This window comes from Heptranchias perlo, chromosome 9, assembly GCF_035084215.1.
Source record: "Heptranchias perlo isolate sHepPer1 chromosome 9, sHepPer1.hap1, whole genome shotgun sequence".
NCBI classification, from domain to species: domain Eukaryota; kingdom Metazoa; phylum Chordata; class Chondrichthyes; order Hexanchiformes; family Hexanchidae; genus Heptranchias; species Heptranchias perlo.
The window spans coordinates 6,731,262-6,803,350 of record NC_090333.1 but is presented as its reverse complement, the minus strand read 5'-3'; the positions used below and the strand labels follow the sequence as shown (position 1 = coordinate 6,803,350).

At 45.0% G+C, this 72,089-nt stretch overlaps 1 protein-coding gene and 1 pseudogene across 1 annotated transcript; one reads left to right on the top strand and one right to left on the bottom strand.

Moving 5' to 3' along the window:
- The first annotated feature begins 12,097 nt into the window (after window positions 1-12,097).
- Window positions 12,098-26,732, top strand: LOC137325624 (di-N-acetylchitobiase-like). Its single transcript, XM_067990888.1, has 7 exons — window positions 12,098-12,229; window positions 16,722-16,860; window positions 20,556-20,764; window positions 22,300-22,471; window positions 22,560-22,657; window positions 23,818-23,979; window positions 26,547-26,732. Exons 1-7 carry the CDS (start codon window positions 12,098-12,100, stop codon window positions 26,730-26,732), a joined length of 1,098 nt encoding a protein of 365 aa, XP_067846989.1.
- A 2,129-nt stretch (window positions 26,733-28,861) lies between these two features.
- Window positions 28,862-68,575, bottom strand: LOC137325623 (di-N-acetylchitobiase-like; annotated as a pseudogene).
- Between the last annotated feature and the right edge of the window lie 3,514 nt (window positions 68,576-72,089).

The window sequence follows — 72,089 nt, the reverse complement described above, 5'->3', positions numbered from 1 at the left end:
GAACACAGAAGGAGGCCATTCGGCCCATTGAGCCCGCGCTGACTCTTTGTAAGAGCAATCCAGTTAGTCCCATTCTTCCACTCTTTCCCCGGAGCCCTGCAAATTTTTTCTCTTCTGGTATTCATCCAATTCCTTTGTGAAAGCCACAATTGAATCTGCTTCTCCCACCCTTTCAGGCAGCGCATTCCAGATCATATCTGTTCGCTGATTCAAAAAGTTTTTCCTCATGTTGCCGTTGGTTCTTTTGCCAATCACCTTAAATCTGTGTTCTCTTGTTCTCGACCCTTCTACCAATTGGAACAGTTTCTCTTTATTTACTTTACCGAAACCCTTCATGATTTGAACACTTCTATCAAATCTCCTCTCAACCTTCTCTGCTCTAAAGAGAACAATACCAGCTTCTCCAGTCTATCCACGTAACCGAAGTCCCTCATCCCTGGAACCATTCTAATAAATCTTTTCTGCACCCTCTCTGTGGTCTTCACATCCTTCCTTAAGTGCGGTGCCCAGAATTGGACACAACACTCCTGTTGTAGCCGAACCATAGTTTGATAATGGTTCACCATAACTTCCTTGCTTTTGTACTCTATGCCTCTATTTATAAAGCCCAGAATCCCATATGCTTTTTCAACCGTTTTCTCAACCTGTCCTGCCACCTTCAAAGATTTGTGCACATATACCACCAGGTCACTCTGTTCCTACACCTCCTTTCGAATCGAACCATTTAGCATATCCTCTCCTCGTTCTTCCTGCCAAAATGTATCACTTCACACTTCTCTGCGTTAAATTTCATCTGCCACGTATCAGCCCATTCCTCCAGCCTGTCTATATCCTCTTGAAGTCTATCACTATCCTCCTCACTTTTCACTGCACTTCCAAGTTTTGTGTCATCTGCAAATTTTGAAATTGTGCCCTGTATGCGTCTGTCTTCACAAAGGAGGGGGACGATGCAGAGATTGTAGTTAAGGAGGAGAAATGTGAAATATTGGATCGGATAATCTCGCTCCTGATCTGTCTTGGGGCCTCAATTATTCTCAATATTTATGAACGACTTAGATGAAGGCATAGAAAGACTCATATCTAAGTTTGCCAATGACACAAAGATTGGTGGCATTGTCAGCAGTGTAGATGGAAACATAAAATTACAAAGTGATCTTGACAGATCAGGTGAATGGGCAAAACTGTGGCAAATGGAATTCAATGTAGACAAATATGAGGTCATCCACTTTGGATCAAAAAAGGATAGAACAGGGTACTTTCTGAATGGTAAAAAGTTAAAAACAGTGGATGTCCAAAGGGACCGAAGGGTTCAGGTACATAGATCATTGAAGTGTCATGAACAGGTGCCGAAAATAATCAATAAGGCAAATGGAATGCTGGCCTTTATATCTAGAGGACTGGAGTAAAGGGGGCAGAAGTTATGCTGCAGCGATACAAAACCCTGGTTAGACCGCACCTGGAGTACTGTGAGCAGTTCTGGGCTCTGCCCCTTCGGAAGGACATATTGGCCTTGGAGGGAGTGCAGCGTAGGTTTACTAGAATGATACCTGGACTTCAAGGGTTAAGTTACGAGAAGAGATTGCACAAATTGGGGTTGTATTCTCTGGAGTTTCGAAGGTTAAGGGGTGATCTGATCGAAGTTTATAAGATATTAAGGAGAACAGATAGGGTGGATAGAGAGAAACTATTTCCGCTGGTTGGGGATTCTAGGAGTAGGGGGCACAGTCTAAAATTTAGAGCCAGACCTTTCAGGAGTGAGATTAGAAAACATTTCGACACACAAAGGATGGTAGAAGTTTGGAACTCTCTTCTGCAAACGGCAATTGATACTAGTTCAATTGCTAAATTTAAATCTGAGATAGATAGCTTTTTGGCAACCAAAGGTATTAAGGGATATGAGCCAAAGGAGGTTTATGGAGATAGATCACAGATCAGCCATGATCTTATCAAATGGCGGAGCAGGCACAAGGGGCTGAATGGCCTACTCCTGTTCCGAAGTTCCTATGTTCCTATGTTAGGGACAGACTCCTGGACTGAGGGAGAGGGGAACGGAGGGGGTCTCACTTTACTTGATTTTAGTCCTGTTGGGAGTCAGATTGCTGGCCTGGCATCTGAGTTATCATCATAGAATCATAGAAGTTACAACATGGAAACAGGCCCTTCGGCCCAACATGTCCATGTCGCACAGTTGATACCACGAAGCTCGTCCCAATTGCCTGCACTTGGCCCATATCCCTCAATACCCATCTTACCCATGTAACTGTCCAAATGCTTTTTAAAAGACAAAATTGTACCCGCCTCTACTACTGCCTCTGGCAGCTCGTTTCAGACACTCACCACCCTTTGAGTGAAAAAATTGCCCCTCTGGACCCTTTTGTATCTCTCCCCTCTCACCTTAAATCTATGCCCCCTCGTTATAGACTCCCCTACCTTTGGGAAAAAATTTTGACTATCGACCTTATCTATGCCCCTCATTATTTTATAGACTTCTATAAGATCACCCCTTAACCTCCTACTCTCCAGGGAAAAAAGTCCCAGTCTGTCCAACCTCTCCCTATAAGTCAAACCATCAAGTCACGGTAGCATCCTAGTAAATCTTTTCTGCACTCTTTCTAGTTTAATAATATCCTTTCTATAATAGGGTGACCAGAACTGTACACAGTATTCCAAGTGTGGCCTCACCAATGCCCTGTACAACTTCAACAAGACATCCCAACTCCTGCATTCAATGTTCTGACCAATGAAACCAAGCATGCCGAATGCCTTCTTCACCACCCTATCCACCTGTGACTCCACTTTCAAGGAGCTATGAACCTGTACTCCTAGATCTCTTTGTTCTATAACTCTCCCCAACGCCCTACCATTAATGGAGTAGGTCCTGGCCCGATTCGATCTACCAAAATGCATCACCTCACATTTATCTAAATTAAACTCCATCTGCCATTCATCAGCCCACTGGCCCAATTTATCAAGAACCCGTTGCAATCCTAGATAACCTTCTTCACTGTCCACAATGCCACCAATCTTGGTGTCATCTGCAAACTTACTAACTATGCCTCCTAAATTCTCATCCAAATCATTAATATAAATAACAAATAACAGCGGACCCAGCACCGATCCCTGAGGCACACCGCTGGACACAGGCATCCAGTTTGAAAAACAACCCTCTACAACCACCCTCTGACTTCTGTCGTCAAGCCAATTTTGTATCCAATTGGCTACCTCACCTTGGATCCCATGAGATTTAACCTTATGTCACAACCTACCATGCGGTACCTTGTCAAAGGCTTTGCTGAAGTCCATGTAGACCACGTCTACTGCACAGCCCTCATCTATCTTCTTGGTTACCCCTTCAAAAAACTCAATCAAATTCGTGAGACATGATTTTCCTCTCACAAAACCATGCTGACTGTTCCTAATCAGTCCCTGCCTCTCCAAATGCCTGCAGATCCTGTCCCTCAGAATACCCTCCAACAACTTACCCACTACAGATGTCAGGCTCACCGGTCTGTAGTTCCCAGGCTTTTCCCTGCCGCCCTTCTTCAACAAAGGCACAACATTTGCTACCTTCCAATCTTCAGGCACCTCACCTGTAGCGGTGGATGATTCAAATATCTCTGCTAGGGGATCGGCAATTTCCTCGCTAACCTCCCATAACGTCCTGGGATACATTTCATCAGGTCCCGGAGATTTATCTACCTTGATGCGCGTTAAGACTTCCAGCACCTCCCTCTCTGTAATATGTACACTCCTCAAGCCATCACTATTTATTTCCCCAAGTTCCCTAACATCCATGCCTTTCTCAACCGTAAATACCGATGTGAAATATTCATTCAGGATCTCACCCATCTCTTGTGGTTCCGCACATAGATGACCTTGTTGATCCTTAAGAGGCCCTACTCTCTCCCTAGTTACTCTTTTGCCCTTTATGTATTTGTATTATGCGGCTACTACTGTGGAACTCGCTGTCACATGGAGTCGTTGAGGTGAATATTATCGAAGCATTTAAGGGGAAGCTGGATAAACACATGAGGGAGAAAGGAATAGAAGGAAATGCTGATTGGATTGGATGAAGAGGGTTGGGAGGAGGTTCGTGTGGAGCAGAAACACCGGCACGGACCAGATGGGCCGAATGGCCTGGTCCGGTGCTGTACATTCTATGCATGTAATTCTATGTAATACCTTGTTGATATTCACCCGAAAGTGGTTCACTTTGTTACAAAATGGCTTCAGATACTGAATCCATAGTTTACGGGTATATTTTGTATCGAGCACAATGAATGAAACGTTTGTGAAAAACTCCAATGACGGCAGCAGATAAGAGCTCGAATTATTGGCCGCTCAAGACCTTGAGCCACGTGAGTAAGTTCCTCTCTTCCCCCCTCCCCTTCACTCCCTTGGTGACCTCATCAACCATCAAACCAATAAAGAACAGTGCTCTACTCACACTGACACAACAGACTGGAAGAAACTTACCAATTATGGTACAGAGACAGGACACAGGGATGCAACCTTTGTGGGACTCAACTCGTAGAAACACAGGAATGTACAGGAGAGAAAAAGCCCATGTTGATCCTTCTGGCCATTTCTCGAGTTTAAAAAGTAGAATACGCAGATCCCTCAATTGGATTTCTCACCATCTGCCTCTCCAACCTCCTCTTAAAATTGATCATGTTACCAGTCTTGGGCAGTCCATTCCAAACATTTATCACTCTATGTATGAAATAGTTCAATCCAATCTATCCATGTATTTCCTCTTTTGAGCTCCATCCCGTAAGAAAGAAAGAACAAATGAACATTAACATCGTGCCTTTCACATCCTCAGGACTTCCCAGAGCACTTCACAGCCAGAGAATTACTCTTGAAATGCACTCACTAATGTTATGGAGACAAATACAGCAGCCAATGTCGTCACAGCAAAGTCCTACAAACTGCAGTGAGATAAATTATCAGCGAATGGCCCTGGAAATTGCACATGAAATAACGGCGAGGGTAACAGGTCTCACCGTAATTTCAGGCCAAGTAGAAGAGCAAGTTCCGGCGAGCGTACATGCGCAGTTAACCGCGGAAATCTGGAAATTGCTCTCCCGTTTGCCCTGTTCGCTTGAAAGCTGCGCGGGAGGGACAGCTCGTCGGCTGAATAAATGGACCAGCGTGAACTTGCTGCACTGCCCAACTGGAAACAAACTAATCTCTCCATAAAAAAGGTACGCTGTGTTTTTTTAGGCCTAAACTAACTTTTAGCAGTGTGGTAAGTCTTAATGTCTGCCAACAAATCTCTCTGGCACTGAAAATTAATGTTTAAAAATGAGGAGTTTCATTACTTCCGATTTTAATTGTTGTTGGACATTTATAATGTTTGAAACTTTTTCTGTCTGTCTCTTTTATCTCTGGCTTTTAATTCGATATATCTTACCCTCTCTTTATCTCGCTCTCTCTAACTGATTTTAAAATTAATTCACTGTTGGAGCTTTCACTCTCTGGTTCTGACTGCGCAGCTTGTCAAGGACGCTTCAAACTGATAGGTTGGGGGAAAAATAGATCCTTTCCCCACTCTCACACCTCAAAAAAGCCCGGGAAAGCCCACTGCGCTTTTTGCAGCTCACCGTTAAAGCAAGTGGGCGAATTTATAACTAACGAGCAGTGGGCGAGGTTCACTCTCCACTCATTGCAATTTCTGGGCCAGTTTCTTTTGGTGGTTGAAGGGTTCTCAAAATTCCCACATTTTTCATATCATCAACAAGGATATGACTTTTGGACTTTCATGGCAGAGGACCCAACTGCTGGGTTAAATGTGGAACCCTGCAGACAGGAGGTTAGGCCCATGAGGGCCTGGGACTTGACATGCCCGGGCTTGTTGGGTGCAGTGTGGATTGTTGCCTGAAACCAGACAACGAGAGGAGACAGAATATGCATTCTTCCCTTTAAAACAATCAACCCAGAGAAAGACTTCATCTTACACGAAACTAAAGCCCATCAAAACCTTGCATAAATAATCACTAAGGCAGGAAGGCAACAATGGAGCAATTATGCAAGCCCATCAAGACTTCACATATACAATGGCTTTCAGTTCAAGACTAGTTCCGGGGGCAGGAAGGCAACGATAAACATTATGAGAGCCCATTAAAAACAACGAGACAACGGCCCCAAAATCAGTTAAGGTGAAAAAATATAATCACCTCAAGAAGCCCACCTAAATCAGACAAAGAATGAACCTTGATTTGGCGCTCAGATAAGAAATTAAAAAAAAACAGAATAAATGGGCCACCAGTTACGAAGGGGGCAGGTTTCAAGCAGGTTTTAAGCAGTTTTAAGCAGAGTTTAAGCAGGGAGAGATAGCTGAGCTGAGCGGAGGAAGGAGATCCAGAGGTTCGCAGGCCTGCAGGCAACATCACGGCGAGGGGCACGGTGTGGCAGGCTCAACCGAAGACAACAAGGCCGCAACCGCAGCCCTCCACGAAGATCGACCACCCACAACCGCGCCTTACCGCATCAGCGAACTCCACCCAACTGAAGAACCTTGGCAGATTCCACAGACCAGGACCACGTGGGGACGGCAGGCCCCAAAGGACACAAAGAGCGTATCCCAAAACTGCAACCGGCTTACCTGGCTGGATTTCGAACTGTCAAGGAACTCTGGTTGGTGAGCATGATCCCTGACCTCTCCTAGTTCAATTTAGTTAGGTTTTGGGGGTGGGACAAGGGTAAGGGGATTAGTAGCGTGATTTTCCCTCATTATGCCGTGTGTTCCCCATTCTTAACTAAGTGTACTTTTGTAGTTCTGTATAATCTCAGTGTAAACCGAATGTTACAAGTTTGTGACTTCAATAAACCCAGTTTTTCGTGCACCAAAACCAGTTGTCTGCTGCACTTTGTTGCAACCACCAAATAAGTCCAAGGTCTAGAACCCAGGGAGTGGGAGCGATTCGGACCGCTCAGAAGTCAGAGGTGAAGCTGACACACTGTAATGGAAGAGAGGATTTCAGATGATGTGTTCAGTAAGGTGAATATGGAAAAAAAATGGGTCACTGATCTGTTAAAGGCTGGGCGCCCGGTAGATGCTGCAGCGAAATGGACAGAAGGGAAGGATCATAAAAAATCCATAGAAATGGCAGTCTGGCTGATGTGCTTCAAGAAACAGATCCAGCTTTTGGACAGGCTCGTTGAAGCACAGGCAGCTGAGATTCGGGAGTCAGCCCTGGAAGTCCAAACAAAGGCCCTAGTAGGGGAGAAGTTACTGTTAGCATTGCAGGCTCTGAACCAGGAAAGGGTGCAGTTAGTGGGGGAGCATAAGACCCGGCAGGAATATTTACAGTGTCAGGTCACCGAGGCCAAGAACAATGAGCTGAGGTTGCGGGAAAAGAATGCCCGCCTAGCAAGACAAGTAAGAGAGCAGGAGGAGAAAGTAAAAGGCTTACAGGCAGCCTATAAGATAGTGAGCGCACAGGGGTTTGAGGATGCAGACCATGGCCCCTGCCAGAAGCAGATAGAGAGTCTGAACCTTGCTCGAAGGACGGCAAAAGGCATGGTGTGCTTCATAAGCCCGAAGGCAGCCCAGGTCAACTTCACAGGGAACCTGGGGAGAACGGTTTAGACACCACAGGTAGTGCCAAAGGGACGACCCGGTTGAGGAGCAGGAAGGCCCACGACCACCACCCGTAGCGCCAAGCTTTAGCGAAATCTGGCAGGAGTGGGGGGTGGAATTAGGGGCAGAAGCTGAGGAGGAAAACCCCCAGCAAGAGAGGCTGGGACCGGGGCCGATGTGCCCGGCCCGGCAGCAAAGGTTCGGCCCGCCCGCTGATAACGGGGATGAGGGAGCCCTCCAAAACCAGTTCTTAGTTCCCCACGGCACCCAACAGTTTAGGGCCATGGTAAGCCATTTAACTAAACTTGCGGAAATGGGGACCCCCTCGGTCCACTTCAGGGAAGTGGAACAAGCAGCAAGCATCAACGAGTGTAATGATGCTGAACAGGCCAAAATGCTGCTATTCTCCCTGGAGAGTAAGCTCTTCCAGTCCCTCTCTGACCAATGTAAGATGGGACAATGTAAGTTGTTTAAATCCGAGAAAAGGGAACAGACAGTTGGGGGAAGGTCTGAGATTAAAAATCCTCAGCCTGCAGCAGGAGCAAACTCACAGACTGCACAAGCAGGTGCAGTGGCTTGTTTTAAGGGAAGGGCCATCCCACCCACCGTTTGGGACACTCCCCCGCTCATCTGGGACTCAGATGAGGTGGGACTTGAGGGCAGAGAGTTACCTGCCTCTGACACAGGTTTAGAAGAGGTACAGCCTGAGGATAGAAATCCCCAGCCAGCAGCAGTGGAGATTCCACAGACAGCACAAGAGGGGACAGTGGCTCGGGTTGAAGACCCACCAGCCAGAAAACCCCCACCAGCCAGAGTCCCTAGAAGGTCCCCACGAACGCCATGGCCAAAGAAACCGTGGTCACCGGCTCCCCAGTTTAACAGGGCAGCCCCTCAAGTCAGGGATCGATCTGAGGACAGAGGTCCCCAGCCAGCAGCCGCAGGCTGCGAGGGTCCAAAGGTAAAGGACAGGGCGGCCACACCGAAGGGAGTAGTGTGCTGCAGCCCGAACAGGGATAAGCCTGGCCCCCCGGGGACGGGAGGCGGATGTACATAGCTTCTGTTATTTAATTATCAGATTGTGAAGTTTGGGTGTTTTAGTTACATTTTAAACAAGGTGGTTGGTAGTTTCAGTATTATTGTTGAAGAGTGTTTGTATTGAGTCGAGGTCGATAAAGTTTTGTGACCGTGTATTATTTTTCTATGTGTGTACCATATTTTCCAAGTGGTGCAGGGGTGTTGGACCCCCTCCGTGCTTGGTGGTGAATGTTAATTCTTACCTGTGCCTGCATCTGAACACAACACCTAAAGGGGAATGAATGTTTCGGTCTTAGATAGGTAAACTACAGGGGAAGGTTGACACTCGAGGATCGAGAATTTTGCTCACCCAGTATGATTCTCTAGCAAGTAAAGTATCACAGTGGGGAGTGTAAGATTCTCAAAATTCACAGATCCCCCAAAAACCCTAAAGAAAAGGACTTTGGACTCTTTTCTAACCATTTCAGGGTGATGAAATATTGGGACGACTCACACACGCGCCACACCAGGAAGCATCAACAGGGAAAAGTACTTTTTGAGGAATCCACGTCCTTTAAGGGACTCGCTTCCTCGTAGGGGCGACTGTAAGATTTCTGGGAATTCACCTTTTCCCTGAGTATGGAAAACTTTGGCCATTGACTAAAATCCTAAGATGGAAGGATAGGTAAGACGTCACCAGAGGAATCAACAACACATACTGTGGAATGTGAGAGAATTACTACTTTAGACATGTCTCTGTTTTAATGCAAAACCTACAGCAGGTGGTCAACACTCAGCACTAATTCGAAAGGCAGTAGGCCATTGAAAGAGGCAACTGCTCCAGACATGATGGGGCCATGCCTTTGTTTTGAAGCAAAACCGATCAACACCTAGGACGTTGGATACAAATTGAAGCCTGTATACCAGGTGATCAGAAAATCGGAATTAAAACAATGACCCATCGGGAGAAGCAATTGCAACATGATGATGGACCATCAAAAGCCATCAAAGGTTGTTAAGGAATTTGTAAGAACTGTTTAAACAGACATGAAGTGCTTTCTTTTTAAGTGACGAGGACCATTGTAAGAGAGGGATATAGAAGTTGAAACTCGAAACCTCTCTCGCTCTCTCTGGCTCTTGCTGGCTCTTGTGTTCTGCTTCTCTTGTTCTGCCTGTCTCTGGAAGGAGAGCAGCTTCCAGTGAAACCAACGAACCCTACGTGAGAGAAACGCTCAGCCAGACCTTCCAGTGCAAAGGATTGTTCAGTTCAGTTCAGCCAGGAGTTCGACAGCTCGGGAGGCGACAGTTCAACTAGGCGAGGGGCAACAGAGAGAAGGTCAGCAGCTCTAGAAGCAGGCCGATACACAAGAAGAAACCAGAGTAACAGCCCCAGTGACCATCAGACACCTCGCGGCAACAAGGGCCTTACGAAACAACCAACCGAATATTACCACCAATCAACCGGGTAATATTGGGCCACCGCGACCAAGACAACCAACTCGGGAGATAATCGAAGATCCGCAAAGTTTCCACTCTACGATCTATTCCTGACTTACATCTGGGTGAATTACTGCCAAGGATTCATTTGGTGAGCATTATCTCTGGTCCTTTAGAAGTCCAACTGAGCTAGAAAAGTGGGATTGGGAGGGGTGAGGTATCTTTCTACTGTAATTTCCCTCGTGTGTCCGAAGTGTTCCCCATTTTATTAGAGTGTTAAGATTGTTGTGTTGTATTTTCTCTCTTGAATAAAGGTCAAAGTTTCTTGCACCAAAACCAGTTGTCTGCTGCACTTTGTCACAACCCCCAACTAAGTCCAAGGTCTCGAACCCAGGGAGTGGGAGCGATTCGAACCGCTCAGAAGTCAGAGGTGAAGCTGACAAACACCATCTCCTCTTTCAGGTGTCACTTGCAAGGTCAGCATTTATTGCCCATCCCTAATTGCCCTTGAGAAGATGATGGTGAGCCGCCTTCTTGAACCGCTGCAGTCCGTGTGGTGAAGATTCTCCGACAGTGTTGTTAGGTGGGGTGTTCCAGGATTTTGACCAAGCGACGATGAAGGCACGGTGATATATTTCCAAGTCGAGATGGTGCGTGACTTGGAGGGGAACGTGCAGGTGGTGTTGTTCCCATCTGCCTGCAGTCCTTGTCCTTCTAGGTGGTAGAGGTCGCGGGTTCAGGAGCTGCTGTCGAAGAAGCCTTGGCGAGTTGCTGCAGTGCATCCTGTAGATGGTACACACTGCAGCCAAGGTGCACCGGTGATGAAGGGAATGAATGTTTAGGGTGGTGGATGGGGTGCCAATCAAACGGGCTGATTTGTCCTGGATGGTGTCGAGTTTCTTGAGTGTTATTGGAGCTGCACTCATCCAGGCAAGTGGAGAGTATTCCATCACACTCCTGATTCTTGCATTGTAGATGGTGGAAAGGCTTTGGGGAATCAGGAGGTGAGTCACTCGCCGGAGTGTCTTAATGGAGGAGAGAGAGGGAAAGAGGCAAAAAGGCTGAGGGAGGGAATTCCAGAGCTTAAGGCCGAGGCAGCTGAAGGCACGGCCTCCAGTGGTGGAGCGATTAAAACCGGGGATGCGCAAGAGTCCAGTATTGGAGGAACTCAGAGTTGTCGGAGGGTTGTACAGCTGGAGGAAGTTACAGAGATAGGGAGGGGCGAGGCCATGGAGGGATTTGAAACAAGGATGATTGTAAAGGTAGGAAACACGGCAGCCAATTTGCGCTCAGAAAGCTCCCGCAACCAGCAATAAAATAAATGACCAGATAATCTGATTTACATTTAGTTGTTGGTTCAGGGATATATTTTAAATTCGAGGTGTTGGTGGACTGGGAGCCAATGTAGGTCAACGAGCACAGGTGTGATTGGTGAATGGGACTTGGTGTGAGTTAGGATACGGGCAGCAGAGTTCTGGATGAGCTCAAGGTTTTGGAGGGTGGAAGATGAGAGGCCGGTGGGGCAGCATTGGAATAGTCAAGTTTTGAGGTATCAAAGGCATGGATGAGGATTTCAGCAGCAGATGAGCTGAGGCAGGGTCAGAGAAGGCAACGTTATGGAGGTGGATGTAGGCAGTCTTGGTGATGGAGAGGATTTGTGGTCAGAAGCTCATATCAGGGTCAAATAGGACTCCAAGTTTGCAAACGGTCTGGTTCATCCTCAAACAGTGGTCATGGAGAGGGATGAAGCACTTTGAGACATTCTGAGGTCATGAAAGGCGCTATACAAAAGCAAGTTCTTTCTTTTTCCTTTATTAGTTTCTCTGTTTGCTGTTGGCCAAGATTTGGAGGAAGGGGGAGAAGAGAACGTCCCTTTAAATGTTGCATTTCAGAGTATGAAGATTGTTTCAACATTTCACTATTGCCACATCCACCAACACAGAGAGAGAGAGAGAGAGAGACTCAGGAGGTGTCATCATCAGTCACATCCGGGTGGATGTAAATAAATGATCTTGCTGCATCTGGTGGATCTTCATATCGGGCAGAGCTCAGGCGGAGAGGATGCGCTGGAGTTTGGAATTGGCGCAGGCCCTGGCCGTGCTCGTGCTGTGGGTCTGCTGCGGCTCCGGGACCGGCTGCCCGTGTTCGGATCGGGCTCTGTGCGAACCCGTGACCGTGGAGCATGAGTTCGAGGTGGGTGTTCGGGGTCTGGGGGTGGGTGTTCGGGGGCCGGGGGTGGGTGTTCGGGGGCCGGGGGTGGGTGTTCGGGGGCTGGGGGACGGTGTTTGGGGGCCGAGGGTGGGTGTTCGTGGGTTGTGGGTGGGTGTTCTGAACAGTCTGAGGGGTGTGGGTCGGGGTGAGGGACAGGTGGAGCTATTGGGATGGGGGTAGTGGGGGGGGGAATGTCCGATTATTGTTGAAATGCAAAGTGTCTCATATTATAATCCGTATGTTAAAGTGTTAATGTTGGTATAGTTACAGTTTGTATAAAATAGGACGAACAGTAGTATTGAGCAGTGCAAAGACATTTTAACAAGTGCAGCTTCCATAAAATGTGTTTTTAAAAATATTTCTGCAATGTGCAGAGTCTTAAATGATGTGTGATCTAACTCCTGCAGTGTGTCTGTCTAATACCATGGTTGAGGTCACCGGTTTGTGGTTTTCACAGAATATTGAAAATCCTGGAATCTCATGCAATAAAAATGACATTTTTCACTCATTGTAAAACTGGGACCTTGGCCACGATTAAATTGAATACAACGTAACAGATCTTTAAAAAATAAATTGGTTGCAAAATGACTCTGTAACTGCTGACTGTATTGATGAGGTCAGTATTTACTTCAGAGCAATGTTACTAAGTGGGCAGTGTGGCAGCAACAAGAGCACCACCAATATAACCTGCAGGCTCGATGTGTTCATTCTGGTTTTATCCCACTTCTCCCACCTTCCCACAAACAAAACATTCTTCTGACAGATGGGTGGGATAAAAGTTTCCTCTGCCTGTTGGTTCCAAGAATGAATAAACTTGAATTTATGGAGCACCTCATGTCCTCAGGATGTCCCAAAGAACTTCACATGAAATGAATTACTTTTTGAAGTGTTGTCGGCAAACTCAACAGCAATTTTTAAAAATTCGTTCATGGGATGTGGGCGTCGCTGGCAAGGCCAGCATTTATTGCCCATCCCTAATTGCCCTTGAGAAGGTGGTGGTGAGCCGCCTTTTTGAACCGCTGCAGTCCGTGTGGGGAAGGTTCTCCCACAGTGCTGTTAGGTAAGGAGTTCCATGATTTTGACAAGCGACGATGAAGGAACGTTGATATATTTCCAAGTTGAGATGGTGTGTGACTTGGAGGGGAACGTGCATATGGTGTTGTTCCGATGTGCCTGCTGCCCTTGTCCTTCGAGTTGGTAGAGTTTGCGGGTTTGTGTGGCGCTGTCGAAGAAGCCTTGGTGAGTTGCGACAATGCATCCCATGGATGGGACACACTGCAGCCACTGTGCTCCGGTGGTGAAGGGATTGAATGTTTCAGGTGGTGGATGGGGTAGCAATCAAGCGGGCTGCTTTGTCCTGGATGGTGTGGATTTCTTGAGTGTTGTTGGAGCTGCACTCATCCAGGCAAGTGGAGAGTATTCCATCACACTCTCCTGACTCGTGCCTTGTAGATGGTGGAAAGGCTTTGGGGAGTCAGGAGGTGAGTCAGTCGCCACAGAATACCCAGCCTCTGACTTGCTCTTGTAGCCACAGAATTTATATAGCTGGTCCAGTTAAGTTTCTGGTCAATGGTGACCTCCTGGATGTTGATGATAATGTCGTTGAATATCAAGGGGAGGTGGTTAGACTCTCTCACATTGGAAATGGACATTGCCTGGCACTTGGCGTGAATGTTACTTGCCACTTATCAGCCCAAACCTGGATGTTGTCCAGGTCATGTTACATACGGGCACGGACTGCTTCATTATTTGAGGGGTTGCGAATGGAACTGAATACTGTGCAATATTCAGTGAAAATCCCCATTTCTGACCTTATGATGGAGGGAAGGTCATTGATGAAGCAGCTGAAGATGGTTGGGCCTTGGACACTGCCCTGAGGAACTCCTGCAGCAATGTCTTGGGGCTGAGATGATTGGCCTCCAACAAGCACTACCATCTTCCTTTGTGCTAGGTATGACTCCAGCCACTGGAGAGTTTTTCCCCTGATTCCCATTGACTTCAATTTTACTCGGGCTCCTTGGTGCAACACTCGGTCAAATACTGCCTTGATTTCAAGGGCTGTCACTCTCACCTCACCTCTGGAATTCAGCTCTTTTGTCCATGTTTGGACCGAGGCTGTAATGAGGTCTGGAGGCGGGAACCAAACTGAGCATCGGTGAGCAGGTTATTGGTGAGTAAGTGTCGTTTGATAGCATTGTCGATGTCACCTTCCATCACTTTGCTAATGATTGAGAGTAGACTGCTGGGGCAGTAATTGGCCGGATTGGATTTGTCCTGCTTTTTGTAGACAGGACATACCTGAGCAATTTTCCACATTGTTGGATAGATGCCAGTGTTGTTGCTGCACTGGAACAGTTTGGCTGGAGGCATTGCTAGTCCTGGAGCACGAATCAGCACTACAGTCGGGATGTTGTCGGGGCCCATAACTTGGCACTTCTTGCTGAAGATGGTTGCAAACACATCAGCCTTGTTTAGCACTTACGTGCTGGACTCTGCCATCATTGAGGATGAGCATCTATACAGAGCCTCCTCCACACCGTTAGTTGTTTAATTGTCCACCACCATTCACGACTGGGTGTGGCAAGACTGCAGAGCTTTGATCTGATCCGTTGGTTGTGGAATCATTTTGCTCTGTGTATAGCATGTTGCTTCCGCTGTTTAGCATGCATGTCGTCCCGTGTTGTAGCTTCACCTGGTTGGCACCTCATTTTTTGGTACGCCTGGTGCTGCTCCTGGCATGCTCTTCTGCACTCCTCAATCAACCAGGGTTGATCCCCTGGCATGTTGGTTATGGTAGAGAGAGGAATATGCCGGGCTATGAGGTTACAGATTGTGCTGGAAAACAATTCTGCTGATATGTGCAGAGCAAGGTCCCACAAACAGCAAGTTGCATGAATGAACAGTTAATGTGTTTCTGCTGATGTTGGTTGAGAGAAAAGTGTTGGCCAGGACACCAAGAGAACTCCCTGCTCTTCAATATTGCCAGCGGTCTATTAGATCCCCTTTAACATCTCATCCAAAAGACAACCCCTCCAACAATGCAGCACTCTCTCATTACTGCACAAAAGTGCCAGCTTGGATGATGCATGTTTGATAGTCTCAGTCCAAATCAAAGGGCCCAAATCACAAAACTGTGATGAACTAAACTGCAGCACTAAACAGGCAGTCTCATTTGAGAACACAGGATGGTTGGTGTGAGAAACGGAAAAATGTCACACTGGTGCAGTATGGGCTGTTTCTCTTTCGAGGGAACTATATTCTGATCTAGTCTTGCTGGTCTCATGGTAGAAATGCTTGATTTGACACCAGGTACCTTAAATGGAAAAGTTTTAAAACTGTAACTCTAAAGTTGCTTGTAATATGAGTTTATTTAGTTTAAGTTGTCCTTTTGAAGTGTATTGAGCACCAACACTTGGAATGGAGTATTGGGATGTGAGCTCCTTTTCCTCATGTTGTTCAGTTCCTCTCACCTGCACTATTGTGGAGATGGAAGTTCTGAGAGGTTGTTCCTCTTTAGCATATTCTTTTCTCTGGTGGCTGCGTTTCGATTGACATTGGTGGCCACCTGAGAATCAGTTCACCAGCCGTTCCTTACCCCGTAACCTGGGGAAATGATAATGGGCCAAATTTTACTCTAACAGGGCATCTCACGGTGCTTGCCGTTACTTGGACCTGCCCTTGCACGTTTTTGAGTGGCAAGTTGCTGAAAGTGCGAACTGATAACGGGGCAGCGAGTGAAACAGGGCATTTGGGAGCTGAGTGAACAGGCCAAGAAACAGGGTATCTCCTTAACCAATGAGATTGAAGGATTGTGAAATTAACAGCGCAAGGATTGAGAAGGAAGTGTAAATTAGAGTGGGCGAATTCAATGTCAAATCAGGTACAGAAAGAGAAATAAAGAGAGGAAAAGAAAGATTGGATTAAAAGAGAGAGAAAAAAGTGAGTGAAAGGGGAAGTAAAAACAAGTTTGAATTTTAAATTTCCATTTTTAAATCTCCAACAGCAATTAAATCCTGAAGGAATGAGACTCCACTCTTGTAATAGTTAATTTTCAGTGCCAGAGATCTTGATTGCCGATAATGAACACATTCACCGTCGTTAAAAAGGTACTTAGACTGGAATGGAAAAGACGTAACTTTCCATGGCGAGTTCAGTTTGAATCTCCTGCGCAAATACATGAACTTTACGTCGTTCAATGAATTTTAACGGTGAGCAAGATAGCGAGATGCTGTTTTCATGAAGCTAACAGCGGAGCAGCCCAACTCGGTCAGCAACTTGTGGATGTTTGAGTTTAACTGCGTATCTGCCCCTCGCCTGAAGTTGCTGTACCATTTACACATAAATAAAACGAGCGCCATTAGCCTCACCGTTATTTTGTCAACAAAATCTGGGCCATTGATTGTGAAAATATATATTTTTAAATGGCAGTTTTCTGCCCTTCATTACTGCAATTGACTGCTTTATTTTGTACTAGGTCTTTGTCTTTGATGTTGGAGGAAAGGATTGGAAGTATTATGACTGGTCTAAGGTCACGACTATTGCAGCCTTTGGACCATACGATCCTGAGCTTTTGTGTTATGCTCATGCGAATCAAGTTCGAGTTGTCCTGAGAGGTAAATAATTTTATCACAGAAAAAACAAATGTCCTTCTGTCTTCCAATGCAAGCTGTATTATTGAGAACCACATAAAAGGACATTCAGTGCACAGCCTTGAATTGCGACCTTACAGTGCTGAAATTCCTCTACAGCTCCTGCACAACTCGAGCTAATAATTCCACATTCCATCTATAATATATTAAAATCTTACATCCACACACACACCTCCTGTCTACAAAACCTTACTTTCTATTGTCAAGTTTTTCACACTTTTGTGGCAACTTTTTCCATTTATAAATTCCTCTGTCCACATTTATAATGATGTGGAGATGCCGGTGATGGACTGGGGTTGACAATTGTAAACAATTTTACAACACCAAGTGATAGTCCAGCAATTTTATTTGAAATTACACATTTATAATGGGAACTGTCTCCGTAAACTTGATGCGCTGTAATTACATCCTCCCCACCAGTGGTGGCACTGTCGCACCTCTGTTTTGCATCTTTCAGCTCAAAATGCTATTTGAATAAAAATTATAATTGATCAAAGTATTATATTAAAAATTAGGACAAAATTCATGATTTCACAATGGGGACTGAGTTACATCTGAACACCCAGGTTGAATTATCCCCCACACTCCAATCCTGCTTCGTCTGAATACGACACAAGTCTGGACTCTCTTTGTCCATTGCCATGGGAGATTGACTGGTGATGTATTTTTATTCTACTTTTCACCTCCCAAACTTGCTGGATTCGTGAGCACTGAGCGGGAGTCTTCTGATCTAGGAGTAGGGGAGGGGAAGAATTCTGAGGAGGGAGATTGTGGGATCCAGTAAGGACTCAGGAGATGGTCAGGGATTGCTGGGATCTGGCAGTATTGGGGAGATGAGGGAATGGAGGGTCTAACATGTCTTGTTGGGGAGGAGTGGGTTCTAATGGAATGGGACCCAAACTGCTATTGACATCTTTGGAAGCATCAGTCCCTCACCCCTCACATGTTCCTGCAAGTTAGGTGCCCGAACCACCGCTTCCCTCATTGTCGCCCTATTCCGATCTTCTGTACTTGCCTTGAGCATTTAAGCAGAAATGCTTGGTTAAGAAAGCCTTAAAAAGCGCAAACAAATCACTGGGGTTCATTTCTAGAGGAAAATAATTCACAGCAGAGAAGTTATGTTAATCTTGTATAGGTCCTTGGTTAGAAAACACTGAGAGGACTGTGCACAGTTCTGGACTCCATACTACAAAAAGATACAGAAGTACTGGAGAAAGTGCAAAAAGGATTTACAAGGATGATATCAGAACTGAGAGAGTATAACTATCAGGAAAGACTGAACAGGCTGGGGCTCTTTTCTCTGGAAAAGAGAAGGCTGGGACGTGATCTGATAGAGGTATTTAAAATTATGAATGGGTTCGATCGGGCATATGGAGAGAAGAATTGGCAAGATGTAACGAGTGCCACAGGAATCAGTGTCCTAGTACATGAATCACAAAAAGTTAGTATGCAGGTACAGCAAGTGATTAGGAAGGCAAATGGAATATTGTCATTTATTGCAAGGGGAATGGAATCTTAAAGTAGAGATGTTTTGCTCCAGTTGTGCAGGGCATTGGTGAGACCACATCTGGAATACTGTGTGCAGTTTTGGTCTTCTTATTTAAGAAAGGACATAATTGCTTTGGAGGTAGTTCAGAGAAGGTTCACTCAACTGATTCCTCAGAAGAGGGGGTATCTTGAGAGAAAAGGTTGAACAAGTTGGGCCTGTATACACTGGAGTTTAGAAGAACGAGAGGTTATCATATTGAAACATACAAGGTCCTGAGGGGACGAGAAGGGGTAGATGATGAGAGGATGTTTCCCTTTGTGGGAGATACTAGAACTAGTGGCCACCAGTTTATAAATTATGGGTCTCCCATTTAAGACGGAAATGAGGAGGAATTTTTTCTCTCACAGGGTCGTGAGTCTGTGGAACTCCCTTGCCAGAGAACGGTGGAGGCAGGGTCATTGAATATTTCTAAGGCTGAGTGCGATAGATTCCTGATTAACAAGGGAGTCAAAGGTTGTATTAGGTAGACAGGTAAGTAGGGTTGAGGTCACAATCAGATCAATCATCACCTTACCAAATAGCAGAGCAGGCTCGAGGGGCTGAATGGCCTACTCCAGCTCTCGTATGTTCATATGTTCGTATTTTTCCATTTGTGGGCGAGTCCAAAACTAGAGGTAATCCAAATCAATAAGATAGTCACAAATAAATCCAACAGGGAATTCAGGAAAAACTTCTTTCGTAAGTGAGTGGAAAGAATGTGGAACTTGCTACCACATGGAGTGGCTGATGCAAATGACATAGATGCATTTAATGGGAAGCTGCAGAAGTATATGAGGGAGAAGGATATGTCCAGGCTTTGGAGACAGGCTGACGCCTTCAAATAAAAACTTCACTTGTCTTTAAAGTCTTTGCTTCAAGCAAAGACACGAAAAGACACAAAAGAAAATTAGTTGGATAAATTTAAACATGTTATTGTGAAATGTCATTTTTTGAATTTGTATTTTATTTTAGAAACTCTTATTTTATAAATTAAATATTGCAGTTACTGAGGAAAAACATGGTCCATGAAAAACAGTTTCAGCTGCAGGCAGAGAAATCTGTTCCACACCATCACTTGGTGGCCGTAGTGTGGAACTGCATCACCACAGGCCACATTATGGGCAAAATCCTATTATAAAGGAGACAGGACGGGCGTCACTGGATGTGAACACAATTAAAATAGAAAAACAAAAGACACTGTTGACACAGAACTTTTGAATAGAAAGATGACAGGACATACTGTTTTTAACAACCTATAAATAGATAGGTGGAACTTTTATTCCCTGGCACAGCAGCAGTCTGCCACTGATGCCAGGATTTAGAATGAAGAATGCAGTTTAATGAAAGCCCGACCCAATTGTGTCCAGAGCCCAGCACACACGCTCCATTCTTCCGACTCTGGGCGACTGAGATTTCTCCTCTTCCACCATCAATGGCAGAACCTTCAGCTGTTACTGTCTTGAACTCCAGATTCTTCTTCTTCAACCTCTTTGTCTTGCTATTTCTCTTCCTATCTTCGAAAGCCTCATCAAAACCTACCTGTTTGATTGTGCCTTTGGTCACTTCCCTCAAGTGTCAGCTTAGCTCAGTGGTAGCACTGTGTCTCTCCTCCTGGGTCAGAAGGTTTTGGGTTTACTCCAGGACTTGACACATAAGTGCAGTACTGAGGGAATGCTGCATTGCCAGAGGTGCTGTGTTTCAGATGAGACCTTAAACAAAGGCTCCACCTGCCTGTTCAAGTGGATGTAAAAGACCCCATTGGCACAATTCAAAGAACAGGGAGTTCTCCTGGTGTCCTGGACAACATTCATCACTCAACCGACATCACCAAAACAGATTAACTGGCCATTTATCTAATTTCCTGTTTGTGGGGCCTTTCTGGGCACAAATTAACTATCACATCTGCTTGCAAAGCAACAGTGATTACGCTTCAAAAATAATTAATTGGCTATGAAGCATTTAAGGAGATCCTGAGGATGTGTCAGGCACTATGTCAATGCAAATTCGAGCTAAATCTCCCTCTACTACTTCCGACTTGATGTTGGCAGTTCTGTCCTGCAAAGTTTCTTGGGACACAATGTTGTACGAAACATGCTCTATAATTGGAAGTTGTTTCTTCACCCTTCACCAGGAGTTTTTATACTATGGAACATTGTATTCAGACAACGCCGAGCAAATTGGATCGATGAGCAATTGCAGTTGGCAAAAAGGCAATTTATGGATGGAATCAATTTGGATGTGAACATTGCTGCTGGAAATCCATCTGTCGGCTATTTCTTCATGCCTCAACTGGTTTCTGAAACCATGGGTGTGTTCCACCGTGAAATACCTGGGTCTCAGGTGAAGGAGCCATTTTTTTCATTGAATGGGGATAAGCAATTTACTTTCGACTTAATTATGAAGGAAGATTGATATTTTTCTGGATAAGTGAATTGAAATCATGATTTTTCGCTGCTGTTTATCAGTGCATCATCTTGTTACAAAGCTGCTTTGACAATTGCTGAGGTTAGAAATTTGAGATTGAATCAGTTTAAGCTGGATATGCAGCAAACTTGATGCTGCATCACTTGTAGCCCAGAATTATACAAGTGACTTGAGTTCCAGCTTCCATGCATGGGATGGTTCGAACTGTAATTTTCACATAGGTTCTCAGAAGGTTACAGCACAGTAGGAGGCCATTTGGCCCCGCGTGCCTGTTCTGGCTCTTTGAAAGAGCTAACTAATTAATCCCACTCCCCTGTTCTTTCCCAACGGCCCTGGAATTTTTTGCCCTTCAATTATTTATCCAATTCCCTTTTGAAAGTTACTATTGAATCTGCTTCCACCACCCTTTCTGGTTTTGCATTCCAGATCATAACAACTCTCTGTGTAAAAAAAATTCTCCTCATCTCCCCTCTCATTCATTTGCCAATCTCCTTAAACCTGTGTCCTCTGGCTATCAACCCTCCTGCCACTGGGAACATTTTCTCCTTATTTACTCCATCAAAACCCTTCTTCAAAGGAAGAAAAACTTGTCTTAATGGAGAGCCCTTTGACATCCTTCAGAAATGTCCCACAGTTCATATCCAATGAGTTACTTTGAAATAAAGGGACTATTAAGGAGGCAAAAAAAGAAATCACTCGCTGCATTTTTATTGGGTAAAGTTTGAAGCAGACTTTTACTGCTGAGAAGTTTGCACATAACGGACTTTGCTAACTCAGATTACAGTGATATAATTCTTGACCTGAGGCTCCCGAATGCCTTCTTGTTCAGGCAGTGACTACATGAGCCATGCAAATCCTGGTTCGTGCTGAGTTATCTGATTTCAGCTGGGATGTTGGAGGGCACAATTTACGCCGAGTGCCACTGGGTCGGGGAAGGTCAAATGAACCATCTGATCATTATCTGGAAACCTCCCACTGGAAGTGTGACCGTGCAGATGGCCACCAATTGGGTTAGTCCCCCCACCCATGTTAAAATAGCCTGCCAGCACTCAATGTCTGGCCTCACATAAAAGAACTTTGGCCAATTTGACTCGGTGTTGGAGTGTGGCTGGCCCTTTTGGGACTACAATTTGGTCACAACTTAATGCCTTTTGGAGAGGAGGAGAGAAAATTGATGGAAAATTGGAGGAAGAAGGTGAGTGAGCAGTGGGGAATTGAACCTGATTAATATTTGATAACCGAGGATCCTATTAATTCTAACTCACTATTTGCCCCAACTTTATCCTGTTCCTTTTTATACAGTCATGAACACTGTCGAACTCCTAACCTGTTAAATTCACAGTTCCCATGGACCATGTGCGAGTGCATATAAAAACCATATAACTACTAGTGATATCCAACATAAGGTATGAGATGAAACTAACTTCTTCTTGTTACTCTTTGGCCCTTAGGTCACATTTAACGTGCCTTGGTCTCCAGACTGCATTGATGGCCGATGCTATGACTTTTTGAGAATTGCAAATTCCTGTGACTTTTTATTTGTGATGTCCTATGATATGCAGAGTCAAATGTGGGACAATTGCTTTGCAAAGGCAAATGCTCCCTATTACCAGACTTTATCAGGTATGAACAATAAGACCATCTGGTTCAGGGTCTACCTGCCCGATATCAATGTGAATCTAAGACCCTCATTATTATTTTCCCCATTTAGGTTACTCCGCTTATATCAATCTGGGAATTGATTCCAGAAAGCTCGTGCTGGGAGTTCCATGGTATGGTTATGACTATCCTTGCACACAGTTTTTTGAGGTAAGGTTTTGTCATTATCTGGCTTTCAGTAATCCGAATTATTTAGAATAGACTATTGTAAACCATTACAAAAGAGCCAGAGGTGATCTGGGGAAACATTTTTTTTACGCAGCGAGTTGTTATGATCTGGAATGCACTGCCTGAAAGGGTGGTGGAAGCAGATTTAATATTCACTTTCAAAAGGGAATTGGATAAATACTTGAGGGGAAAAATTTACAGGGCGATGGGGAAAGAGCAGAGGAATGGGACTGATTGGATAGTTCTTGTGACGAGCCAGCACAGGCATCATGGGCCGAATGACCTCCTCCCTTGCTGTACTTACTATGATACTATGATGTTATGATTGTCTTGTTGCTGTGCAAAATATCCCATTGATTCACTGTTCTGGAGAAATTATTTGTTTGCAGTGCTTGCTCTCTGGGCTTACCTTATCTGTGCTATTTAACATTTTATTCCACTGAGGCCTCCCCTTAACTGCATTCTTCTAGGTTGTAAATCTTAAGCTTCTCGAATCTTTTCTCAAAGCTCATCCTTTTAACACAAGGAATCATAAGAACATAGGAACAGGAGGAGGCCATTCAGCCTCTCAAGCTGTTCCGCCATTCAATTAGATCATGTCTGATCTGTATCTTCATTCCATCTACACACCTTGGTTCCATAACCCTTAATACCCTTCCCGAACAAAAATCTATCAATTTCAGTTTTGAAGTTTTCAATTGACCGAGCCTCAACAGCTTTTTGGGGGAGAGAATTCCAGATTTCCACGGCCCTTTTCGTGAAGAAGTGCTTCCTGACATCACCCCTGAACAGCCTTGCTCTAATTTTCAGGTTATGTCCCCTTGTTCTGGACTCTCACACCAGTGGAAATACTTTCTCTCTATCTACCCTTTCAACTGCTTTGATCATCTTAAACACGTCAATTACATCACTCCGTAATTTTCTATATTCAGTCTTGTTGCTGTCTATTTGAAATTACAACCTTGTCCTTGTCTTTAAATGTACTATTTAATTTTATATATTTCAGTGAGAGACCCTCCTGTCCAAATTGTAAAACTTATTTTTCTCTAATTGTTCCTCTTTACACTTAGAGATCAGTCATGTTGTTACTGCATTTTTGAAGTTCCCAAAGTAACTATATTTTCATCCTTTTGTATTTTCAGACTGGTAGGTGTGTATTGGAAAAGATTCCTTTCCGAGGTGCCCCTTGCAGTAATGCAGCTGGACGTCAGGTCCCATACAAAGAGATCGCAGAGCATGTGCACAAATCAATTACTGGCAGATATTGGGATGATGAGCAGAAAGTCCCGTCTTATATCTACATGGTAAGACTGTCAATCAAAACACAATGGAGAGTTGTGCATTGTCCATTCTTTGCAGAATGCAAACCTTGCAGTATTTCATGATTCAATATTCCAAGAAAATGGGAGTTGACAGACAAAGCACCAAACCCAGTTCCGTTTGTTAAGACATTGTGTATGACCAGTTGCAAAAAATGAGATGAGCTGTGGTCTTTTCAAATCGATCACTTTGCACAACCCATATTGACCCTCCTGTGAAAATTAGCGATTGTTTGGTTTGTGAAATGTGTGCCCCTGTCTCCCATTTGATGATCAATTTAGCACAAAAGATTGACGGGAGCGTACCCTGTACATAAGAAAACTGCACAGTAGCAAATACCACACACTCTTGATCTACTGCATTCTAATGTCCTTCAGGGAAGGAAACCTGCCGTCCTTACCCGGTCTGGCCTATATGTGACTCCAGACCCACAGCAATGTGGTTGATTCTTAATTGCCCTCTGAAATGGCCTAGCAAACCACTCAGTTGTAAAATCCAGATACGAAAAGTCATAATAAGAATAAAACCGGATGGACCACCCGGCATCGGACCACTAGGCACCGGACACGACAACGGCAAACCAAGCCCAGTCGACCCTGCAAAGTCCTCCTCACTCACATCTGGGGACTTGTGCCAAAATTGGGAGCGCTGTCCCTCAGACTAGTCAAGCAACAGCCTGACACAGCCATACTCACAGATCTTTCAACCAACTTCCCAGACTCTTCCATCACCATCCCTGGGTATGTCCTGTCTTCATCAATGACCTTCCCTCCATCATAAGGTCAGAAATGGGGATGTTCGCTGATGATTGCACAGTGTTCAGTTCCATTCGCAACCCCTCAAATAATGAAGCAGTCTGATCCCGCACGCAGCAAGACCTGGACAACATCCAGGCTTGGGCTCATAAGTGGCAAGTAACATTCGCGCCAGATAAGTGACAGGCAATGCCCATCTCCAACAAGAGAGGGTCCAACCACCTCCCCTTAACATTCAACGGCATTACCATCACCAAATCCCCCACCATCAACATCCTGGGGGTCACCATTGACCAGAAACTTAACTGGACCAGCCATATAAATACTGTGGCTACGAGAGCAGGTCAGAGGCTGGGTATTCTGTGGCGAGTGACTCACCTCCTGACTCTCCAAAGCCTTTCCACCATCTACAAGGCACAAGTCAGGAGTGTGATGGAATACTCTCCACTTGCTTGGATGAGTGCAGCTCCAACAACGCTCAGGAAGCTCGACACCATCCAAGATAAAGCAGCCGCTTGATTGGTTCCACCACCCTAAACATTCACTCCCTTCACCACCGGCGCACAGTGGCTGCAGTGCGTGCTATCCACAGGATGCACTGCAGCAACTCGCCAAGGCTTCTTCGACAGCACCTCCCAAACCCGCGACCTCTACCATCTCGAAGGACAAGAGCAGCAGGCACATGGAAACAACACCACCTGTATGTTCCCTTCCAAGTCACATACCATCCCAACTTGGAAATATATCGCCGTTCCTTCATCGTCGCTGGGTCAAAATCCTGGAACTCCCTTCCTAACAACACTGTGGGAGAACCGTCACCACACGGACTGCAGCAGTTCAAGAAGGCGGCTCACCACCACCTTCTCAAGGGCAATGAGGGATGGGCAATAAATGCCGGCCTCGCCAGCGACGCCCACATCCCATGAACGAATAAAAAAAAATACCTAGTCACATGTCTAATTGACATTGGCCAAGTCTTGCTGAGATACTTGATGCACTGCAGTCAAACGCTGTGATGCTTGAGCTTTCAGCAGTAACATTGAAATCATGTTTTCCACCTTTCGATTGCAATATTTTGTTACTTTGAACAATTTGAAAAGATTATTTTGAAATGATAGAATGTTCCACATTGAGTTAAATCAGACCTTGGATAATTCGATTTATTTTTTTAAATCATTTTCTCTGGAGGCCCATGCTAACTCTGACTTGCAAGTCATCTATCTCTTTCTATTTCCCCCAAATCATTTTTTTCCCAATCAAACACCATAATCTTTTGACTTGTTGCATCCGAATTGACATCTGGGCTGTTCATGTGGATTTTTCTAAGTTGCTGTACTGAGGGAGTGCTGCACTGTCGGAGGTGCCGTCCTTCAGATGACACGTTAAACTGAGGTCCCGTCTGTGCTTTCAATGTGTGCCTTATGTTCATATGTTGCACAGCATCCAGATGAGTTAATTGGTTTGGGTGTTAAAAAAGATAGACTTGGAGCTGCTCCTGCTCCGTTCCCGTTACTTGTGTGGACGTGCAGCGGAAAACCGCGTTTGTGCACGGAAATGGAGTTTCTGCCGACGGTCAGGGGACGGAGTGGAAGAAGCCCTGAGGAAATTGCCGGCCGTTGCCGTAAGTCCCTAATTTTTGAGTTTGTATTGCTCATTTGTCATTGTGCATTTTCTCATCGTACATTTCAGTCCATTCTGTCTTCTGCTGATGAAGATTTTCAGCATAGTGTCTCGAACTGAGCATTGACCCAAACCCCTCGCTCCTATCTGTGTAACTCTTCATTTTTTTATGGCAGGTTAATAATACATTTCATGAGGTCTGGTATGACGATCCACAGAGCATTTCAATTAAGTCAGCGATCATGAAGAAATTGAGACTCCGTGGCATAGGCATGTGGAATGGAAATATGCTGAACTACAGTGATGATCATTTCATAGTAAAGCAAACTGAAGACATGTGGAATGCTCTTTGCCCTTTGTGAGGAAAACGGCGACGTTGAACCATCTCATCTTAACAGAATGTAATCATTTAATTTTGCAAGTAAACTCAGCAAAAAGTGAGCTAGCTTCCAACATGAGAAATTAAAGATAACGCAGATCTAGGGAACAGATTTAACATTTTGTCGAGCTAACGAATTTCTATTCAATGAAAAGAAAATGTACGAATACAATTTGTACTACAAGATCTGGTCACTTCAGGCATCTCAAGTTGTTTACAAAATGCATCAAATCTGTATTGACTTTCATAATGCTTAATGATAGTGCAGGTTAAAACATCTTGCCGCTAATTATTTACAATTCAGAAAACAAGTCAGCTTTCCCGTTGGGTAATAATCCAATTCTGATATGCACACGCGTGTTGTCTGTTTTATGCACATCTTAATTCTTGACAATGATTTTGATGATTTTATTTTGATTGGTTATCATTTTGAACCGAGATAACTTTAATTTTCAACTTTCCTCCATTAAGGGGGGGTGAACGGACCAGATAATAGTATCCTGTGTACTGCTAGTATTTTTATTTAATTGTAATATTACAAGACAATGTAACCATTTGAATTTTATTCCACCTGAGTGCTTCACAATTGTCTATTCTTGAAAAGCAATTTAAATTTTTACGGGAACACGTATTTCACAAAATAAAATGTGATGTTTCCAAAGTAAGTGTTTTAGTTGTGTTGCTCCAGGAAAGTGGGGATTGTGTAAATATAAAACAATTGTGGTACCGGTTAAAAAAATTCCCCTCAAGTCTAATCTTGGCACATATATTTAGTAGTCCTTAGTTAATCACTTGCCCTCCCCGTTGCCAACATGTGAAACTCAGTGTTGGGGGGAGGGAGGTCTGTGTCCCATTTTATCTTTATTTACTTTGTAATATTACCCAGCAAGAATTGTCCTGCTCTTTATTCCTGACACAGTTTTCTTCTTTCACAATATTGTTTGACGAACTCTGTGCGTGAGATTTTGGTCCAACCATCTCATGGATGAAAATGATGAGACAAAGAAGGCAATAAAATTGGTGCTGTCATTGAATAATACGTAAGTAAGACCATACTTGATCTTCAATATCTTTAACTGATTTCTCGAGGTAAAGTGATCGTTTCGTCGAACAGGAAGCAAAGTTGTCAGAATGGGGGACGGCGAATCAGTCCACTGATCTAATCTTTCCATGTTAGCAGACTGGAGCCCGCTGGCAATTGTACCAATGGGCACAGGAACCAGTTTAGAGCAGGCACTGAATTGACAATGCAGAGAGCTGTCAGGGATATCACACTGCTCAATAGGACCCGTGAGCATCATTAAAGCTGAAAGAGCTGGAAACATTACTTCATCTTATCAAGTTAATCATGGGCTGGGTGAGAAAAGGACACTTTTTTTCTTTTCCCTTTTTTTCTTGAGAATGATAAGGCAAGTTCTTTCCTTTCTTTGCTTTCCTCTTTTTTCTTTTTCGATCTTTTCTCTTTTTCTTTTCTGTTCTCCTTTTTCTTTTCTTTCTTCTAGTTTCCGTTATCCTGTGCTCTCGAGCATTTCCAGCTCTTTCAATAGGATTTGTACGTTTGCTATCAAACAAAAGCATTGAAGCAATTCCGACCCAAAATGGAATAAGACTCTTAGTTAATGGTGTAGAAAGACCTCTGAACCAGCAAGTTCCAAGTCCAAGTGATGAGTGGCCTTTCCACTCCTAAAGGGATATTGGTGACAGATTTACATTTCAGTAACCTCTTCACATTCCTGCAAACCTGTTAACTTGCCTATTCTGCATTACTTATCAGGTAACAAGCAATAAAGACTTCAGATCCTGAATTTCTTCTTTTACTTACTTTAGGATAAATGTTCGTATCATTTTAGAGTGGTGAATTGCACAAATAGAGTCATTCCTTTTCTACAAATGTATTTATTTGAGAAAATAGCGCAATATATATATGTGAGAATACTGAGAAAATCCGACTTCTGAGAAAGAGGAAAGGATATCACACCACGGTTTCCCGAATTTCCCTCTGTCGACGAGGGTTGGGCAGGTTGCTGAGGCCTAAGCAAGGTACATTCTTGGGGTCTGGGCAGAGGGAGAGTTGCCCACTACCGGGGCCCTGACCCTCCAAAAGAGGCTTCATCAGGTCTTCAGCTGCTGCCCAGGGATAACCACCACCCCTCTCCTGGTGACCTCTGTGGTCAGCAGTGCTAGGTGGGTTGCATTACCAGTGGCAGTGCGGCCAAGCATCTGCTGGAGGCCTTCCCTGATGTGATGGGAGGTGGAGAGGGTGGGAATATCCAGGTCGCTGGGAATGCTGCAGTCGGCATCATCGCAAGATATTCCTTGATTCATTATTGTGCAACTCACTGCAGGCAGACTTTGAAAGTTGCTGCAACAAAATATAGTTCAGAATTTGTTAATATGTGACAGTGGAATACCCTAATATAGAATCATAGAAATTTACGGTACAGAAGGAGGCCATTCGGCCCATCATGTCTGTGCCGACCAATAAAGAGCCATCTCGCCTGATCCCACTTTCCAGTTCCTGGTCCATAGCCCTGTAGGTTGTGGCATTTCAAGTGCATATCCAAGTACCCTTTAAATGCAATGAGGGTTTCTGCCTCTACCACCCTTTCAGGCAGTGAGTTCCAGACCCTCACCACCCTCTGGATGAAAACATTTTTCTTCAACTCCCCTCTACCAATTACTTTCAATCTATGCCACCTGGTCATTGATCCCTCTGCTGAGGGAACGAGGTCCTTCCTATCCACTCTCGCTCGGCCCCTCATGATTTTATACACCTCATTTAAATCTTCCCTCAGCCTCCTCTGTTCCAAAGAAAACAACCCCAGCCGAACTAATTTTTCCTCTTAGCTAAAATTCTCCTGTCCTGGCAACATCCTCATAAATCTCCTCTGTACCCTCTCTAGTGCAATTACATCTTTCCTGTAATGTGATGACCAGAAATGTATGCAATACTCCAGCTGTGGCCTAACTAGTGTTTTATACAGTTCAAGCATAACCACCTTGCTCTTAAATTCTATGCCTCGGCCAATAAAGGAAAGTATCCCATTTGCCTTCTTAGCGAGAACCAGGCTGAATATAGAAAGTTCAGAGGGAAAGTGAGAAAGGAAATAAGAGGGGCAAAGAGAGAATATGAGAATAGATGGGCGGCCAACATAAATGGGAATGCAAAAGTCTTCTATAGGCATGTGAACAGTAAAGGGGTAGTAAGAGGAGGGGTGGGGCCATTAAGGACCATGAAGGAGAACCACTCATGGAGGTAGAGGGCATGGCTGAGGTACTAAATGAATACTGTGCATCTGCCTTTACCGAGCAAGAAGATGCTGCCAGGGTCTCAGTAATGGAAGACATAGTTGAGATACCAGATGGATTAAAAATTGTTGAAGAAGAGGTACCAGAGAGGCTCGTTATACTTAAAGTAAATAAGTCACCCGGTCTGGATGGGATGCACCCTACGTTGCTGAGGGAAGGAAGGGTGGAAATTGCGGAGGTACTGGCCATAATCTTATGTAACAACCTACCATGCGGTACCTTGTCAAATGCTTTGCTGAAGTCCATGTAGACCACGTCTACTGCACAGCCCTCATCTATCTTCTTGGTTACCCCTTCAAAAAACTCAATCAAATTCGTGAGACATGATTTTCCTCTCACAAAACCATGCTGACTGTTCCTAATTGGTCCCTGCCTCTCCAAATGCCTGTAGATTCTGTCCCTCAGAATACCCTCTAACAACTTACCCACTACAGATGTCAGGCTCACTGGTCTGTAGTTCCCAGGCTTTTCCCTGCCGCCCTTCTTAAACAAAGGCACAACATTTGCTACCCTCCAATCTTCAGGCACCTCACCTGGAGCGGTGGATGATTCAAATATCTCTGCTAGGGGACCCGCAATTTCCTCCCTAACCTCCCATAACGTCCTGGGATACATTTCATCAGGTCCCGGAGATTTATCTACCTTGATGCGCGTTAAGACTTCCAGCACCTCCCTCTCTGTAATATGTACACTCCTCAAGACATCACTATTTATTTCCCCAAGTTCCCTAACATCCATGCCTTTCTCAACCGTAAATACCGATGTGAAATATTCATTCAGGATCTCACCCATCTCTTGTGGTTCCGCACATAGATGACCTTGTTGATCCTTAAGAGGCCCTACTCTCTCCCTAGTTACCCTTGTAAAAGGGGTGCATGAACAGAGAGATCTGGGGGTGTATACACACAAATCTTTGAAGGTGGCAGGGCAGGTTGAGAAAGTGGTTAAAAACCATATGGAATCCTGGGCTTTATAAATAGAGGCATGGAGTACAAAAGCAAGGAAGTCATGATGAACCTTTATAAAACCCTGGTTCGGCCACAGCTGGAGTATTGTGTCCAGTTCTGGGCACCGCACTTTTGGAAAGATGTGAAAGCCTTCGAGAGGGAGCAGAAGAGATTTACTGGAATGATTCCAGGGATGAGGGACTTTAGTTACGTGGATAGACTGGAGAAGCTGGGGTTGTTCTCTTTGGAACAAAGAAGGTTGAGAGGAGATTTGATAGAGGTATTCAAAATCATGAAGGGTCTCGACAGAGTAGATAGGGTTGGCAGAAGGGTCAAGAACCAGAGGACATATATTTAAGGTGATTGGAAAAGAACCAAAGGTGACATGAGGAAAAGCTTTTTCACACAGCGAGTGGTTAGGATCGGGAATGCACTGCCCGAGGGGGTGGTGGAGGCAGATTCAATTATGGTCTTCGAAAGGGAATTGGAAAAGTACTTGAAAGGAAAATGTTTGCAGGGCTACGGGGATAAGGCGTGGGAGAGGGACGAACTGGATTGTTCTGATGCAGAGCCGGCACGGACTCAATGGGCTGAATGGCATCTTCCATGCTATAATCTTTCTATGATGCTGTGATTCTCTGATTCTAACCACCTTATCTACCTGACCTACCTTCAGGGATCTGTAGACATACACTCCAAGGCCCCTCTGTTCCTCTACACTTCTCAGTATCCTCCCATTTATTGTGTATTCCCTTGCCTTGTTTGCCCTCCACAAATGCATTACCTCACACTTCTCCGGATTGAATGCCATTTGACACTTTTTTGTCCACCTGACTGGTCCATTGATATCTTCCTGCAGTCTACAGCTTTCTTCCTCACCATCAACCACACGGCCAACGTTTGTGTCATCTGCAAACTTCTCAATCATACCCCCTACATTTCAGTCAAAATCATTGATATATACCAGAAAAAGCAATGGTCCTAGTGCTGAGTCCTACGGAACCCCACTGGAAACAGCCTTCCAGTCATAAAAACACCCGTCGACCATTACCCTTTGCTTCGATGCACTGCAGCAACTCACCAAGGCTTCTTCGACAGCACCTCCCAAACCCGCGATCTCAACTGCCGAGAAGGACAAGGGCAGCAGGCACATGGGAACAACACCACCTGCACGTTCCCTTCCAAGTCACACACCATCTCGGCTTGGAAATATATCGCCGTTCCATCATCGTCGCTGGGTCAAAATCCTGGAACTCCCGACCTAACACCACTGTGGGAGAAACTTCACCCCTCGGACTGCAGCGGTTAAAGAAGGTGGCTCACCACCACCTTCTCAAGGGCAATTAGGGATGGGCAATAAATGCTGGCTTTGCCAGCGATGCCCACATCCCATGAACGAATAATAAAAAAGCCAATTCTGGATCCAACTTGCCACTGTCCCTTGGATCCCATGGGCTTTTACTTTTCTGACCAGTTTGCCATGTGAGATCTTGTCAAAAGCCTTGATAAAATCCATGTAGACGATATCAAACATGCTACCCTCATAGACCCTCCTTGTTACCTCCTCAAAAAATTCGATCAAGTTGGTCTGACACGACCTTCCCTGAACAAATCCATGCTGACTGTCCTCGATTAATCCGTGCCTTTCTAAATGAGGTTAGGCTGACTGGCCTGTAATTACTCGGTCTATCCCTTTCTCCCGTTTTAAACAATGTTACAACGTTAGCAGTCCTCCAATCCTCCAGCACCAGGCCTGGAACCAGACAGGATTGGAAAATGATGGTCAGAGTCTCCGCTATTTCCTCCCTTGCTTCACGTAACAGCCTGGGATACATTTCATGCTGGCCTTGTGATTTATCTACTTTCAAGGATGCTAAACCCCTTAATATTTCCTCTCTCACTATGCTTATCCTGTCCAATATTTCACACTCCTCCTCAACTACAATGTCTGCATCGTCCCCCTCTTTTGTGAAGACAGACGCAAAGCATTCAGGAAGAGCCATGGCAGATGTCTTTGAGCCTCTCTCCTTGCATTTCTTTCAAGTCAATGCCAAAGTAAACAACTGTCCACTTTGACTGTGGAAAGTTTTCTGAACAAACATTTTTTTAAAAGCACAGCATAATAGACAGTTATCACCTGCTGACACATCACTGCAATCTGTGAGTCTGAGTTTTTTCCTCCATACATCACTCAATGTACAGATCTGTCCAGATACTTTTGAGGTTACAATCATAACAATGGTATTGAAATGCAGAGGGGAAAATCATCACTTTAAAAAATATCTCCATTTTCTATCGTGGTTCTGTCATTAATCCCATATTTTTCTATTTACAGATTTCACCGTGCCTGACGTTACGATCTTCAATAAGAATTCTGTGGACCTCAGTCGCTTAGTAGATTCCCAGAGTGATTGTTTGTGCAGGTGTACTGAAGCAGAAAGACACACGGCTACCTTGTCTTTAAGGAGGATACAGAGTGTACACATTAACTTGATATTCATTTGTGAATTTAGAATAATGTGAAAATTCTGAACTACAGTGTTCATAACAAGATGGACTAACTGTCCAGGAAATTCAACATTCTGAAATGTTCTTTCAAATCGGCCAACAAGTTTTTATTTCTTAGCAACAAATTGTTTGTGAATCATTTATGTCGATAGGAATAAACAATTACTGAAAGTATTCTGTCAGCAACTGAATATGACCCCGGATCTTTTTCTAGTTTCTCCCTTGTCTTCCCTCAAGCCCTTTCTGAGCCCATCTTGTCAACGAGACCTACCTCCTGCTCCATTTACCCCTAAACTGCTGACCACCCAATTTTCCTTCATGGCCCCCATGCTAGCTGACATTGGAAATGGTTCCCTCTCCTTAGGTTACTGCCCCCACCCCGCTCCCTATCAAAACCAACATCATCACTCCTCCTTCTCAAAAACTCACCCTCGACCCCTCCGTCCTTGCAAACTACCACCCCATCTCCAACCCCTGTTTGATCTCCAAACTCCTTGAGCGTGTTGTTGCCTCTCAAATCTCAATTCACCTTTCACGCAACTCCATGGTTTAATCCCTTCAATCAGGTTTCCACTCCTGCCACAGCACAGAATCTGCTCTAATCAAAGTCACAAATAACACATAAATGCCGTGGCTACAAGAGCAGGTCAGATGGTGGGTAATTCAATTGAGGGATCTGTGTATTCTACTTTTTAAACTCTAGAAATGACCAGATGGTCCAAAATAGGCTTTTTCTCTCCTGTACATTCCTGTGTTCCTACGAGTAGAATCCCACAAAGGTTGAATCCCTGTGTCCTGCCTCCGTACCATAATTGGTGAGCTTCATACAGTCTGTTGTGTCAGTGTGAGTAGAGCACTGTTCTTTATTGGTGGTTGTCATGGAACTTTCTGGGAGTCCTGCAGGGAAAGGAGAGGGTGGATCCGATCGGGTAGTCCCTGACCAGATGGTCGATACCATTTGGCAGAACCCCTTGTCACCAGAACTGACCAACATGCACCAAGATGTAGCCTGGATGGTGGTGAGAAGGGGCCTCCGAGTGCGGTCCTTCCAACACGCACGAAATCTCCGTGCCACCGCGAGCTGCCCTCGAGGATGCAGCGGGGACAAGACCGTCGTCAACCTCCTGATGGACTGCCCCTTCGCGCAGAAGGTATGGAGAGAGATGCGTTGGTATCTGTCCCGAGTCATCCCCAACAGCTGGGTAATACAGGACGCTGTGCTCTATGGCCTGTTCCCAGGGACACACACCGAGACAGATATCAACTGCTGCTGGAAAACTATCAACTCGGTGAAGGAGGCCCTTTGGTTGGCCCGAAATCTGTTGGTCTTCCAGCTGAAGGAGCTGTCCATGACCGAGTGTTTCTGACAGGCACATTCCAAGGTCCAGGAGTAGATGCTGCGGGATGCACTGAAGCAAGTGCAGCCCAAGCAAAGGCTCTATGGGGAAAGGCCACCGAGTAAGGCCATCCCACTTTGTATTGTACAAAACGTATTCGATGCTATGTACTGTGTTTTGAATTGTAATAATGAGATCATAGTGTGTACGATCTGCATTGTATTGGTTCGAACTATATTGATTGAAATTGTGTCTTTTTACGTTGAACTGTGTGTACCTTTAAATATGATGAAATAAAGTGTATTTTGAAATAGAAAAAAAATTATCAAGTTTCTTACAGTCTGTTGTGTCAGTGTGAGTCGAGCACTGTTCTTTATTGGTTTGATGGTTGATGAGGTCACTAAGGGAGTGAAGCTCTTCTCTGCTGCCGTCATTGGAGTTTTTCACAAACATTTCATTCATTATGCTCGATACAAAATTTCCCCATAAACGATGGATTCAGTATCTGTTGCCATTTTGTTACAATGTGAACCACTTTCAGTTGCATATCAACAAGGTTTTACATAGAATTACACACACAGAATGGACAGCACCAAAACAGGCCATTCGGCCCAAATGATCGATGCCTCCTCCCACCCCTCTTCATCTAACCCTATCAGTATATCCTTCTAGCGCTTTCCCCCATGCGTTTATCCAGCTTCCCATTAAATGCATCTATGCTATTTGAACATAAGAACATAAGAAATAGGAGCAGGACTAGGCCATGCAGCCCCTCGATCCTGCTCCGCCATTCAATAAGATCATGGCTGATCTTCCACCTCAACTCCACTTTCCCGCCCGATCCCCATATCCCTTGATTCCCCTCGATTCAAAAATCTATCCATCTCAGCCTTGAATGTACTCAACGACTGAGCATCCACAGTCCTCTGGGGTAGAGAATTCCAAAGATTCACAACCCTCGGAGCGAAGAAATTGCTCCTCATCTCAGTCCTTAATGGCTGACCCCTTATCCCGATATTGTGCCCTCGAGCTCTTGACTCTTCAGCCAGGGGAAGCAGCCTCTTAGCATCTACCTTGTCAAGCCCTCTCAGCATCTTATATGTTTCAATGAGATCATCTCTCATTCCTCTAAACTCCAGAGAGTATAGGCCCATTGTACTCAATCTCTCATCATAGGACAACCCTCTCATCCCAGGAATCAATGGAGTGAACTTTCGCTGCACCGTCCCCAGGGGTCAAGTATATCCTTCCTTAGGTAAGGAGTCCAAAACTGCACACAGTATTCCAGGTGTGGTCTCCATAAGCCCCTGTACAATTTGTAGGGGGTGGTGGTGTGTGTCAGCTTCGCCTCTGACTTCTGAGCAGTTCGAATCGCTCCCACTCCCTGCGTTCTCAACCTTGGACTTAGTTGTGACAAAGTGCAGCAGACAACTGGTTTTGGTGCAAGAAACATTGACCTTTATTCAAGAGAGAAAATACAACACAACAATCTTAACACTTTAATAAAATGGGGAACACTTCGGTACACACGAGGGAAATTACAGTAGAATGATACCTCACCCCTCCAAATCCCACTATACTAGCTCAGTTGGACTCTAAAGGGCCAGAGTTAATGGTTAGTGGCAATATTCGGTTGGTTGTTTCGTAAGGCCCTTGTTGCCGCGAGGTGTCTGATGGTCACTGGGGCTGTTGCTCTGGTTTCTTCTTGTGTGTCAGCCTGCTTCTGGAGCTACTGACCTTCCCTGTCGAACTGCTTTCCTGTTGCCCCCTCGCCTTGTTGTTCGCTGAAGCTGCTCTTCCTTCCAGAGACAGCCAGAACAAGACAAGCAGCACACAAGCGCCAGCAAGAACCAGAGAGAGAGAGAGAGGTTTCGATTTTCCACTTCTATATCCCTCTCTTACAACGGCCTTCGTCACTTTGAAAAAAACACTTCATGCCTGTTTAAACAGTTCTGACAAAGTCCTTAAGAATCTTTGATGGCTTTTTGATGCTCCCTCATCATGTTGCAATTGCTTCTCCCAATTGGTCATTGTTAATTCCTATTTTTCGAGCTTGTCACTCAAGGCTTCCTTTTGTATCCAACGTCCTAGGTGTTGATCGGTTTTGCTTTAAAACAAAGATGTGGCCCCACCATGTCTGGAGCAGTAGCCTCTTTCAATGGCAGTGAGTGTTGACCACCTGCTGTAGGTTTTGCATTAAAACAGAGACATGTCTGAAGCAGTCATTCTCCCACATTCCACAGTGTGTGTTGTGGATTCGTCTGGTGACCTCTCACCTATCCTTCCATCTTAGGATTTTAGTCAATGGTCAAAGTTTTCCATACTCAGGGAAAAGGTAAATTCCAAAGTCCTTTTCTTTAGGGTTTTTCTCTGAGTTTTGGGAGATCTGTGAATTTTGAGAATCTTACAATTGTAGCAAGACTTCCTTACTCTTGGACTCCAACCCCCTTGCAAGAATGGCCAACATACCAATTGCTTTCTGTACCTGCATGTTAACTTCCTGTGTTTTGTGTACCAGGACACCTAATTCCCTCTGAACACCAACATTTTGTCCTGGATGGTGTGGAGTTCTTGAGTGTTGTTGGCGCTGCACTCATCCAGGCAAGTGGAGAGTATTCCATCAGACTCCTGACTCGTGCCTGGTCGATGGTGGAAAGGCTTTGGGGAGTCAGGAGGTGAGTCACTTGCCACAGAATACCCAGCCTCTGACTTGCTCTTGAAGCCACAGAAATTATGTTGCTGGTCCAGTTAATTTTCTGGTCAATGCTGACCCCCAGGATGCTGATGGTGGTGGATTTCGCGATGGTAATGCAGTTGAATGCCAAGGGGAGGTGGTTAGACTCTCTCTTGTTGGAGATGGTCATTGCCTGGCACTTATCTGGCACAAATATTACTTGCCACTTATGATCCCAAACCTGGATGTTGTCCAGGACTGCTTCATTATCTGAAGGGTTGCGAATGGAACTGAACACTGTGCAATCAACAGTGAACATCCTCATTTCTGACCTTATGATGGAGGGTAGGTCATTGATGAAGCAGCTGAAGATGGCTGGGCCATGGACACTGCCCTGAGGAACTCCTGCAGCAATGTCTTGGGGCTGAGATGATTGGCCTCCAACAACCACTATCACCTTCCTTTGTGCAAGGTATGACTCCAGCCACTGGATAGTTTTCCCCCTGATTCCCATTGACTTCAAATTTACTCGGGATCCTTGGTGCCACACTCGGTCAAATGCTGCCTTGATGTCAAGGGCAGTCACTCTCACCTCACCTCTGGAATTCAGCTCTTTTGTCCATGTTTGGACCAAGGCTGTGATGAGGTCTGGAGCTGAGTAGTCCTGGCGGGAACCAAACTGAGCATCGGTGAGCAAGTTTTGGTGAGTAATGTCGTTTGAGAGCATTGTCGACGACACCTTCAATCACTTTGCTAATGATTGAGAGCAGACTGATGGGGCAGTAATTGGCCGGATTGGATTTGTCCTGCTTTTTATGGACAGGACATACCTGAGCAATTTTCCACATTGTTGGTTAGTTGCCAGTGTTGTAGCTGTACTGGAACAGTTTGGCTGGAGGCGTCGTTAGTCCTGGAGCACGAGTCTTCAGCACTACAGTCAGAATGTTGTCGGGGTCCATAAACTTTGATGTATCCAATGCACTCAGCTGTTTCTTGATATCACGTTGAGTGAATCGAAATAGCTGAAGACTGTCTTCTGTGATGGTGGGGATATCAGGAGGAGGCCGAGATGGATCATCTACTCGGCACTTCTGGCTGAAGATGGTTGCAAACGCTTCATGCCTTGTCTTTTGCACTCACGTGCTGGTCTCTGCCATTATTGAGGATGGGGATGTTTACAGAGCCTCCTCCTCCCGTTAGTTGTTTAATTGTCCACCACCATTCACGACTGGATGTGGCAAGACTGCAGAGCTTTGATCTGATCCGTTGGTTGTTGTGGAATCACTTAGCTCTGTGTATAGCATGTTGCTTCTGCTGTTTAGCATACATGTAGTCCTGTGTTGTAGCTTCACCCGGTTGGCACCTCATTATTAGGTACGCCTGGTGCTGCTCCTGACAAGCTCTTCTGCACTCCTCAATGAACCAGGGTTGATCCCCTGGCTTGTTGGTAATGGTAGAGAGTGGAATATGCCGGGCTCTGAGGTTACAGATTGTGCTGGAATACAATTCTGCTGATATGTGCAGAGCAAGGTCCCACAAACAGCAAGTTGCATGAATGAACAGTTAATGTGTTTCTGCTGATGTTGGTTGAGAGAAAAGTGTTGGCCAGGACACCAAGAGAACTCCCTGCTCTTCAATATTGCCAGCGGTCTATTAGATCCCCTTTAACATCTCATCCAAAAGTCAACCCCTCCAACAATGCAGCACTCTCTCATTACTGCACAAAAGTGTCAGCTTGGATGATGCATGTTTGATAGTCTCAGTCCAACTCAAAGGGCCCAAATCACAAAACTGTGATGAACTAAACTGCAGCACTAAATAGGCAGTCTCATTTGAGAACACAGGATGGTTGGTGTGGGAAACGGAAAAATGTCACACTGGTGCAGTGTGGGCTGTTTCTCTTTCTCAGGAACTATATTCTGATCTAGTCTTGCTGGTCTCATGGTAGAAATGCTTGATTTGACACCAGGTACCTTGAATGGAAATTTTTTTAAACTGTAACTCTAAAGTTGCATGTAATAAGAGTTTATTTAGTTTAAGTTGTCCTTTGAAGTGTATTGAGCACCAACACTTGGAATGGAGTATTGGGATGTGAGCTCCTTTTCCTCATGTTGTTCAGTTCCTCTCACCTGCACTATTGTGGAGATGGAAGTTCTGAGAGGTTGTTCCTCTTTAGCATATGCTGCAAGGAAATAATTGCTTGGAGGTAGTTCAGAGAAGGTTCACTCGACTGATTCCTCAGAGGAGGGGGTTATCTTTTCAGGAAAGGTTGGATAAGTTGGGCCTGTATACACTGGAGTTTAGAAGAACGAGAGGTTATCTTATTGAAACATACAAGGTCCTGAGGGGACTAGAAGGGGTAGATGATGAGAGGAGGTTTCCCTTTGTGGGAGATACTGGAACTAGGGGCCACCAGTTTAAAAATAATGGGTCTCCCATTTAAGACGGAGGTGAGGAGGAATTTTTTCTCTCAGAGGGTCGTGAGTCTGTGGAACTCCCTTGCCAGAGAGCGGTGGAGGCAGGGTCATTGAATATTTCTCAGGCTGAGGAAGATAGATTCCTGATTAACAAGGGAGTCAAAGGTTATAGTCGGCAGACAGGTAAGTAGGGTTGAGGTCACAATCAGATCAATCATGACCTTACCAAATAGCAGAGCAGGCTCGAGGGGCTGAATGGCCTACTCCAGCTCTCGTATCTTCATATGTTCGTAATTTTCCGCTTGTGGCCGAGTGCCAAACTGGAGGTAATCCAAAACTATAAGATAGTCACAAATAAATCCAATCGGGAATTCAGGAAAAACTTCTTTAGTCAGTGAGTGGTAAGAATGTGGAACATTTTACCACAATGTGTACGGTAGCATAGTGGTTATGTTACTGGACTAGTAATCCAGAGGCCTGGACTAAAATCCAGAATCATTAGTTCAAATCCCGCCACGGCAGCTGGTGAATTTAAATTCAATTCATTAAATTTAATTAATTAAATAAAAATCTGGAATTAAAATACGAGTATCAGTAATAATGGCCATGAAACTACCGGATTGTCCGAAAAACCCATCTGGTTCACTAATGTCCTTTCGGGAAGGAAACCTGCCGTCCTTACCCGGTCTGGCCGACATGTGACTCCAGACCCACAGCAATGTGGTTGATTCTTAATTGCCCTCTGAAATGGCCCAGCAAGCCACTCAGTTGTAAAATCTCGCTACGAAAAGTCATGACAAGAATAAAACCGGACGGACCACTTGGCACCGGACACGACAACGGCAAAAAAACACCAAGCCCAGTCGACCCTGCAAGGTCCTCCTGACTAACATCTGGGGACTTGTGCCAAAATTGGGAGAGCTGTCCCACAGACCAGTCAAGCAACAGCCTGACATAGCCAAACTTACAGAATCATACCTTTCAGCCAACGTCCCAGACTCTTCCATCACCATCCCTGGGGATGTCCTGTCCCACCAGCAGGACAGACCCACCAGAGGTGGCGGTACAGTGACACACAGTCAGGAGGGAGTGAGCCCTGGGAGTCCTCAACATTGACTCTGGACCTCATGAAATCTGCTGGCAGCAGAATTGTATTCCAGCACAATCTGTAACCTCATGGCCCGGCATATTCCTCACTCTACCATTACCAACAAGCCAGGGGATCAACCCTGGTTCAATGAGGAGTGCAGAAGAGCATGCCAGGAGCAGCACCAGGCGTACCAAAAAATGAGGTGCCAACCTGGTGAAGCAACCACTCAAGACTACATGCATGCTGAACAGCGGAAGCGACATGCTGCAGACAGAGCGAAGCGATTCCACAACCAACGGATCAGATCAAAGCTCTGCAGTCCTGCCACATCCAGTCGTGAATGGTGGTGGACAATTAAACAACTAACGGGAGGAGGAGGCTCTGCAAACATCCCCTTCCTCAATGATGGTCGAGTCCAGCACATGAGTGCAAAAGACAAGGCTGAAGCGTTTGCAACCATCTTCAGCCAGAAGTGCCGAGTGGATGATCCATCTCGGCCTCCTCCCGATATCCCCACCATCACAGAAGCCAGTCTTCGGCCAATTCGATTCACTCCACGTGATATCAAGAAACGGCTGAGTGCACTGGATCCAGCAAAGGCTGTGGGCCCCGACAACATCCCAGCTGTCGTGCTGAAGACTTGTGCTCCAGAACTAGCTGCGCCTCGAGCCAAGCTGTTCCAGTACAGCTACAAAACTGGCATCTACCCGACAATGTGGAAAATTGCCCAGGTATGTCCTGTCCACAAAAAGCAGGACAAATCCAATCCGGCCAATTCCCGCCCCATCAGTCTACTCTCAATCATCAGCAAAGTGATGGAAGGTTTCGTCGACAGTGCCATCAAGCGGCACTTACTCACCAATAACCTGCTCACCGATGCTCAGTTTGGGTTCCGCCAGGACCACTCAACTCCAGACCTCATTACAGCCTTGGTCCAAACATGGACAAAAGAGCTGAATTCCAGAGGTGAGGTGAGAGTGACTGCCCTTGACATCAAGGCAGCATTTGACCGAGTGTGGCACCAAGGAGCCCGAGGAAAATTGAAGTCAATGGGAATCAGGGGGAAAAATCTCCATTTGCTGGAGTCATACCTAGCACAAAGGAAGATGGTAGTGGTTGTTGGAGGCCAATCATCTCAGCCCCAGGCCATTGCTGCAGGAGTTCCTCAAGGCAGTTTCCTAGGCCCAACCATCTTCAGCTGCTTCATCAATGACCTTCCCTCCATCATAAGGTCAGCAATGGGGATGTTCGCTGATGATTGCACAGTCTTCACTTCCATTCGCAACCCCTCAAATAATGAAGCAGTCCGACCCTGCATGCAGCAAGACCTGGACAACATCCAGGCTTGGGCTCATAAGTGGCAAGTAACATTCGTGCCAGATAAGTGCCAGGCAATGACCATCTCCAACAAGAGAGAGTCTAACCACCTCCCCTTGACATTCAACGGCATTACCATCACCGAATCCCCCACTATCAACATCCTGGGGGTCACCATTGACCAGAAACTTAACTGGGCCAGCCATATAAATACTGTGGCTACGAGAGCAGGTCAGAGGCTGGGTATTCTGCGGTGAGTGAGTCACCTCCTGACTCCCCAAAGCCTTTCCACCATCTACAAGGCATAAGTCAGGAGTGTGATGGAATACTCTCCACTTGCTTGGATGAGTGCAGCTCCAACAACACTCAAGAAGCTCGACACCATCCAAGATAAAACAGCCCGCTTGATTGGCACACCATCCACCACCCTAAACATTCACTCCCTTCACCACCGGCGCACAGTGGCTGCAGTGTGTACCATCCACAGGATGCACTGCAGCAACTCGGCAAGGCTTCTTCGACAGCACCCCCCAAACCCGCGACCTCTACCACCTAGAAGGACAAGAGCAGCAGGCACATGGGAACAACACCACCTGCACGTTCCCCTCCAAGTTACACACCATCCCGACTTGGAAATATATCGCCGTTCCTTCATCGTCGCTGGGTCAAAATCCTGGAACTCCCTTCTTAACAGCACTGTGGGAGAACCGTCACCACACGGACTGCAGCGGTTCAAGAAGGCGGCTCACCACCACCTTCTCAAGGGCAATTAGGAATGGGCAATAAATGCCGGCATCGCCAGCGATGCCTGCATCCCATGAACGAATAAAAAAAAAACTGTGTTTTCTAATAATGGGATCATAGTGTGTACGATCTGCACTGTATTGGTTCGAACTGCAATGCTTGAAATTGTGTCTTTTTACATTGAACTGTGTGTATCTTTAAATTTGATAAAATAAAGTCTATTTTCAAATATCAAAAAAAATTGTCAAGTTCCTGACAGTCTGTTGTGTCAGTGTGAGTAGAGCACTGTTCTTTATTGGTTTGATGGTTGATGAGGTCACTGAGGGAGTGAAGGGGAGGGGGGACGAGAGGAACTTACTCACGTGGCTCAAGGTCTTGAGCGGCCAATAATTCGAGCTCTTATCTGCTGCCGTCAATGAAGTTTTTCACAAACATTTCATTCATTATTCTCGATACAAAATATACCCGTAAACTATGGATTCAGTATCTGATGCCATTTTGCTAAAATGTGAACCACTTTCAGATGAATATCAACAAGGTATTACATAGAATTACATACATAGAATGTACAGCACCGAAACAGGCCATTCGGCCCATCTGGTCCATGCCCCTGTTCATGCTCCACAGGTGCCTTCTCCCACCCCTCCTCAACTAACCCTAACAGCATTTCCTTCTATTCCTTTCTCCCTCATGTGTTTATCCAGCTTCCCCTTAAATGCATCTGTGGTATTCACCTCAACTACTCCTTGTGATAGCAAGATCCACAGTAGTAGTCGCATAACTCAGATGTCAGGCCAGCAATCTGACTCCCAACGGTACTTAAAGCAAGTAAAGTGAGACCCCCACCGGTCCCCTCTCCCTCAGTCCAGGGGTCCGTCCTGCACCAGCTTAAGTTCGTACCGGCTGCTCTACAATTTCAGCCTGATGCAAAACAGCTTTTTAAAACTCCGGAGAACTTTTCAAACTTTCTGTGGAATTTTTTTAATGTTCGGAAGAAGCAGGAGCTCCCATTCACTCCCTCCCTATCATTACACATTAGCTGGCAGAAAGTGGAGCTCTGCACCAGCATCCATCCAGACATGCACAGGACTCCTTTACGGCTGAACTCAATATAACTTTGGGGTGCCGACTCTGTACCGCACTGGGCAGAGACTGGTAGCTGCAGCATATCTGCAGCCTTAGTAATGAGATGCAAAGTAAAAGGGATTAGCACTGGTATCAGGGAGTTCAAAGAGTGATCAACAGAGGCAATGGATTCCCAGATCCAGTAGCTGGGACAAAATCCTTGGATTCATTTGAGTAGCAACTGGATGCAATAATGGGGTCGGGATTTGAGGGTTTTCTGGATGGCCCGAGTGGCCTCTCTCATCTGTAATTATCTTTTGTGTACATTAAATTTGATAACATTGTACGAATGCTTCATATTTGTAGCGAATTCTTCTGACCATCAGTCAACTGTGATATTCACCCACTTATTTTAAAAGGGGTTAGTGCCTGTGTTAAAATAGACCTAAATACCTTCAAGAAAGAACTTGCATTTATATAGCACCTTTCATGCCCTCAGGACATCTCAAGGCACTTTGCAGCCAATGAATAACTTTTTGAAGTGGAGTCACTGTTGTTATGTCGGCAAAATGCAGCCACCAATTTTGCGCACAGCCGAGGTCCAACAAACAGCAAGTGAGATAAATAGCCAGTTCTAAATGTGTCCTGGTCAACGTTGATCCCTCAACCAACAACTAACCATGAACCAGATTATCTGTTCATTTATTTCATTGCTGTTTGCGGGAGCTTGCTGTGCACAAATTGGCTTCTGCGTTTCCCATCTTTACAACAGCGACTGCACTACAAAAGTGATTCATTGTCTATGAATAACAACAACAACTTGCATTTATATAGTGCCTTGAATGTAGTAAAAAGTGCCAAAGTACTCACAGGAGCGATTATCAAACAAAATTTGACACTGAGCCACATAAGGAGATATTAGGACAGGTGACAAATAGCTTGGTCAAAGAGGTAGGTTTTAAGGAGCACCTTAAAGGAGGTGAGAGAGTTGGAGAGGCAGACAGGTCTAGGGAGGGAATTCCAGAGCTTAGAGCCTCGTAACTTAACCCTTGAAGTCCGCGTGTCATTCTAGTAAACCTACGCTGCACTCGCTCCAAGGCCAATATGTCCTTCCAAAGGTGCGGAGCCCAGAACTGCTCACAGTACTCCAGGTGCGGTCTAACCAGAGTTTTGTATAGCTGCAGCATAATTTCTGCCCCCTTGTACTCCAGTCCTCTCGATAAAAAGGCCAGCATTCCATTTGCCTTATTGATTATTTTCTGCACCTGTTCATGACACTTTAATGGTCGATGTACCTGAACCCCGAAGTCCCTTTGGACATCCACTGTTTTCAACTTTTTACCATTTAGAAAGTACCCTGTTCTATACTTTTTTGATCCAAAGTGGATGACCTCACATTTGTCTACATTGAATTCCATTTGCCACAGTCTTGCCCATTCACCGAATCTATCAATATCACTTTGTAATTTTATGTTTTCATCTACACTGCTAACAATGCCACCAATCTTTGTGTCATCGGCAAACTTAGATATGAGACTTTCTATGCCTTCATCTAAGTCGTTAATAAATATTGTGAATAATTGAGGCCCCAAGACAGATCACTGCGGGACTCCACTGGTCACATCCTGCCAATGTGAGTACCTTACCATTATCCTTACCCTCTGTCGCCTTTCGCTCAGCCAACTTCTGAACCAAGTCCGTACTTTTCCCTCGATTCCATGGGCTTCTATCTTAGCTAACAGTCTCTGATGTGGGACCTTATCAAATGCTTTCTGTAAGCGCATATAAATAACATCCATTGACATTCCCCTGTCCACTACTTTAGTCACCTCTTCAAAAAATTCTATCAGGTTTGTCAGGCACGACCTACCTTTCACAAATCCATGCTGGCTCTCTCTGATTAACTGAAAATTCTCGAGGTGTTCAGTCACCCTATCCTTAATTATAGACTCCAGCATTTTCCCCACAACAGATGTTAGGCTAACTGGTCTATAATTCCCTGGTTTCCCTCTCTCTCCTTTCTTAAAAATGAGAACCCAAGACAAAAAAATCATAAAAATGAACATTCAGGAATTAAAATGTGCATAAAACAGACAGCACACATGTGCATGTCAGAACTGCATAATTACCCAACGGGAAAGCTGAATTGTTCCCTGAATATTAAGTATTTAGTGGCAAGAAGTTTTAGCCTGCACTATCATTAAGCATTATGATAGTCAATACAGGTTTGGCGCACTTTGTTAGCAACTTAAGATGCCTGAAGCGACCAGATCTTGTGGTACAAATCACATTAGTACATTTGTTTCTCATTGAATTGGAAATCGTTAGCTTGATAAAATTTTAAATCTGTTCCCTCGATCTGCGTTATCTTTAATTTCTAATGTTGGAAGCTAGCTCACTTTTCGCTGAGTTTATTTGCAAAATGAAATGATTACATTATGTTAAGGTTAGATGGTTCAAGGTTGCCATTTTCCTCACAAAGGGCAAAGAGCATTCCACATGTCTTCAGTTTGCTTTACTATGAAATGATCATTACTGTAGTTCAGCATATTTCCATTCCACATGCCTATGCCACGAAGTCTCAATTTCTTCATGATCGCAGACTTAATTGAAATGCTCTGCGGATCGTCATACCAGACCAGATGATAAGTATTATTAACCTGCCATAAGAAAACAAAAGAGAGTTACACAGATAGGAGCGAGGGGTTTAGGTGAATGCACAGTTCGAGACACAGTGCTGAAAATCTTCAGCAGCTCGATTTAAAATGCTTGCATGAAAAGAAGAGCTCAGGTGGGCTGAGGAAAAGAAAGGTAAAGAGGTGGATTGTTCCAAACCTTAGTTGAAACGGATTGTGAAAAGCACTGTAACATTACATGAACTGTAAGTAATCTGTAAAGTGTCTTAGTACATTTACACATCACACCTGATTAGGAATCAAAATAGAAACTAATTTTAGAAAGAATCTGACCACTGAGCCTTCACTATAACAGAACATCGAATCTGAATAAATGTCAACTTTTTGAATTCTTTAAATTACTAAAATTGGAAAAATCAATGAAAATGTTGTTCTAAAAATGACAGCGTGGGATAGAGTACAAATGATTTAATAGGTTAATGTCATCATTAAAATATCGCGAGACTGTTCACTGATTGAATTAAGCGTTCATCCGTTAACATCCCACAGCTTAATTTCAAGTCAGTGATATAACGATGTTACTGCACTTCAAAGTAACTTATTGTGAGAAGCACTTTGGGATGATTCAGAGAGACAATCGATAAAGCACAATATAAATGCCATTCTTTAACTTTTACTGACACCGGCTTTTTATTTCCTACCTGTAGTGTAGAGATTTTGTTTTTAAAATTCCAACGTTTTGTCATTGTGGACTAACTCTCTGTTCAAACAACGAAGCTTTGAAAATGAGCCGAAGTTCCTCCATGGGCTTGACATTTAAATACAGGTTTCCTGACAGGAAAGCATCAAAAAGAGGATCTCCGTCTTAGATTCAAGCCAAATTGCCCAAACTGTCAGCTTAATTTTTAATATGAAATCCAACAGCCGATGTCGGAAACAATGCTTCACACTCAAGCACACATTTCTGAATATAGTGGATGAGCTTTGCTGAAGATGCAGAATCACAGAATCATAGAATGGTTACAACACGGAAGGAGGCCATACGGCCCGTAACATCCATGCCAGCTCCCTGCAAGAGCAATCCAGCTCGTCCCATTCCCCCGCCCTCGCCCCTTAGCTCTGGAAAGTTTTTCCTTTCAAGTACTTATCGAATTCCCTTTTGAAAGTTTTTTTTTATTCGTTCATGGGATGTAGGCATCGCTGGCAAGGCCAGCTTTATTGTCCATCCCTAATTACCCTTGAGAAGGTGGTGGTGAGCCGCCTTCTTGAACCGCTGCAGTCCGTGTGGTGAATGTTCTCCCACAGTGCTGTGGGTCGGGAGTTCCAGGATTTTGACCCAGCGACGATGAAGGAACGGCGATATTATATCGAATTCACTTTTGAAAGCCACTATTGAATCTGCTCCACCACATCTTCAGGCAGTGCATTCCAGACCACGACCACTCGCTGTGTAAAAAAGTTTTTTCTCATATCACCTTTGGTTCTTTTGCCAATCACCTGAAATCTATGTCCTCATTCTTGACTCCTCCACCAATGGGAACAGTTTCTCTCTATCTGCTCTCTCCAGACCCTTCATGATTTTGAACACCTCTATCAAATCTCCTCTCAACCTTCTCTGCTCGAAGGAGAACAACCCCAGCTTCTCCAGTCTATGCACGTAACTGAAGTCCCTCATCCCTCGAATCATTCACATAAATCTCTTCTGCACCCCCTCTAAGGCCTTCACATCCTTCCAAAAGTGCGGTGCCCAGAACTGGCACAATGCTCCAGTTGTGGCCGAACCAGCATTTTATAAGTATTCATCATAACCTCCATGCTTTTGTAATCTATGCCTCTATTTATAAATGTAAGGAATCTTACAACACCAGGTTATAGTCCAACAAATTTATTTTAAAATCACAAGCTTTCGGAGATTATCTCCTTCGTCAGATGAATGAATGAAAAGGTTCTCAAATCGCATATCTTATACGATGTTGGGACAGCATCACACCAATCAAAACGTGTCGTTGTTATTCAAACAGGCCAGTCACGGAGAACAGCACGTCCCAGTACACTCGATATACATTGTGTCTTTTACACAGGCAGGCAGAAAGAAACTCAAAATGGCAGAGAGAGAGAGAGAGAGAATTTTAAAAAACATATAAATTTTTTCCCCCTTTTTGCTGGTGGGGTTACGTGTAGCGTGACATGAACCCAAGATCCCGGTTGAGGCCGTCCTCATGGGTGCGGAACTTGGCTATCAACTTCTGCTCGACGATTTTGCGTTGTCGTGTGTCTCGAAGGCCGCCTCGGAGAACGCTTACCCGAAGATCGGTGGATGAATGTCCTTGACTGCTAAAGTGTTCCCCGACTGGGAGGGAACCCTCCTGTTTGGCGATTGTTGCGCGGTGTCCGTTCATCCGTTGTCGCAGCGTCTGCATGGTCTCGCCAATGTACCATGCTCCGGGGCATCCTTTCCTGCAACGTATGAGGTAAACAACGTTGGCCGAGTCACAGGAGTATGAACCATGTACCTGGTGGGTGGTGTCCTCTTGTGTGATGGTGGTATCCGTGTCGATGATCTGGCAAGTCTTGCAGAGGTTGCCGTGGCAGGGTTGTGTGGTGTCGTGGACGCTGTTCTCCTGAAAACTGGGTAACTTGCTGCGAACGATGGTCTGTTTGAGGTTGGGTGGCTGTTTAAAGGCGAGCAGTGGAGGCGTGGGGATGGCCTTAGCGAGGTGTTCGTCGTCATCGATGACATGTTGAAGGCTGCGGAGAACATGGTGTAGTTTCTCCGCTCCAGGGAAGTACTGGACGACGAAGGGTACTCTGTTGGTTGCGTCCCGTGTTTGTCTTCTGAGGAGGTCTATGCGATTCTTCGCTGTGGCCCGTCGGAACTGTCGATCGACAAGTCGAGCGTCATATCCCGTTCTTACGAGGGCTTCTTTCAGCGTCTGTAGGTGTCCATCGCGTTCCTCCTCGTCTGAGAAGATCCTGTGTATTCGTAGGGCCTGTCCATAGGGGATGGCCTCTTTGACGTGGTTGGGGTGGAAGCTGGAAAAGTGGAGCATCGTGAGGTTGTCCGTGGGCTTGCGGTAGAGTGAGGTGCTGAGGTGCCCGTCTTTGATGGAGATTTGTGTGTCCAAGAAAGAAACCGATTCTGAGGAGTAGTCCATGGTGAGTTTGATGGTGGGATGGAACTTGTTGATGTTATTGTGTAGTCTCTTTAGTGATTCTTCGCCGTGGGTCCATAGGAAGAAAATGTCGTCGATGTATCTGGTGTATAGCGTTGGTTGGAGGTCCTGTGCAGTGAAGAAGTCGTGCTCGAACTTGTGCATGAAAATGTTGGCGTATTGGGGTGCGAATTTGGTCCCCATGGCTGTTCCGTGTGTTTGGGTAAAGAACTGGTTATTGAAGGTGAAGACATTGTGATCCAGGATGAAGCGGATGAGTTGTAGGATGGCGTCTGGAGATTGGCTGTTGTTGGTGTTGAGTACTGAGGCTGTTGCAGCGATGCCGTCATCGTGGGGGATACTGGTGTATAGTGCCGAGACGTCCATCGTGGTGAGAAGTGTTCCTGGTTCAACTGGTCCGTGGGTGCTGAGTTTTTGTAGGAAGTCTGTAGTGTCGCGACAGAAGCTGGGGGTTCCCTGTACGATGGGTTTCAGGATGCCCTCGACGTATCCAGAGAGGTTCTCACACAGGGTTCCGTTGCCTGATACGATAGGACGTCCGGGTGTGTTGGCTTTGTGTATCTTTGGGAGGCAGTAGAAGTCTCCCACGCGGGGAGTACGTGGGATGAGAGTGCGTAGGATGCTTTGAAGGTCTGGATCGAAGGTCTTGATCAGTTTGTTGAGCTGGTGGGTGTGTTCTTTGGTCGGATCTGCGGGTAACCGTCTGTAGTGTTCCTGGTTGTCCAGTTGTCGGTATGCTTCTTTGCAATAGTCCGTTCTGTTCTGTATGACAATGGCTCCTCCTTTGTCCGCTGGTTTGATCACGCTGGTTTTAAAATTCTCTCTCTCTCTCTCTCTGCCATTTTGAGTTTCTTTCTGCCTGCCTGTGTAAAAGACACAATGTATATCGAGTGTACTGGGACGTGCTGTTCTCCGTGACTGGCCTGTTTGAATAACAACGACACCTTTTGATTGGTGTGATGCTGTCCCAACATCGTATAAGATATGCGATTTGAGAACCTTTTCATTCATTCATCTGACGAAGGAGATAATCTCCGAAAGCTTGTGATTTTAAAATAAATTTGTTGGACTATAACCTGGTGTTGTAAGATTCCTTACATTTGTCCACCCCAGTCCATCACCGGCATCTCCACATCTATTTATAAAGCCCAGCATCCTGTATGCTTTCTCAACCTGCCCTGCCACCTTTAACGATTTGTGCTCATCAACCCCCAGATCTCTCCTTTCCTGCATCCCATAGTTTACATTGCCTCACCTTTCTTCCGACTGAAATGTGTGACTTCACACTTTTCTGCGTTGAATTTCAGCTGCCACGTGTCCGCCCATTCCACCAGCCTGTCTATGTCCTCTTGAAGTCTATAACTAACCTCCTCACTGTTCATTACACTTCCAAGTTTTGGGCCATCTGCAAATTTTGAAATTGTGCCCCTGCAGCTCCAAGGAAATCCCAATCTATCATTTTTAACACTCAAATCAATTAACTCATCTGGATGCTGTGCAACATATGAACATAAGACACACATTTAAAGCGCAGATGGGACCTCAGTTTAGCGTGTCATCTGAAAGATGGCACCTCCGACAGTGCAGCACTCCCTCAGTACAGCAACTTAGAAAAATCCAATGCACAGCCCAGATGTCAATTCAGATGCAACAAGGCAAAAGATTATGGTGTTCGATTGGGGAAAAAAATGATTTGGGGGAAAATAGAAAGAGATAGATGATTTGCAAGTCAGAGTTAGCATTGGCCTCCAGAGAAAACAATTTAAAACAATAGGATAAACCAAGGTCTGATTTAACTCAATGTGGAACATTCTATCATCTCAAAATAATCTTTTCAAATTGCTCAAAGTAACAAAATATTGCAATCGAAAGGTGGAAAACATGATTTAAATGTTACTGCTGAAAGCTCAAGCATCACAGCCTTTGACTGCAGTGCATCAAGTATCTCAGCAAGATTTGGCCAATGTCAATTAGACATGTGACTCGGTAGAATGCAGTAGGTCGAGAGTGTGTGGTATTTGCTACTGTGCAGTTTTCTTATTTGTAAACAATTTTACAACACCAAGTTATAGTCCAGCAATTTTATTTTAAATTCACAAGCTTTCGGAGGCTTCCTCCTTCCTCAGGTAAATGTGCATTTACCTGAGGAAGGAGGAAGCCTCCGAAAGCTTGTGAATTTAAAATAAAATTGCTGGACTATAACTTGGTGTTGTAAAATTGTTTACAATTGTCAACCCCAGTCCATCACCGGCATCTCCACATCAGTTTTCTTATGTACAGGGCACGCTACCGTCAATCTTTTGTGTTAAATTGATCATCAAATGGGAGACAGGGGCACACATTTCACGAACTAAACTATGATGATTTTCACAGGAGGGTCAATATGGGTTGTGTAAAGTGATCTATTTGAAAAGTCCACAGCTTGGAATTGGTTTGGTGCTTTGTATGTCAACTCCAATTTTCTTGGCTATTCTCCAACTACACACATTTTCTACTGTAGAAACTGTACATTCTGAACTTTGCTGAATCCTGTACACAGAGAATATTGAATCATGAAACACTGCAAAGTTTGCATTCTACAAAGAATGGACAATGCACAACTCTCCATTGTGTTTTGATTGATAGTCTTACCATGTAGATATAATACGGGGCTTTCTGCTCATCATCCCAATATCTGCCAGTAATTGATTTGTGCACGTGCTGTACGATCTCTTTGTATGGGACCTGACGTCCAGCTGCACCACTGCAAGGGGCACCTCGGGAAGCAATCTTTTCCAATACACACCTACCAGTCTGAAAAGTACAAAAGGATGAAAAAATAACACTTGTGAATAGAGTTACTTTGGTAATTTCAAAAATGCAGTAACAGCATGACTGGTCTCTCAGTGTAAAGGCTATGAGGGACAATTAGAGAAACATAAGCTTTACAATATAGAGAGGAGGGTCTCTCACAGAAATATATAAATTAAATAGTACATTTATAGATAAGGACAAGGTTGTAACTTGAAATAGACAGCAACAAGACTGAATGTCGAAGATTAAGGGGTGATCGAATTGATGTGTTTGAATTGATCAAAGCAGTTGATAGGGTAGATAGAGAGAAAGTATTTCCTCTGGTGGGAGAGTCCAGAACAAGGGGACATAACCTTAAAATTAGAGCTTGGCCATTCAGGGGTGTTGTCAGGAAGCACTTCTTCACACAAAGGGTGGTGGAAATCTGGAACTCTGGACCTCAAAAAGCTGTTGAGGCTCGGTCAATTGAAAATTTCAAAGCTGAGACTGATAGATTTTTGTTCGGTAAGGGTATAAGGGTTACAGAACCAAGGTGGGTAAATGGAGTTAAGATCCAGATTAGCCATGATCGATTGGTGGAACAGGCTCGAGGGGCAGAATGGACTACTCCTGTTCCTATATTCCAATGTCTCCCACTGGGTATGGTAGCATTGTGGTTATGTTACTGGACGAATGAACCAGATACCTGGACGAATAATCTGGAATCATGAGTTCAAATTCTGCTACAGCAGCTGGGAAATTTAATTTCAACTAAATAAAATCTGAAATTTAAAAAAACTATTTTCAGTAATGGTGGCCATGAGACGATGGGATTGTTGTATTTCATCTGTTCACGAATTCATCCACTCTGGCCGATATGTGACTCCAGACCCACAGCAATATAGTTGATTTTTAATCACCCTCTGAATTGGCCAAGCAAGCCACTCAGTTGGACAATCTTTGCTACGGACTGCAGCGGTCCAAGAAGGTGGCTCACCACCACCTTCTCAAGGGCAGCTAAGGATGGGCAAAAAATGCTGGCCTTACCAGTGATGCCCACATCCCATGAACAAATAAAAAAAATTGTAAAGGAATGAGTTTTGAGAAAAGATTAGCAGAAGCTTAAGATTTGTAGTTCAGAAGAATGCAATTAAGGGGAGGCCTCAGTGGAATAAAATGTTGAATAGCACGGGTAAGGTAAGCCCAGCCAATGGATGCATGTGGAAATTAGTGAAAAGTAAACATAGAACAGATATCAAAAATCTTCTTTATGTAAAGAGAAGTTTTTGAAATAGTCTACAAGCAAGTGAACAGAGGCAAAAATACTGGACTGTTCCAAAATATAATTCGATGCCCTGTTCGGACAGATAATGTACCAGAGGGATGAGTTTCAGGTGAACTGACTTCACTCTCATTTCTTGTGCAATGCAAACAATTAATTTCCTCAGAAAAGGGAATCAATGGGATAGTTTGCACAGCAACAAGACAACGGTTTACTAAAGTTAATTCTCAATAATTAGGATATCTGAAAGCCAGATAATGACAACACCTTACCTCAAACAACTGCCTGCAAGTATAGTCATAACCATACCATGGAACTCCCAGCACGAGCTTTCTGGAATCAATACCCAGATTGATATAAGCGGAGTAACCTAAATGGGGAAAATAATAATGAGGGTCTTAGATTCACATTGATATCGGGCAGGTAGACCCTGAACCAGATGGTCTTATTGTACATACCTGATAAAGTCTGGTAATAGGGAGCATTTGGCTTTGAAAAGCAAATGTCTCACATTTGACTCTGCATATCATAGGACATCACAAATAAAAAGTCACAGGAATTTGCAATTCTCAAAAAGTCATAGCATCGGCCATCAATGCAGCCTGGAGACCAAGGCACGTTAAATGTGACCTAAGGGCCAAAGAGTAACAAGAAGAAGTTAGTTTCATCTCATACCTTATGTTGGATATCACTAGTAGTTATATGGTTTTTATATGCACTCGCACATGGTCCATGGGAGCTGTGAATTTAACAGGTTAGGAGTTCGACAGTGTTCATGACTGTATAAAAAGGAACAGGATAAAGTTGGGGCAAATTGTGAGTTAGAATTAATAGGATCCTCGGTTATCAAATATTAATCAGGTTCAATTCCCCACTGCTCACTCACCTTCTTCCTCCAATTTTCTGTCAGTTTTCTCTCCTCCTCTTCAAAAGGCATTAAGTTGTGACCAAACTGCAGTCCTGAGAGGGCCAGCCCCACTCCAATACCGAGTCAAAGTGCCTAAAGTTTGTTTACACGAGGCCAGACATTGAGTGCTGGCAGGCTATTTGACCGTAGGGCCTAAGGTCAAGAATGAAATCACTGCAATCTGAGTTAACAAGGTCTAAGAACAGAAGAACATAAGAAACAGAAGCAGGAGTAGACCACATTGCACCTTGAGTCTGCTCCGCCATTCAAACAGATTGTGGCTGATCTTTGACCTCAAATCCACTTTCCTGCCCAATCCCCATATCCCTTGATTCTGCCAAGAGTCCAAAAATCTATTTATCTCAGCCTTGAATATAATCAACAACTCAGCATCCACAGCCCTCTGGGGAAGAGAATTCCAAAGATTCACAACCCTCTGAATGAAAAAATTCCAACTCATCTCAGTCTTAAATGGCCGACCCCTTATCCTGCGACTATGCCCCTAGTTCGAGACTCTCCAGCCATGGGAAACAACCTCATGAGCCCCCTCATAATCTTATATGTTTCAATGAGATCATCTCTCACTCTTCTAAACTCCAGAGAGTATAATAGTGATCCAAGGTGGCTTACAGTGTGGGGAAATGTGAGGTTATTCACTTTGGTAGGAAGAATAGAAAAACAGAATATTTTTAAATGGTGAGAAACTATTAAATGTTGGTGTTCAGAGAGACTTGGGTGTCCTCGTACACAGTGAATTGTTATGATCTGGAATGCATTGCCTGAAAGGGCGGTGGAAGCAGATTCAATAGTAACTTTCAAAAGGGAATTGGATAAATAATTGAAGGGAAAAAATTGCAGGGCAATGGAGAAAGAGCAGGGGAGTGGGACGAATTAGATCGCTCTTTCAAAGAGCTGGCACAGGCATGATGGGCCGAATGGCCTCCTTCTGTGCTGTAACATTCTAAGAACCGATGTGAAAATTACAGTTCGAACAATGCTGGTCCGGGAAGCCGGGCCTCGAGACACTTGTATCATTCTGGGCTACAAGTGGTGCAGCATCAAGTTTGCTGTATATCCATTTAAACTGATTCAATCTAAAATTTCTAACCTCAGCAATGGTCAAAGCAGCTTTGGAACAAAATGATGCACTGATAAACAGCAGCTAAAAATCAGGATTTCAATTCACTTATCCAGAAAAATATCAATGGTCTTTACAATTAAGTAGAAACTAAATTGCTTATCCCCATTTAATAAATAACGGCTCCTTTACCTGAGACCCAGGTATTAAAATGTGGAATTTCTTCGTGGTTTCGGCAACCAGGTCAGTTATCAACAATTTGATGGCAGAATTATTTTCAGCAGAAAACTTCAGGTCCAAATTGATTCCATCCTTAAATTGTCTTTTTACAGAGTTGACTCTGTGATTGATCCATTTTCTTTGGTGATTTCTGTCCATAATGTCTTTGTATGTTGGAACTCCTGGTGAACAAACAATGTCCATTTATACAGAAATAAAAACAGAAAATGCTGAAAATACTCAGCAATCCGGGCAACATCTGTGGAGAGAGAAACAGAGTTAATGTTACAGGTCGATGACCTTTCCTCAGAACTGGAAGAAGTTCGAGATTGAACAGTTTTTAAGCAAGTGCAGAGGCAGAGAAAGGGGGGTTGGGGAAGGAAGGGGAGGGGACAAAAGAACAAAAGGGAAGGTCTGTGATGGGTGGAGGGCAAGAGAGATTAAATGACAAAAGGGATGATGGTGCAAGTCAAGGAGGGTGGGAATGGGAAAGGTAAAGACACGATGGGCTGAAGGGCCTCCTCCTGTCCCTTATCATTCTATGAACTTCATTGGAACAGTGTAAGGGGCCGAGGACAGAGAGGTCAGAGTGGGAGTGGGACAGAGAATTAAAGAGGAAAGCGACCGGAAGGTCAGGGTTACGTTTGCGGACTGAGCGGAAGTGTTCAGCAAAGCGGTCACCCAACATGCGTTTGGTCTCCCCAGTGTAGAGGAGACTGCATCGTGAGCAGCAAATACAGTACACTATACAATCATGGAATCATAGAATGGTTACAGCACAGAAGGAGGCCATTCAGCCCATCGAGCCACTGCCGACTCATTGAAAGAGCAATCCCGTTCGTCCCATTTCCCTGCTTTTTTCTCGTAGCCCTGCAAAAGTTTCCGTTCAAGTATTTATCCAATTCCTTTTTGAAAGCCATGATTGAATCTGCTTCCACCATCCTTTCAGGCAGAGCGTTCCAGATCATAACTACTCGCTGCGTAAAAAAGCTTTTCCTCATGTCGCCTTCGGTTCTTTTGCCAATCATCTTAAATCTGTGTCCTCTGGTTCTTGACCCTTTTGCCAATGGCAACATTTTCTGCTTATTTACTTTATCTAAACTCTTCAGGATTTTGAACGCTTCGATTAAATCTTCTCTCAACCTTCTCTGCTGCATGGAGAACTCAATTGAAAGAAGTACAAGTAAATCGCTGTTTCACCTGGAAGGAGTGTTTGGGACCCTGGACGGTGGGAAGGGAGGAGGTGAAAGTGCAGGTGTTGCATCTCCTGCGCTCGCACGGGAAGGTGCCGTGGGAAGGGGAGTGGGTTTTGGGGATGATGGAAGAGGGGACCAGGGTGTCGCAGAGGGAATGGTCCCTTCAGAATGCTGAAAGGGGGGGAGTTGAAGATGCGTTTGGTGGTGGGATCGCGCTGGAGGTGGTGGAAATGGCAGAGGATGATACATTGAATGTGGAGGCGAGTAGGGGTGCAAGGTAAGGACAAGGGGGACCCTATCATGGTTCTGGGAGGGAGGGGAAAGGGTGAGGGCAGAAGTACGGGAAATGGGATGGACATGGTCGAGGGCCATTAACTACAGTGGAGGGGAATCCTCGGTTGAGGAAAAAGGAAGACTTATCGGAAGCACTGATGTGGAAGGTGGCATCGTCAGAACAGATGCAACAGAGACGGAGAAACCAGGAGAATGAATAGAGTTCTTACAGGAAGTGTGGTGAGAGGTAATCAAGGTAGCTGTGGGAGTCAGTGGGCTTATAATAGATGTTGGTTGACAGCCTATCCCCAGAAATGGAGATAGAGAAGTCGAGGAAGGGAAAGAGATGGACCATGTGAAGGCAGGAGGAGGCTGGAAATTGGAAGCAAAGTTGATCAAATATTCCAGTTCAGGGCGGGAGCAGGAAACAACACCGATACAGTCATCAATGTACCGGAAAAAGAGGTGAGGGAGGGGTCCTGAGTGGGACTGGAACAAAAGTATTCCACATATCCGACAAAAAGGCAGGCATAGCTCGTCCCCGTATGAGTTCCCATAGCAACACCTTTTATTTAGAGGAAGTGAGTGGAATCAAAGGAGAAGTTGTTCAACATAAGAACAAGTTCAGCCAGGCTGAGGAGGGTGGTGGTGGATGGGGACTGATTGGGTCTCCGTTCAAGGAAGCAGCGGAGGGCCCGCAGGCCGTCGTGGTGAGGGATGGAGGTGTTGAGGGACTGGATGCCCAGGGTGAAAAGGAGATGGATAGGGCCGGGAAACTGGAAACTGTTAAAGTTACAGAGGACATTGGAAGAGGAAGAAATAAGTTCAATGTGGCAAGAACAGGCTGAAACAATTGGTCTACCGGGGAAGTCCAGTTTGTGGATCTTGGGGAGTTGGTGGAAGTGGGTTGTGTAGAGTTGGGGGACGATGAGGTTGGAGGCCATGGGGGGAAAATCTCCAGAGGAGATGAGGTTAGTCATAGTCTGGGAAAGTATGACTTGATGTTCGGCGGTGGGGTCATGGTCCAGGGGGAGATCGGAGGAGGTGTTGGAGAGTTGCCATTCAGCCTCTGCGAGGTAGAGGTCTGTTCACCAAACTACAATAGAGCCGCCCTTGTCAGCAGGTTTAATGACAATGTCAAGGTTGGAACTGAGAGAACGGAGTGCTGCAAGTTCAGATGGAGGTCGATTTACAGAGCATTTACAGAGCATCATTCACAGAACATTGTGTCCAAAGACACTTTACAGGACAGAACTGCCAACATCAAGTAGGAAGTAGTAGAGGAAGATTTAGCTAGAATTTGCATTCACATAGTGCCTTTCACATCCTCAGGATGTCCTTAAATGCTTCATAGCCAATAAATTATTTTGGAAGCGTAATCACTGTTGTCTTGTCAGCAGATGTGGTCGCTAATTTGTGCCCAGCAAGGTCCCACAAATAGGAAATTAGATAAATGGCCAGTTATCTGTTTTGGTAATGTAGGTTGAGGGATGAATGTTGTCCAGGACACCAGGAGAACTCCCTGTTCTTTGAATTGTGCCAATGGGCTCTTTTACATCCACCTGAACAGGCAGGTGGAGCCTTTGTTTAAGGTCTCATCTGAAACACAGCACCTCTGGCAATGCAGCATTCCCTCAGTACTGCACTTAGGTGTCACGTCCTGGAGTAAACCCAAAATCTTCTGACCCAGGAGGAGAGACACAGTGCTACCACTGAGCCAAGCTGACACTTGAGGGAAGTGACCAAAGGCACAGTCAAACAGGTAGGTTTTGATGAGGCATTCGAAGTTAGGAAGAGAAATAGCAAGACAAAGAATTTGAAGAAGAAGAATCTGGAGTTCAAGACAGTAACAGCTGAAGGTTCTGCCATTGATGGTGGAAGAGGAGAAATCTCAGTAGCCCAGAGTCGGAAGAATGGAGCGTGTGTGCTGGGCTCTGGACACAATTGGGTCGAGCTTTCATTAAACTGCATTCTTCATTCTAAATCCTGGCATCAGTGGCAGACTGCTGCTGTGCCAGGGAATAAAAGTTCCACCTATTTATTTATAGGTTATTAAAAACACTATGTCCTGTCATCTTTCTATTCAAAAGTTCTGTGTCAACAGTGTCTTTTGTTTTTCTATTTTAATTGTGTTCCCATCCAGTGACGCCCGTCCTGTCTCCTTTATAATAGGATTTTGCCCATAATGTGGCCTGTGGTGATGCAGTTCCACACTACGGCCACCAAGTGATGGTGTGGAACAGATTTCTCAACCTGCAGCTGAAACTGTTTTTCATGGACCATGTTTTTCCTCAGTAACTGCAATATTTAATTTATAAAATAAGAGTTCCTAAAATAAAATACAAATTCAAAAAATGACATTTCACAAAAACATGTTTATATTTATTCACCGAATTTTCATTTGTGTCTTTTAGTGTCTTTGCTTGAAGTAAAGACATGAAAGACAAGTGAAGTTTTTATTTGAAGGCCTCAGCCTGTCTCCAAAGCCTGGACATATCCTTCTCCCTCATACACTTATGCAGCTTCCCCTTAAATGCATCTATGTCATTTGCATCAGCCACTCCATGTGGTTGCATGTTCCACATTCTCACCACTCACTGACGAAAGAAGTTTTTCCTGAATTCCCTGTTGGATTTATTTGTGACTATCTTATAGTTTTGGATTACCTCTAGTTTTCGACTCGCCCACAAGCGGAAAATTACAAACATATGAACATACGAGAGCAGGAGTCGGCCATTCAGCCCCTCGAGCCTGCTCTGCTATTTGGTAAGGTCATGATTGATCTGATTGTGACCTCAACCCTACTTACCTGTCTCCCGACTACAACCTTTGACTCCCTTGTTAATCAGGAGTCTGTCTAACTCAGCCTTAGAAATATTCAATGACCCTGCCTCCACCGTTCTCTGGGAAGGGAGTTCCACAGACTCATGACCCTATGAGAGAAAAAATTCCTCCTCATCTCCGTCTTAAATGGGAGACCCATTATTTTTAAACTGGTGGCCCCGAGTTCTAGTATCTCCCACAAAGGGAAACCTCCTCTCATCATCTACCCCTTCTAGTCCCTTCAGGATCTTGTATGTTTCAATAAGATAACCTCTCGTTCTTCTAAACTCCAGTGTATGCAGGCCCAACTTATCCAACCTTTCCTCAAAAGATAACCCCCTCATCTGAGGAATCAGTCGAGTGAACCTTCTCTGAACTGCCTCCAAAGCAATTATGTCCTTTCTTAAATAAGAAGACCACAACTGCACACAGTATTCTAGATGTGGTCTCACCAATGCCCTACACAACTGTAGCAAAACATCTCTACTTTTATATTCCATTCCCCTTGCAATAAATGACAATATTCCATTTGCCTTCCTTATCACTTGCTGTACCTGCATACTAACTTTTTGTGATTCATGTACTAGGACACTGATTCCTGTGGCACTCGTTACATCTTGCCAATTTTTTTTTTTATTCGTTCACGGGATGTGGGCGTCGCTGGCATGGCCGGCATTTATTGCCCATCCCTAATTGCCCTCGAGAAGGTGGTGGTGAGCCGCCTTCTTGAACCGCTGCAGTCCGTGTGGTGACGGTTCTCCCACAGTGCTGTTAGGAAGGGAGTTCCAGGATTTTGACCCAGCGACAATGAAGGAACGGCGATATATTTCCAAGTCGGGATGGTGTGTGACTTGGAGGGGAACGTGCAGGTGGTGTTGTTCCCATGCGCCTGCTGCCCTTGTCCTTCTAGGTGGTAGAGGTCGCGGGTTTGGGAGGTGCTGTCGAAGAAGCCTTGGCGAGTTGCTGCAGTGCATCCTGTGGATGGTGCACACTGCAGCCACAGTGCGCCGGTGGTGAAGGGAGTGAATGTTTAGGGTGGTGGATGGTGTGCCAATCAAGCGGGCTGTTTTATCTTGGATGGTGTCGAGCTTCTTGAGTGTTGTTGGAGCTGCACTCATCCAGGCAAGTGGAGAGTATTCCATCACACTCCTGACTTGTGCCTTGTAGATGGTGGAAAGGCTTTGGGGAATCAGGAGGTGAGTCACTCGCCGCAGAATACCCAGCCTCTGACCTGCTCTTGTACCCACAGTATTTAGATGGCTGGTCCAGTTAAGTTTCTGGTCAATGGTGACCCCCAGGATGTTGATGGTGGGGGATTCGGCGATGGTAATGCCGTTGAATGTCAAGGGGAGGTGGTTAGACTCTCTCTTGTTGGTGATGGTCATTGCCTGGCACTTATCTGGCGCGAATGTTACTTGCCACTTATGAGCCCAAGCCTGGATGTTGTCCAGGTCTTGCTGCATGCAGGCTCGGACTGCTTCATTATCTGAGGGGTTGCGAATGGAACTGAACACTGTGCAGTCATCAGCGAACATCCCCATTTCTGACCTTATGATGGAGGGAAGGTCATTGATGAAGCAGCTGAAGATGGTTGGGCCTCGGACACTGCCCTGAGGAACTCCACGTGCCCGATCGAAACCATTCATAATTTTAAAGACCTTTATCAGATCACCTCTCAGCCTTCTCTTTTCTAGAGAAAAGAGCCCCAGCCTGTTCAGTCTTTCCTGATAATCATGCTCTCTCAGTTCTGATATCATCCTTGTAAATCCTTTTTGCACTTTCTCCAGTACTTCTGTATCTTTTTGTAGTATGGAGACCAGAACTGTGCACAGTACTCTCAGTGTTTTCTAACCAAGGACCTATCCAAGATGAACATAACTTCTCTGCTGTGAATTATTTTCCTCTAGAAATGAACCCCAATGCTTTGTTTGCGCTTTTTAAGGCTTTCTTAACCAAGCATTTCTGCTCAAATGCTCAAGGCAAGTACAGAAGATCGGAATAGGGCGACGATGAGGGAAGCGGTGGTTCGGGCACCTAACTTGCAGGAACATGTGAGGGGTGAGGGACTGATGCTTCCAAAGATGTCAATAGCAGTTTGGGTCCCATTCCATTAGAACCCACTCCTCCCCAACAAGACATGTTAGACCCTCCATTCCCTCATCTCCCCAATACTGCCAGATCCCAGCAATCCCTGACCATCTCCTGAGTCCTTGCTGGATCCCACAATCTCCCTCCTCAGAATTCTCCCCCTCCCCTACTCCTAGATCAGAAGACTCCCGCTCAGTGCTCACGAATCCAGCAAGTTTGGGAGGTGAAAAGTAGAATAAAAATACATCACCAGTCAATCTCCCATGGCAATGGACAAAGAGAGTCCAGACTTGTGTAGTATTCAGACGAAGCAGGATTGGAGTGTGGGGGATAATTCAACCAGGGTGTTCAGATGTAACTCAGTCCCCATTGTGAAATCATGAATTTTGTCCTAATTTTTAATATAATACTTTGATCAATTATAATTTTTATTTAAATGGCAATTTGAGCTGAAAGATGCAAAACAGAGGTGCTACAGTGCCACCACTGGTGGGGAGGATGTAATTACAGTGCATCAAGTTTACGGAGACAGTTCCCATTATAAATGTGGACAGAGGAATTTATAAATGGAAAAAGTTGCCACAAAAGTTTGAAAAACTTGAGAACAGAAAGTAAGATTTTGTAGACAGGAGGTGTGTGTGTGGATGTAAGATTTTAATATATTATAGATGGAATGTAGAATAATTTGCTCGAGTTGTACAGGAGCTGTAGAGGAATTTCAGCACTGTAAGGTCGCAATTCAAGGCTGTGCACTGAATGTCCTTTTATGTGGTTCTCAATAATACAGTTTGCATTAGAAGACAGAAGGACATTTGTTTTTTCTGTGATAAAATTACTTACCTCTCAGGACAACTCGAACTTGATTCGCATGAGCATAACACAAAAGCTCAGGATCGTAAGGTCCAAAGGCTGCAATAGTCGTGACCTTAGACCAGTCATAATACTTCCAATCCTTTCCTCCAACATCAAAGACAAAGACCTAGTACAAAATAAAGCAGTCAATTGCAGTAATGAAGGGCAGAAAACTGCCATTTAAAAATAGATATTTTCACAATCAATGGCCCAGATTTTGTTGACAAAAGAACGGTGAGGCGAATGGGGCTCGTTTTATTTATGTGTAAATGGTACAGCAACTTCAGGCGAGGGGCAGATACGCAGTTAAACTCAAACATCCACAAGTTGCTGACCGAGTTGGGCTGCTCCGCTGTTAGCTTCACGAAAACAGCATCCAGCTATCTTGCTCAACCTTAAAATGCATTGAACGACGTAAAGTTCATGTATTTGCGCAGGAGATTCAAACTGAACTCGCCATGGAAAGTTACGTCTTTTCCATTCCAGTCTAAGTACCTTTTTAACGACGGTGAATGTGTTCATTATCGGCAATCAAGATCTCTGGCACTGAAAATTAACTATTACAAGAGTGGAGTCTCATTCCTTCAGGATTTAATTGTTGTTGGAGCTTTTAAAAATGGCAATTTTAAAATTAAAACTTTTTTTTCTTCCCCTTTCACTCGCTTTTTTTCCCCTCTTTTAATCCAATCTTTCTTTTCCTCTCTTTATTTCTCTTTCTGTACCTGATTTGACATTGAATTCGCCCACTCTAATTTACACTTCCTTCTCAATCCTTGCGCTGTTAATTTCACAATCCTTCAATCTCATTGGTTAAGGAGATACCCTGTTGCTTGTCCTGTTCACTCAGCTCCCAAATGCCCTGTTTCACTCACTGCCCCGTTATCAGTTCGCACTTTCAGCAACTTGCCACTCAAAAACGTGCAAGGGCAGGTCCAAGTAACGGCAAGCACCGTTAGATGCCCTGTTAGAGCAAAATTTGACCCATTATCATTTCCCCAGGTTGTCGGGTATGGAATGGCTGGTGAACTGATTCTCAGGTTGCCACCAATGTCGATCTAAATGCAGCCACCAGAAAAAAGAATATGCTAAAGAGGAACAACCTCTCAGAACTTCCATCTCCACAATAGTGCAGGTGAGAGGAACTGAACAACATGAGGAAAAGGAGCTCACATCCCAATACTCCATTCCAAGTGTTGGTGCTCAATACACTTCAAAAGGACAACTTAAACTAAATAAATTAATTTTACAAGGGACTTTGGAGTTACAGTTTAAAAATGTTTCCATTCAAGGTACCTGGTGTCAAATCAAGCATTTCTACCATGAGACCAGCAAGACTAGATCAGAATATAGTTCCCGAGAAAGAGAAACAGCCCATACTGCACCAGTGTGACATTTTTCCATTTCCCACACCAACCATCCTGTGTTCTCAAATGAGACTGCCTGTTTAGTGCTGCAGTTTAGTTCATCACAGTTTTGTGATTTGGGCCCTTTGCTTTGGACTGAGACGATCAAACATGCATCATCTGAGCTGACACTTTTGTGCAGTAATGAGAGAGTGCTGCATTGTTGGAGGGGTTGTCTTTTGGATGAGATGTTACAGTGGATCTAATAGAACGCTGGCAATATTGAAGAGCAGGGAGTTCTCTTGGTGTCCTGGCCAACACTTTTCTCTCAACCAACATCAGCAGAAACACATTAACTGTTCATTCATGCAACTTGCTGTTTGTGGGACCTTGCTCTGCACATATCAACAGAATTGTATTCCAGCAGAATCTGTAACCTCATAGCCCGGCATATTCCACTCTCTACCATTACCAACAAGCCAGGGGATCAACCCTGGTTCATTGAGGAGTGCAGAAGAGCTTGTCAGGAGCAGCACCAGGCGTACCTAATAATGAGGTGCCAACCGGGTGAAGCTACAACACAGGACTACATGCATGCTAAACAGCAGAAGCAACATGCTATACACAGAGCTAAGTGATTCCACAACAACCAACGGATCAGATCAAAGCTCTGCAGTCTTGCCACATCCAGTCGTGAATGGTGGTGGACAATTAAACAACTAACGGGAGGAGGAGGCTCTGTAAACATCCCCATCCTCAATAATGGCAGAGACCAGCACGTGAGTGCAAAAGACAAGGCATGAAGCGTTTCCAACCATCTTCAGCCAGAAGTGCCGAGTCGATGATCCATCTCGGCCTCCTCCTGACATCCCCACCATCACAGAAGCCAGTCTTCAGCTAATTCGATTCACTCCAAGTGATATCAAGAAACAGCTGAGTGCATTGGATTCATCAAAGGTTATGGACCCCGACAACATCCAGCCAAACTGTTCCAGTACAGCTACAACACTGGCATCTATCCAACAATGTGGAAAATTGCTCAGCTATGTCCTGTCCATAAAAAGCAGGACAAATCCAATCCGGCCAATTACTGCCCCATCAGTCTGCTCTCAATCATTAGCAAAGTGATGGAAGGTGTCGTCGACAATGCTCTCAAACGACATTACTCATCAAAACTTGCTCACCGATGCTCAGTTTGGTTCCCGCCAGGACTACTCAGCTCCAGACCTCATTACAGCCTTGGTCCAAACATGGACAAAAGAGCTGAATTCCAGAGGTGAGGTGAGAGTGACAGCCCTTGACATCAAGGCAGCATTTGACCGAGTGTGGCACCAAGGATCCCGAGTAAATTTGAAGTCAATGGGAATCAGGGGGAAAACTATCCAGTGGCTGGAGTCATACCGAGCACAAAGGAAGGTTGCAGTGGTTGTTGGAGGCCAATCATCTCAGCCCCAAGACATTGCTGCAGGAGTTCCTCAGGGCAGTGTCCAAGGCCCAGCCATCTTCAGCTGCTTCATCAATGACCTTCCCTGCATCATAAGGTCAGAAATGGGGATGTTCACTGATGATTGCACAGTGTTCAGTTCCATTCGCAACCCTTCAGATAATGAAGCAGTCCGTGCCCGCATGCAGCAAGTCCTGGACAACATCCGGGTTTGGAATCATAAGTGGCAAGTAATATTTGTGCCAGGTAAGTGCCAGGTAATGACCATCTCCAACAAGAGAGAGTCTAACCACCTCCCCTTGATATTCAACTCCATTACCATCGCCGAATCCACCACCATCAACATCCTGGGGGTCACCATTGACCAGAAACTTAACTGGACCAGCGACATAATTTCTGTGGCTGCAAGAGCAAGTCAGAGGCTGGGTATTCTGTGGCAAGTGACTCACCTCCTGACTCCCCAAGGCCTTTCCACCATCTACCAGGCACGAGTCAGGAGTTTGATGGAATACTCTCCACTTGCCTGGATGAGTGCAGCTCCAACAGCACTAAAGAACTCCACACCATCCAGGACAAAGCAGCCCGCTTCATTGGTACCCCATCCATCACCCTAAACATTCACTCCCTTCACCACCGGCGCACAGTGTGTCCCATCCATGGGATGCATGGTCGCAACTCACCAAGTCTTCTTCGACAGCACCTCACAAACCCACGACCTCTACCACCTGGAAGGACAAGGGCAGCAGTCACATGGGAACAACACCACCTGCATGTTCCCCTCCAAGTCACACACCATCCCAACTTGGAAATATATCGCCATTCCTTCATCGTTACTGGGTCAAAATCATGGAACTCCCGACCGAACAGCACTGTGGGAGAAACTTCACCACACGGACGGCAGCGGTTCAAGAAGGCGGCTCACCACCACCTTCTCAAGGGCAATTAGGGATGGGCAATAAATGCTGGCATTGCCAGCGATGCCCACATCCCATGAACAAATTTTTAAAAATTGCCGCTGAGTTTGCCGACAACACTTCAAAAAGTAATTCATTTCATGTGAAGTTCTTTGGGACATCCTGAGGACATGAGGTGTGACATAAATTCAAGTTTATTCATTCTTGGAACCAACAGACAGAGGAAACTTTTATCCCACCCATCTGTCAGAAGAATGTTTTGTTAGTGGGAAGGTGGGGGAAGTGGGATAAAAGCAGAATGAACACATCCAGCCTGCAGGTGATATTGGTGGTGCTCTTGTTGCTGCCACACTGCCAAACTTAGTAACATTGCTCTGAAGTAAATACTGACCTCATCAATACAGTCAGCAGTTGCAGAGTCATTTTGCAACCAATGTATTTTTTAAAGATCTGTTACGTTGTATTCAGTTTAACCGTGGCCAGGGTCCCAGTTTTACAATGAGTGAAAAAGTCAAATGTCATTTTTATGACATGAGATTCCAGAATTTTTAACTGGTGTTTTGGGGATCAATATTCTGTGAAAACTGCAAACCGGTGACCTCAACCATGGTATTAGACAGACACACTGCAGGAGTTAGATCACACATCATTTCAGACTCTGCACATTGGAGAAATATTTTAAGAAACACATTTTATGGATGCTGCACTTGTTAAAATATCTTTGCACTGCTCAATACTACGGTTGGTCCTATTTTATACAAACTGTAACTATATCAATATTAACACTTTAACATACGGATTATAATATGATACACTTTGCATTTCAACGATAATCGGACATTCCTCCCCCTACTATCCCCATCCCAAGAGCTCCACCTGTCCCTCACCCCGACCCACACCCCTCAGACTGTTCTTGACATTTGGACCATATCAACGACCCCTCTGCAGCCCATCTCTCACCCATGCTCCAGGCTGGAGCTCTCTGTTCCACCGCCGGCCCCCAGCCCAGCCCGTGGCCCAATTCCAAGAAAGGCTGTGCCCCTCAACCCAACTCAGCCCAGCCCGTGTCCCCAACCCAAATCAGCCCAGCCCGTGTCCCCCAACCCAACTCAGCCCAGCCCTTGACCTTTAAATTCACCTCACTCCCCAGGCGCCTTTTGCTCCAATATTTTAACAAACACCACCCACCGTGGTAAACAAGACCATGAGCAGGGGGCCCCCACCCCCGGCCCCCGAACATCCACCCCCGGCCCCCGAACACCCACCCCCAGACCCCGAACACCCACCTCGAACTCATGCTCCACGGTCACGGGTGAGCACAGAGCCCGATCCGAACATGGACAGCCTGTCCCGGAGCCGCAGCAGACCCACAGCACGAGCACGACCAGGGCCTGCGCCAATTCCAAACTCCAGCGCATCCTCTCCGCCTGAGCTCTGCCCGATATGAAGATCCACCAGATGCAGCAAGATCATTTATTTATATCCACCCGGATGTGACTGATGATGACACCTCCTGAGTCTCTCTCTCTCTCTCTCTCTCTCTGTGTTGGTGGATGTGGCAATAGTGAAATGTTGACACAATCTTCATACTCTGAAATGCAACTTTTAAAGGGACGTTCTCTTCTCCCCCTTCCTCCAAATCTTGGCCAACCTTCAGCCCAACACCGAACAGAGTAACTAAAAAAGGAAAAAGAAAGAACTTGCATTTATATACCGCCTTTCATGACCTCAGAATGTCTCAAAGTGCTTCATCCCTCTCCATGACCACTGTTTGAGGCTGAACCAGACCGTTTGCAAACTTGGAGTCCTATTTGACCCTGATATGAGCTTCTGACCACAAATCCTCTCCATTACCAAGACTGCCTACATCTACCTCCATAACATTGCCTTCTCCGACCCTGCCTCAGCTCATCTGCTGCTGAAATCCTCATCCATGCCTTTGATACCTCAAGACTTGACTATTCCAATGCTCCCCCACTGGCCTCTCATCTTCCACCCTCCAAAACCTTGAGCTCATCCAGAACACTGCTGCCCGTATCCTAACTCACACCAAGTCCCATTCACCAATCACACCTGTGCTCGCTGACCTACATTGGCTCCCAGTCCACCAACACCTCGAATTTAAATCTATCTCTCAACCAACAACGAAATGTAAACAGATTATTTGGTCATTTATTTTATTGCTGTTTGCGGGATCTTACTGTGCGCAAATTGGCTGCCGCGTTTCCTACCTTTACAATCATCCTTGTTTCAAACCCCACCATGGCCTCTCCCCTCCCTATCTCTGTAACTGCCTCCAGCTGTACAACCCTCCGATAACTCTGAGTTCCTCCAATTCTGGACTCTTGCGCATCCCCGATTTTAATCGCTCCACCACTGGCGGCCATGCCTTCAGCTGCCTCGGCCTTAAGCTCTGGAATTCCCTCCCTCAGCCTTTTTGCCTCTCTCCCTCTCTCTCCTCCTTGAAGACACTCCAGCGAGTGACTCACCTTCTGACTCCCCAAAGCCTTTCCACCATCTACAAGACACGAGTCAGGAGTGTGATGGAATAATCTCCACTTGCCTGGATGAGTGTAGCTCCAACAACACTCATGAAGCTCGACACCATCCTGGACAAAGCAACCCGTTTGATTGCCACCCCATCCACCACCCTAAACATTCACTCCCTTCATCACTGTGGCTGCAGTGTGCACCATCTACTGGATGCACTGAAGCAACTCACCAAGGCTTCTTCGACAGCACCTCCCAAACACCCCGAACTCTACCACCTAGAAGGAAAAGGGCATCAGGCACATGGGAACAACACCACCTGCACGTTCCCCTTCAAGTCACACACCATCCCGACTTGGAAATATATCACCATGACTTCATCGTCGCTGGGTCAAAATCATGGAACTCCCCACCTAACAGCACTGTGAGAGAACCTTCACCACACGGACTGCAGCGGTTCAAGAAGGCGGCTCACCACCACCTTCTCAAGGGCAATTAGGGATGGGCAATAAATGCTGACCTTGCCAGCGATGCCCACATCGAATGAACGAATAAAAAAAAACGACGTCTTTGACCGAGCTTTTAGTTACCTGTCCTAATATCTCCTTATGTGGCTCAATGTCAAATTTTGTTTGATAATCGCTCTTGTGAAGCATCCTGGGTCGTTTTACTACATTAAAGGCGCTATTTCAATGCAAGTTGTTATTGTTGTTCACAGCCAATGAAGTACTCTTGAAGCTTAATCACTGATGTGAAGGTAGGAAAAGCGACAGCCAATTTGCACACGGTCAGCTCGCGCAAACAGCAATAAAATAAATGACCAGATAATCTGGTTTTTGTTTCGGTGTTGGTTGAGGGATAGAATTTGACCAGGACACATTTATAACTGGTTATTTATCTCATTTGCTGTTTGTTGGACCTCGGCGGTGAACAAAATAGGTGGCTGCATTTTGCCGACAAAAAGACAGTGACTCCACTTCAAAAAGTTATTCATTGTCTGCAAATTGACTTGAGATGTCCTGAGGGCATGAAAGGTGCTATATAAATGCAAGTTCTTTCTTGAAGGTATTTCGCTCTATTTTAACTCAGGCACAAAATAAGTGGGTTAATATCACAGTTGACTGATGCTCAGAGGAATTCAAGACAAATGTGAAGCAGTCGTACAATGTTATCAAATTTAATGTACACACAAAATAATTACAGATGAGGGAGGCCACTCGGCCCATCCAGAAAACTCCCAAATCTCCACCCCATTGTTGCATTCAGTTGCTATTTAAATGATTCCTCGGATTTTCGTCCCATCTTCCGGATCTGGGAATTCATTCCATCTGTTGATCACTCTTTGAACTCCCCGATATCAGTGGCAAATTTGCCTTTTACTTTACCTTTCATCACTAAGACTGCAGATATGCTGCAGCTACCAGTCTCTGCCGAGTGCGGTACAGAGTCGCCAGACCAAAGTTATACTGATATCAGCTGTAAAGGAGTCCTGTGCATGTCTGGATGGATGCTGGTGCAGAGCTCCACTTTCTCCCAGTTAATTTTTAATGATAGGGAGGGAGTGAATGGGAGTGTTTGCTTCCTCCTAATATTAAAAAGATTCCACAGAAAGTTTAAAAAGATCTCGGATGTTTTAAAATGCTGTTTTGCATCAGGTGGAAATGATAGCAGCCGGTACAAACTCAAGCTGGTGCGGAACAGATTCCTGGACTGAGGGAGAGGGGAACGGAGAGGGTCTCACTTTACTGGTACGAACTTAAGCTGGTGCAGGACAGACTCCTGGACAGAGGGAGAGGGGAACGGAGGGTCATTGCTTTGCTTGATTTTAGTACCGTTGGGAGTCAGATTGCTGCCCTGACATCTGTTACTTCTGTGGAATTTGCTCCTACAAGGAATAGTTGGGGCAAAGTAAGCTGTGAGGAGGGCACAAAAAGGGATAGAGAGAGGTTAAGTGAGTGGGCAAGAAGGTGGCAGATGGATTATAATGTGGAGAAATGTGAGGTTATTCACTTTGATCAGAAGAATAGAAAAACAGAATATTTTTGAAATGGAGAGAAACTATAAAATGTTGGTGTTCAGAGATAATTGGGTGTCCTGGTACACAAAACACAGGAAGTTAACATGCAGGTACAACAAGCAATTAGGAAGGCAAATGGTCTGTTGGCCTTTATTGCAAGGGGGTTGGAGTCCAAGAGTAAGGAAGTCTTGCTACAATTGTAAGATTCTCAAAATTCACAGATCTCCCAAAACTCGGAGAAAAACCCGAAAGAAAAGGTCTTTGGAATTTATCTTTTCCCTGAGTATGGAAAACTTTGACCATTGACTAAAATCCTGAGATGGAAGGATAGGTGAGAGGTCACCAGACGAATCCACAACTAACACTGTGGAATGTGGGAGAATTACTGCTTCAGACATGTCTCTGTTTTAATGCAAAACCTACAG

Bases quoted from the DNA above. Each gene is read 5' to 3' on its own strand.
- LOC137325624 (XM_067990888.1), top strand. From the start codon at position 12,098: ATGCGCTGGAGTTTGGAATTGGCGCAGGCCCTGGCCGTGCTCGTGCTG. The intron at 12,230-16,721 runs GTGGGTGTTCGG...ATTTTGTACTAG, and splicing joins CCGTGGAGCATGAGTTCGAG to GTCTTTGTCTTTGATGTTGG. The intron at 20,765-22,299 runs GTGAAGGAGCCA...TTTGGCCCTTAG, and splicing joins GTGAAATACCTGGGTCTCAG to GTCACATTTAACGTGCCTTG.